Source organism: Lynx rufus, unplaced genomic scaffold (assembly GCF_022079265.1).
Source record: "Lynx rufus isolate CCGP_SWC_20201006 ecotype Redwood Valley unplaced genomic scaffold, mLynRuf1.p SCAF_9, whole genome shotgun sequence".
Lineage (NCBI taxonomy): Eukaryota > Metazoa > Chordata > Mammalia > Carnivora > Felidae > Lynx > Lynx rufus.
In genome coordinates, this window is record NW_025814897.1 from 81,017,587 (window position 1) to 81,089,675 (window position 72,089).

The 72,089-nt window shown below is 36.3% G+C and overlaps 1 pseudogene; it reads left to right on the plus strand.

Moving 5' to 3' along the window:
• The first annotated feature begins 18,706 nt into the window (after nucleotides 1-18,706).
• On the plus strand, nucleotides 18,707-50,465 carry LOC124506002 (NEDD8-activating enzyme E1 regulatory subunit-like; annotated as a pseudogene).
• Nucleotides 50,466-72,089: the final 21,624 nt, after the last annotated feature.

The window sequence follows — 72,089 nt, forward strand, 5'->3', positions numbered from 1 at the left end:
CACAATTTTTTCTCTAATATTTGTTGAGAGAGTATTAATTGCATTCTAAATAATAATATAGGTAGATTTATATAAATAAAAATTTTGAAAATAAGTAAAAATAACATCAGTTATTTTCTAGGAAAAAAAAACCTCCATATAGAGTTTTTATTTGTACTTAAAAGAAGGAAAAGTGAAATGACGGTGTACTTGATATTTCAGGAAAGAGTCCAAATGCATGTCCTAAGACCCTGAGATTACTCCTTGTCGGAGATGCGGTAACATGGGGCTGTGTGTCTGTGTCTGTATTTGTACATGTACATGTGTGTTTGTGCAGACCTGTGTTTTCAGTCAGGTTATATTTTCTTTTTGTTATTTCTTTTAGTACCTCAAACTGAAATTTATGGACATTTTTCACAAAAAAAATCAGTGATTATGGATATTTCTTACCAAATATATATATATATGTATATATGTGTATATATATATATATATATGTGTATATACACATATACACACACATATATATATACATATATATATATATATTTGTATGTGTGTGTATATATAGTATAGTATACGTCATGCTTCTTTTTAAATGGTGCCATAAGAAAAACACACCAAAAACTCAAAATAGTCTTTATCATAGGCAGAAGCACAAGTGAAAATTCCATATGTGTCCTTGGACACCCAACACCAAAGACATTCTACCCTCTAGCATCTCTTTATTATTTTTATATGAGACTATAAACTCTCCTTCCTCGGGGAGAAATGTCCTATTTTTATTCTTAATTTACACACTGGCAAAAATAGTAAAGAGTCTATTCTATAAGTTATTCTCTTTGACTTAACCAGAATGCTTCCTAATTCTTCAAAAGACTTTCTGAAGCCAAATGATGTTGCTCATCTCTCTGGGAAAAACATATTCTGAGAAATATGCTTTAAGACCTGACTTGATATCTGTCATAGCACCTGTATATGTATACCTATATACCACAGCCTGATCTTCATGCGCCTCTGCTGGCTTTGCTCTATCTACAGACTCATTTCTCACCAAACCTAAATCACAGTGGTATTCTCATTTTCTAATTAGTTAGAGCATGTCTCAAGCCTTGTGATCAAACTGATGCTATTTCCTCACATCCTACACTCCTTCACTGATTGAAATCTTACTAAGTTATTTGAACTTAGCTAAATCCCAACATTGTCATGACATCTTCTTGGACTTCCAAGTACATATTAAGTGGTTTCTTCTTCCAAAACTGGAAATAACGTTGTCAGATTTATCGTGACACCTATTACGCTGACAGACACATCTACCTTATCCAATGCATTGCTGCATATTTTTTAGGTACAATAATAACTTCTTTTATACTCTACTACTTTTAGTGACTAGCACAATTCTTTGCATACTGTTGCACTTAATAAACATTTTCCAACAGGAAAAAAAAATGGTTTTATTTAAATTGCATCTTTTCAATCTTGTAGGTAATACTCTGCTTCTGTAAGAAACTCCTGCATAGTTTCTGACTAGAGAATTGTATTCTAGGCTGATTTTTTATGTGTCATCCTAAGTAATACGATAATAGTTACTGGGGACTACAATAGGAAATACAGTTAATTTTGCTCCCTGATAGTCTGGTAAGATAATCACCCCCATGATATTATTTGGTTCTGCCTGAAAGTCAGGAACCCTGCTGAGCTATTTACAGTCTTCTGGGGACAGATGGTGAGGGAAGAGGATGGCAGAATGTTCATGATAATTTGTGAAAAAAGTGTTTAAGGGACAAATAAAAAAGAAGTCTTGGTCCTTCTGTGGGGCCAAGAGAATAAAAAGAATATAAAAATATTTCAGGTAAAGATAGGGAAGACCTATAGTAGAGCCAACTAAGTATGAAACAAGGTGCCAGCAGAAGATGACTTTGGGTAATTCTTGAAAAGAGTATTAAAGTTAATAATTTGCTATGCCTATATCACTTGTTTTTATAGATAAGTCAGTTCTAATTAAAAGAAATAGGACTGGAAAAGCAAAAACAAAACAAAACAAAAAACGTGAAATAACCTAACCTTTAATATAAGAAATCACTACTTACTAAATATGTACCATGTACCCACATCACACGCAATCTTATTTAAGAACCATTACAAATATCTTGAGGAGATAAAATTATCCTCATTTTATAGATAAGGAAACTGAAGCAATAATAAAAACAGTAAAAAAGCTAGTAAATATTTGTACACACTCACAAAGTACTTCACTTTATATGCAAGGTTTCCTTGGAGTGGTTAAACCACAATTTTTAAGGTATTAGAACTAGTATGTGGCAGAGTGGGGTACAAACACCAACTGATACAACTCAAAAACCCTTGCTTCCACCACTCTGTGTTATGATGTAAATACAATCTGAAATTGTTCTGTATAGTCCCCAGTATTATATTCACTGGACTAAAAAGACCTTGTCCTTTTAAATATTAGAGAATAAGCTTTGGGACATATACATGGAAAATGTCAAGGAATCAACCTGGTCATCAGTTTCCCAAATGTAATGGACAATCCATTGTCTAGGCTAGAGAGGACGACTCAATTCCTATTATGGGATCCTAAGTACTACTACACAACATTCTTCTCTAATGGGGATCCTGGTCAGCAAGGGTCAATGCAATTGACCTGAAAGTAGTGTACTACTCAAATCCCCAAGAAATGGGGGTACAGGGTAAGAAATCACAGTTATTAAATTACAGTTTCTAATGAGTAACTCTGCTAGAGAAATAGCAGAACACAACTCTGTTAACTGTATAGCCAAGAGAAATTGGGCAGTACATTTAAGCATAAGCTGAATATCAATTCCAAGTTTAACGAATAATGATTTGGTATTACAAGTGAAAGGGCAAGCTTCCCATGAGCCTGCTCTGGGGAAGCCTCGAAGTAACATGCTATCTTCTTCCATAAGTGCACCTAGAATCTGCCTGATTGTCAGTAGAATAAACTAAAGACATAAGGATAGCTTTCGCCTATTTTTTCCAAACTGTACAAAATCTTAATGAAACAAAACAAAACATGTTTTGAGCACAAACTCTGTGCCAAGCACTATGACAAATGCATAGGAATACAGAAAAAAAGAGAAACAGAATTTAACCTTCCCAAACTACTCGTCTTTAATCTAGGCATCTGGACAGAAGGGGAGAGGATATAAGAAGTGCAGAAAAGGTAACATATGTGGTGAAATATGTAAATTCTGTAATGAAGTAATATATAAATCTGGTGTATCTAACTCAAATTCCTCCCCCTCTGTGAAAATTTCTAATAGTTACCTAGACCTTATAAACTTGGTTTTCTTTGACTTCATAATTTATTATTGCTGGATAAACATGAATTATTAAATGGTCATCCCTTTCATTTGTATACATATGATTTTCACATGAAGATCACAAGCTGGAAAGGTGGTAGTGGGCTCATGAGTGGGAACACAGTGAATTGAGGGCGGTTGAATAGGGTGATGGGGATCAGGAATCAGTGATTACTTAGAATAGGATTAGAATGCCTTGGGTTCCTTTGGATTGCCTGCATTTGCGGCAGTTGGATGAACACAGGGGAGTCAGTTGGCTTCATTTTTAATAAAGGCTGAGAGTAGAGTTACATATTGAATATCAAAGTGCTCATAAGTACATAACAAGCTGAATAAAAGTGACTTCACTTTGCTATTATGATTAATTCTTGTTAAATTTGTCATATCTCTTAATAACATTTGCATTTCAAAATTGCAATGGGACAAGTGAGAAAGAAAGCCCAAAAGTGGAACTACTGACACTGGTCCGTGCTATCCTGGAAGGTTGTTTTTTTTTTTTTTTAATTCCTTGTTTATCTGTCTCTCTCCTCTGCCTTTTCCATCAAATAGTGTCAGTTTCTCACCATTCAAACCATTTAACTCTTTATCCTACTTTGCATGGGTCCATCCTTTCATGTGAAGACTGCACAGTTCCCAGACTTCTTACAATTCAGAAGGCTAGGATAAAGCAATCGTTTCTAATTTCATATGAGTCCTGAAGTACCTTTCATTTGGCAATAGCCCTTTTTATTTTTCAAACTGCTCTTGTTGAGATAGTCAACAGAGGAAGCTCTAAGGGAGCAATGTGACATGATTTTACATTCTATTTTCCCTAGGTAGGATGATAGAACCTACTTGGAAACTTTCTCCCCCAGTGAGAAAGGAGAAAAGAAACAACTTTGTCCCCCTAAGTTACTTGAGTTGCCTTGGAAACGATTCTGCTGCCTGACAGGAAAAGTTTTATCTTTAAAGAGTGATAGTATCTCCCAATATAGTGGTTATAATTTATCAAAAGGAAGAAGCAAGGCAGAAAAATGAATTCTGTTTTACATTCAGGGAAAGGAACAAGGCTTGGGTGGTAAATTTCAGTTTACAAAGAAAGTAAGGGGATGATTTTCTAAGGATGGGCTGGTGAAAATGTCTTCAGTGGTATCCCAGGAGAAGAGGCCCTTGGGGTATTTACTGAAGTCACACTGGGATCTCCATGGGGTATAGAATATGTGGAAATTTTTGTTCCATCATGGGTACCATACTAATGGTTGCAACAATTTTGGTTTTTGAGAATCCTTGAAAAATATGACGAATGTTGTAAGTATTCTCCCTAAGGGAAAAAATATGTATACCTACCTAAAGAAACCTATTATAGAACTCTAAGAACGAATACATAAATATCAGCATTGATTTAGCACTCCCAACAATTCTAAGAGGTAGGTCAATGAGCTCCAGAAAGGTAAAATAACTTATCCAAAGACACACAGCTGGAGCAGAGCAGAGCCAGGACTCCAGCTAAGTCAATGTGTCTATAGAAAGCAAGCTTTCACTGCATTATAGTCTACAACCTTGTTGGTAACATATGCAGACAGCCAGGTTTTTTGTCAGTGTAAGGACTGCTTACTGCAGCTCAGCTGTCCACCATAGAAGGGACACTTCACTCAGAAATGAACTCACTAATACTGGAAGCAGCTCAATAAGTCTGATGCTCTGCATCAGGAGTTGGCAAGCTTTCTCTGTAAACAGCTCAATAGCAAATATTTGGAACGTTGCAGGTCATATGATCTCTGTCACAATCTTTTAATTCTACACTTGCAGTGTAAAAACAACCATAGATAATACATAAATGAATAAATGTGACTTTGTTCCAATGAAACTTTATGGACACTGAAGTGAGGATTTCATATAATTTCCAAGTGTCCAAAAATATCATTCTTTTTCTGATTTTTTCCAACTATTTAAAATATAAAGTCAGTTTTTAACTAGCAGGGTGCACCAAAACAGGCAAAGGACCAGATTTCTGGATTTGAGAATTGATGCTTTTATGTTGTAGCAGAATCTATTTTAGAAGCCATAATTCTCACTTTTCTCCAACAAAGTGTTGAAAAAGGAAAATTATGGTATGAAGTCAGTAAGGAATTTCAAAATTATGGCATAGTAAATATATAATTATATTATATACCAATTAAGTATCTTATATATTCTTGCAAAATGCATTCACTGAATGCCTACTTTAAGTTAGGGACTAAACTAGGAACTTAACATTTGTAGGTAAATTAAATATAATTCCTACTATCTTGGACTTTACAGTCTAGAGAGGAGTGGATATAGGTAGGTACATAGACATTGAACAACACACACTCCCCCCCCCCACACCACAGACATTCAATTACATACCATGTTAACTCCAATAAAAACAATAGTGCACTGGAAAGAGATCATTCTCTCTGTCCTATGTTAGTCTAGCTTGTCTTTCTCAAAGGGCTATATCTGTGGTGTGCTCATAAGCCATTTCTGAGAAGGGAAGAAGACTTCATTTGTAGTTTTTTTTTAATTTTTAAAAATTTTTCAATGTTTTTATTTATATTTGAGAGAAAGAGACACACACACAGAGACAGAGTTGAGCAGGGGGAGGGGCAGAGAGAGAGAGAGACAGAATCTGAAGCAGGTTTCAGGCTCCGAGCAGTCAGCACAGAGCCTGATGTGGGGCTCTAACTCACGAACCATGAGATCACGACCTGAGCCAAAGTCGGAGGCTTAACCAACTGAGCCACCCAGGCACCCCTTCATTTGTAGTTTTTACCAATTCCTTGGTATAGATATTCACACCGTGGATGATTTCAAGCTCTCAACATGATGTCACTGAAAGCAGAATTGATAGAAGATGTTCCTAATCCACTCTTAACCAGCACTATAAAAGGAGCTCCTGCTAACTCTGGCTGTGTCACAACTAATCAATGATCTTGGACAAGGGCTCTACCTCTCTGAGTCACATTTTCCTTATCTGTTAAAATAAAAATGATCTGAGCTATAAAAGAACATTAATCTATAACCGCCTTCACAAAATCATAGAAAAGCACTTTTTTTTCAATAAAAGGTCTGTATAGTATAATGGAGTTGTTATTGTCATTTATAATAATAGCAAAAACACTTTTAGTTGGGGGGATCAAATAGTCTTACATCTGTCTTGACTCTACTATATACTAATGATAAAGTCTTCAGAAAATAATCTACATTTTCTTCTAAGTTGCAGTTAAATGAGAACTATAAGAGCATAGAAGATTATGGTATATAAAAGTCTTACTATAGTACCTGACATATATATGGTTTGTAAATATTAGCTATTATTATTGTTATTTCCCACATACAAAATCATGAAACTGTACCTTGAGTCTAGTTTCGTCATCAGAAACAAATTAAGTAACTACTCACAGGGGTATTATGGAGATTAAACACAAACACTCTGATAACTGGAAAGCACGATAATAGGATGAAGGGCAATGGAGAAAATTAGAATAAATTGAGCACATATTACTGCCTATTTAAAGTAAATCACTACATTACTTACTAAGATTCCTTTTACCCACAGAACACTTCTGACACTGAACGTGAGTGTTTTTCCTCTTTCCAACAAATAATTCTTCAACTCTCCAGACACCAGTCTGGAGTCCTACAACTTAATTCACCAGGATTTAGCATCAGATTTCCATGAGTTAAGGGCCTAGTCTTGCAAGACTGCCTCCACTTCAGATGCCAATCCAACGTCCTGGGTTTCCTGTACTTCTGACTGATTGTCTGCAAATTACGGGTTCATACTACTCCCTCCTTGGGTTTATTTGCTAGAATGGGTCACAGAACTCAAGAAAAGAGTTTGCTTACTATTACTGGCTTATCATAAAATCTACAATTCAGGAATACCTAATGGAGGGGATGCAGAGAACAAGACATGGGGAAGAGGGCACAGAATTTCCATACCTTCACTACATGTGTTACCCCCACCAGCACCTTGACATGCTCACTAACTCTGAAGCTCATTTGGCCTTCTTCATTTAGGTTTAATGGAGGCTTCCTTATGTAGGCAAGATCTGTTGAGTCATTGGCCATTAGCAAATAACTCCATCTCTAGCCTCTCTTCCCTCCTCAGAGGTTGGAAATGGAGTGGGCTGATGGTTCCTACTCTCATCAGACCTTGGTCAACTCATTATCATTCAAAAGACACTCTTTCACTCTGGAGATTCCAAGGGTCTTAGAAGCTCTTGTGCCAGAAACTAGATACTAGTATTACACATTATAACAAAAGATGCTTCTAGTACCTCTATCACTCAGGAAATTACAAGGGTAAACCCTTACAAGGGTTTTAGGAACTCTGTGCCAGGAACCAGAGACAAAAACAAAATATGTATTTCTTATTATATCATAGTATCACACAAAGCCATTTTAGCTTTGTAACAACTCACATGATACACCTATTCCTCTATGAATAGGAAAATTGAAAGGGTGAGAGTTGGTACAATTGCCAAAAATCCTAAGGGTTTGTAGGTGGCAAATCTAGGATTCAAAGTTTGATCTCTTTCCCCTCAAGGCTTAAATCCATTTGCTGTGGAATAAGCTGCTGTGTGTTTCTAGGTGAGCAGATTTCCCAGAACAAGTCATTTCCTCACATGTCATTTAAAGAATGCAGAGCAGTTGTCATCCTGATACTTTTTATTCATAGCCCTGATGATTATCTCTTTTGTCCTCATTCCAGATGTCATTCGTTATTGATGGCCTTCTTTAAACAGCTGTTTCAGGGTTCAGACAACCAATGAATACAAATTTAAAGGTACCTGCTTTGTCCTATTTGTTATGAAGCTTTAAACAAGATCCCCATGCATCTCGAATAATCGATGTTTGTTCAAACAAACCTAGACTCATTCTACTGGTTTGTGCTTTCAAATATGAATTCATCTTTTTTTTAAATTTTTTTAATGTTTATTTATTTTTGAGAGAGAGAGAGAGAGAGAGAGAGAGAGAGTGAGTGGGGAGGGGCAGAGAGAGATTGGGAGACAGAGATTCTGAAACAGGCTCCAGGCTCTGAGCTGTCAGCACATAGCCAGATGCGGGGCTCGAACTCCAGATAGCGAGATCATGACCTAGGCAGAAGTTGGACACGACCAACTGAGCCACCCAGACATCCACCCATAAATTCACCTTTTAAAAGTATTACTTAATACATAATCATCTAGCAATTTGTATGTTCTATGCTTGTACATGCACACACACACACACACACACACACACACAATATCAAATTTTGACACAGAATTACCAGAAATATCCATTATATATCAGAAAAAGTGGGAGGGGAGGGAGGTCAAGGATAGGAATCAGATACAAAACAGGTAGAAGGAAGAGTAATTTAAAATGCTGAGGAACTGAAATCTGCCAGCCATTATTGAAATACCAAAGGCTTTTGATGATGACTCCTCCCCTCCTCTTCCTCCTCCTCCTTCTTCTTTAAACAGTCTCAAACATATGAAAGTAGTTGAAAGAGTGGTTGGAAGAACAAAGAAAGTACTTTGTTTTTTTCGTGGATTATTTGCGAGTACGGTGCTCAGACTTTTTACCCCAAAGTAATAAGCAAAGATTTTAGCGTGGATTTTCCTACTAAAAAGGGCATTCACCCCACAGATGAATTTGATTTCTTTTTGCTTTGATTATTTATAGGTATTTTTCTAGGGAAGATATATCCTTATTTTATTCACTCATTTACTTATTTGTCAAACAAATATTTATTTAGCATATGTGTGTGTAGAGGAACATCTAGAGTGCTGATAATGTATTATTACCTAATGTGGGTCTTGGCCACATGGCTACATGCACCTGTGAACAATATTCAAGCTGTATACTTAACATGTGTACTTTCTGTGTGCGTTCATTCTTGTAAAAGTTTTGAAAATGCGATACCATTAAACTTAAAATAAATCTCATGTGATGGATGCACATGACTGTGTTCGTTGCCAGTAAAGTCTGCTCTTAAACATTGTTACAATGGGAAAATTGAAGTTAAGCATGTTTACCACAATAGATGATAGATAGATGATAGATAGATACATGCATACATAGATACATAGATACATACATAATTACATAGATAGACTGACCCCATGAATATTGTACAAGAGAGAAAAAAATGATTTTCAGTCCTTCCCATGGGGCTTTTGAAAGGATATGTAATAAAGGACAAATAATAAGTACTGTTTCTTCTGTAATTCTTGTGAACTAAATAAGCTCTTTGTTTATAGGCTTACTTGTTATTCCCAAGCTCTGTTTTATATTCGATATTAAGAAGTAGTCAATGGTGATTTAGAAAACATCTGGAATAATTAAGATCTTAGACAACATATATCAGTAATATTTCTTTGTTATTCTTCTCACACCTTTCTTATTGTTCTCATTTTGTTTACTGAATTTTCAAGCAGGTATCTAAGGACATCCCCAAGTTTCTTTTGCAGTTAAGGGCCCAATTATTCTCATGAATGATGCCCACAGAATTCCCTGTTCACATGAATGTCCAACCTCTGTGGACAATTTTTTTTTCAACGTTTATTTATTTTTTTTTGGGACAGAGAGAGACAGAGCATGAACGGGGGAGGGGCAGAGAGAGAGGGAGACACAGAATCCAAAGCAGGCTCCAGGCTCCGAGCCATCCGCCCAGAGCCTGACGCGGGGCTCGAACTCACAGACCGCGAGATCGTGACCTGGCTGAAGTCGGACGCTTAACCGACTGCGCCACCCAGGCGCCCCTTCTGTGGACAATGTTTAAAGTGGAATCTCTCTTGTTGGGGCTCAAACTCTATTCCAGATTTTGTACTAAGTTGAGACAACAGAGATGAGTTGTTACCAAGGAGTTTCTAATTGTCCAGATGATAGATAACATAACTTCAGTATAGCATGGTAGTCAGTCTTTAGTTTCTTCATCCATCTGTTTTAGAGAAAGTAGAGCATGATGGTTAATGAGTCCTGAAACACACATCTTAGGTTTGACTTCCAGTTCTGCCTCTGTGTGGTAACCATGGGATTCTGAGCATGTTACTAAACTGTCTCTTCATCCCTAAAAGAGGTATTTATTACCTAACTCACAGGGTTACTGTGGGGACTACATCATGAAATACATGCAACACTCTTTTATGTAATACATATATGTAATATAATACATATTCGGTAAGTGTTAATTATTATTCATTAAATTTTTCAACTGTATTTCCCATGTGTTAGTTACTAAAACAAATCTTATGGATACAGTGGCAAAACAGTCACAGTTGCATTGTTCATTGAAGCAGGGATTATTAGCAGCTTTAATTGCAACCTAGGAGAACTGTAGGGAAAATTAAAAATATACAAGGAGGAAATTTAACTCTAAAGTAGGTGAGAGGTACTATCACTGAAACTGTTGAGAAGAAAGTGACATTGGAGCGAACACTGAAGAATGAATAAAAGGTAATTAACAGAGAAACGCCGTGTTTTAATATCATGAATTTATATGTCATATACATAAGTATGTTGGCAGTTGAAGCAATTATGAGTTTTTCCCTCTGATTTTTAAATTTATTTTTGCCTTGATTTATTTACCATTTGGAAGGAAGTTTCCAATAATCCTTCTGCACTTCAGATTTTCTGTTTCTTGCTTCTTTTTTGTTAACATTACCTGAGTCTTGGGGCGTCTGGGTGACTCAGTCAGTAAAGCGTCGACTTCAGCTCAGGTCATGATCTCACAGTCAGTGAGTTCAAGCCCTGCTTCAGGCTCTGTGCTGACAGCTCAGAGCCTGAAGCCTGCTTTGGATTCTGTCTCCCTCACTCTCTGCTCCTTTCCCGCTCACACTCTCTTTCTCAAAAAATAAACATTAACAAAAATTAAAAAACAAATTTAGTTGAGTCTTTAAAACCACTCCTTTAAATACCACTGTTCCCCATTTCCCATAGGAAAATCATTATCTAAGACAGAAACCAGAAAAGGCCACATTAAAAAAATATATCCAATATTTAATAGTTTTTGTCTCTCCAAAAATGTATCTTGCAGGAAGCTAGTGTCAGCATATAACCCCAGGTTGCTAAAACAGCAGCCACTTAGTACGTTATGTAATTATCTGTTCAACATCAACCGTCAGGATCAACTCAAATCAAATAATCCAATGTTGTCTTAAAATTCACAACATAAATCTATCTCTGAAAATTTTAACAAGTATCTTTCAATATCCAGCATTCTTTGAACAAAAGTTTGAGTGTGTGCATACATGCTTATTTATGTGCGTTATTTATCTTTCATTTATTCATTTGTAAACATTTATCTTTGCAGGGATTTCTTTTTGCCTACATTGTTTCCTCTTACCAAAAGTTTTTGGTATATGCTAATTTTTTTGTGCCTAAAACATCTTTTCCTTCTCGCTTCCCAGTAAATTCCTAGTTCTATTTTAATTTTTTTAATGTTTATTTATTTTTGAGAGAGAGACAGAGTGTGAATGGGGAAGGGGCAGAGAGAGAGGAAGACAGAGAATCCGTAGCAGGCTCCAGGCTCAAGCTGTCAGCACAGAGCCTAACGTGGGGCTTGGCCCCATGAACTGTGAGATCATGACCTGAGCCAAAGTTAGATGCTTAACTGACTGAGCCACCCAGGTGCCCCTATTTTAGATATCAGTTAAACCTTTTACTTCTATAGGAAAGTATTCTCAAACTTTCTAGGCTCAGTTGAATATCTTGACTATAAGTTCCCTCTCGTGCCACATAGCTACCTCTCAGTAGTAATTTTATGTGTTGATGAAATCACTTAAGTGATGTCTGACTCCTCCTCCAGAATGTAAGCTCTATGCAAGCAAGAAGTTTGCCTTCTCTACAGTATCACAGGTGCCGTTCACAGAGCTTAGTACATGGCAAATGTTTGATGTGTTTGTGTAATAAATTCATTCTTATCAAGTTTTCTTTTTATTTTTTTTAAAGGAGTCTCTGAAAGTCGATCTCTGGTAAATAAAGTTTTGAGAAATAATTACTCACAAAAATTAATAACCTACCTTGCCTCTAAGAACAACCCATAACAACCTATAACAAACCCACTGTATTTTTCAGGAAATAATTCTATTTCCTAAGCAAACTGAGACTCGCAGATAATTGAAATTAAGAGTCAAAAGTGCCTGACCTGAATATGCTACACCATGTACATTTTGAAATTAGTCATCCATCATTCTGTATCATTTGTCTTATGTGCTCTTAATCAAGACTATATACCCTTTTGTGAAGTTTATTTCGTATCAGACATTTTTCCTCAGACTTGTTTTAATTGACAATTGAAGCTCTTGTAGTTTTTTTTTTTAACATTTATTTATTTTTGAGACAGAGAGAGAGCATGAACCAGGGGAGGGTCAGAGAAAGAGGGAGACACAGAATCCGAAACAGGCTCCAGGCTCTGAGCTGTCAGCACAGAGCCCGATGCGGGGCTCGAACCGACGGACCGCAAGATCATGACCTGAGCCGAAGTTGGACGCCCAACTGACTGAGCCACCCGGGCACCCCTCTTGTAGTTTTTAATAAGAGGATCCTATGTGCTCTGACACCTTCCTGCCAGCATCACTTCAGTGATACTATGGCGCATTGTCTGGGATCCTCCTGTAAGCATCATAGCTGTACCACAATGAGACAATAAAGCAATGTTTTATTCTGCCCTAAGCAATATTTAATTCCTCTGGTTTTAGTAAATATAAACAGGGTCATTTGCTCCAAAAACGTCTTCTTTAATGGTCTTAGGCTACCTTTTAGCATCAATAACTTCACAGATAGGGCATTTTTATCAGGCTATAAAGAATGGGCAGTGCCTGCAGCAAATTTTCAAACTCCTCCAGGGATGGCAAGGTAATGTTCAGAACCTACTGCAAAATGAAAATGTAGGATCCCTTGTTTAAAAAACAGGGGGAGGGGCGCCTGGGTGGCTCAGTCAGTTGGGCGCCCGGCTTCGGCTCAGGTCATGATCTCGCAGTCCGTGAGTTCGAGCCCCACGTCGGGCTCTGTGCTGACAGCTCAGAGCCTAGAGCCTGTTTTGGATTCTGTGTTTCCCTCTCTCTGACCCTCCCCTGTTCATGCTCTGTCTCTCTCTGTCTCAAAAATAAACAAACGTAAAAAGAAAATTTTATAAAAAAAAGGGGGGGCACCTGGGTGGCTCAGTTGGTTGAGCAACCAACTTCGACTCAGGTCATGATCTCATGGTTTGTGAGTTCAAGCCCCGTGTCGGGCTCTGTGCTGACAGCTCAGAGCCTGAGCCTGCTTCAGATTCTGTGTTTCCCTCTCTCTCTGCCCCTCCCCTGCTCATGCTCTGTCTCTCTCTGTCTCAAAAATAAATAAACGTTTAAAAAAATCATTAAAAAAATTAAAAATAAATAAATAAAAAACAGGGGGAAAATGCCATCGGTGGAGCATTTTTCTATCTTCATGCTGCCTTTCAATATGTCATGTGTTATTTAGTGTTCCAAGTAAAGGAAAAATTAAAATTTTTACTTATTAGCATATATATAATATATAGGTTTATATATACACACACAAATATCACCATTAATTTATATTGTGTAAGGCCAGTTTTGAATACAAATGTTCATGACATTAAAAAAAAATTTAATATTTATTCATTTTTTGAGAGAGACACAACAGAGAGTGAGAGGGGGAGGGGCAGAGACAGAGGGAGACACAGAATTTGAAGTAGGTTCCAGGGTCTGAGCTGTCAGCACATAAACTGACACAGGGCTTGAATTCATGAACCATGAGATCATGACCTGAGCCTAAGTCAGATGCTTAACTGACTAAGCCACCCAGGTGCCCCCAAAATGTTCACGACATTTAAACTGCATGAAGAATTACTAAAATTAACAGAATTCCTATTTTGTGGCTTGACCAGGGAGGGTGCCTAAAGATGGCTAGAGTAACAAACACACTTCATTTATTGCAAGATTGAAAAGAGATAGAGATCCCCCACTCGCAGAGCAGGTCAAGCAAGTTCTCCTGGGCAAGTGACACTCATGGGGCAAATATAGACACTAGACACTCAGAGATACCAAGGACCCCCACTTTACCACAAACCTGAGGATTCTAGGTCCACCCTTCCACCACCTGCCAGACTGATGTGCCATACCCTGACTGGGGGAGCTACGTGTCTCTCCTTTTGATGAGCCAACACTGTACCTCATGATAGATGGGTACCTCCCAAGGTTTTTTAAATCTCTGGGCCAAAACACACTCAATATCTGGACTGAGAATAATAAGGGAGAAGGTCACCACTGTTGGGAGACAGCTTCTGGCTGACCACTCACCAGATACCTCACCATGCTACCAGCATGGGAGAAGTGTTGCCCTGCCCTTAAATGCTGTGGGGACCAAAGCTGACTCCTCACACCCCATCCAGGCCTACCAGGAGAAGAAGGTGGCAGCAGTCACAGGCTGGAGCCAAGAGGGGCCCAAGACACTAGGGGTTAGAGGAGTAGGCGGCCCAGAGCCCAGCCAGTAACGGGTAAGACCATATGGAAGCACAAACTCCAAGCATCCTACACATGCTCCAATTGCTCCATCAGACTTCACTTACAAAACATAAATTCAAAGATAACAATACTAAAAAGTTCCAAATAGCAACAGAAGAACTCTAAATCCTAAGTGAAAGGCCATATTGTGGGCTCCTGTGTGATTACAATAGTTAAAATGCCTATGAAGCCATTCCTGTATCCTTTTTTTTTTTTTTTCAAATGGACAAATGCTGAAGACCATAGGATGTATAAGATAAAGGAAGACAGAAGTAGATCTTTAGAACAGAGGGCAAGTGCCATCATGCCAAGCTGATTCATTCTGCTTTTCATAGCAATATTGCTGGCATAACACCATTCATCTGGATAGTTTTCACACTGTTTGGAAGCAAAATGAAATTGAGTAAAAATAAAAAATAAAAAATTTTAAAAAAAGGTGTAATTCTGTCCTAACAGAAAGAACTTTTCTTGGCCTATAAAAGTCTTGGTTAATAATTTACTATTCAGAGGCAGGTGTGAGATATTGCAGAGATAATTTTCTGTATGTCTTTTTGACTGCAAACAGATAATAAAATCTCCAAAATTACTGGCATTCAATTTGGTCTCTGTCTTCTTTAAGCCATCCTTGGGTCCCAAAGGGACACAATTAGCATAACACAATCAAGGTCTGTAGAACTATGATTCTAGAGTATAAAACTTGAAAATTCGGTTACGAAAGCCTAAGGGACTAACTGGCAGATCACAGATGCCTTACATTAATCCCTATAACCTACAGTTCAAATAATATTTTTAAATGGTCTTAACTTATATTAGTAATCTAAATAAATTTTCCAGCCAGCCAATAATGCAACAGACAGACTCCAATAAATAGTCCATATAGAAATGAAGCATTTTGGATCAGTCTGAGGGGCCTTCTATGACATAAACAGATGAGGAAGTGTTAAAAGAAAAAAAATAAGACTGTAATTACTGAGCAGAACTAATCATCACCAAAAATAATTATTAGTGTTACTTAAATATGCTATTCTATTCTATAGAAAAATAAATGACCCCACCCTGATAAAATTTTTGTATTATTTTCAGAAGACATTGATATGATTTTATTATCTAAAGACAGTGTCAAGTATATTGCCTTTGTAAGAGAGAAATTATTCAGTCTCTGAAGAAGGATATTGACTGTTTGGGCTCAGAGGCGAAAAACAAAGGATATAGCATGCTTGAGCTTGCATTTTCTGAAAGCTTATGTACTTATCAAAATGTACTTAAGGGAAATTTATTTATAGTAAGTCCCACATATGGTCTCATGAGTTCTGCCCTCTAAGGGTAGGAATCTAGTGGTAATGTAAATTTCCCACGTATCTTTCTCTACGTAATAAATCTTTATGGAAATACTTTTTAGTTGAGTATCTTTCATATGTAAATTTCATACTGTAATATAAAATTGTAATATAAATCTTTATATGATTAGAATACAGGTTTAGAATTTATTGTAACTCATAAAATTTGATGATGTCTTCACCTTAATATTCTGAATAAAATGGGTAAATGAAAAAAAATCCTACCTTAATGTGTGTGTGTGTGTTTGTGTGTGTGTGTATGCGTGTACACTCGTGCATGCATTCACATCCATGATGTTCATGCATGATGTATCATGCATGAGGTATCAAACTTGGCTTCACTTTTTACTAGGCATAGCCCTTACATGAAGGATTCAGCTCATATGAACAAATGCAGAACATAATAAAAACAGATTTTTGTTTTGACATTAAAATACAACAACGTGCAATTATACTTTGTTGATATTAGAATTTAACAATTCATAATTATTCATTAATATAGTTTTATAGTATACAAAAACAAAGTGAGATTTTACGAAAGCATATAGCTCATATATTGAAATATAAGAATAAGTAAATTATTTTAAGCTCAGAGGATATTTATGGGAAATAAATATATTGGGTGCTTTTGGAGAAAGTCTACTACAATTTATTCAATAATCATCTCATCATCAATTGAAGCAAACTTTAAGATCATCTAAACAAATCCACACATATTTCACACGAGGAAAATGAAGTCCGATGATTTAAATCACTCATTTTTTGGATCTCTGTTTCATTTGTGGAGAAGCAACCATCATAACTTTGGCCTTCTAAATTCCACCACAGGGATTTTTCTCTAAAGCAACATGTTTCTCCAAACAGTACCCACATTTATTTTCCATAATTTTAAATGGAAACATCCTGTTGTTCAATCCCAATGTTGTTTATTTGTTTAGGGAAGGTAACAAAAACTTTACTAAGTAAATGGTATGTATAGACTGTTCTTGTTCTAATTAAACCTTTTGAGCTAATTATAAATTTATATGTAGTCATAGGAATAATGTACAGAGATCTCATGTACTCTCAAAACCATTTTACCCCAATGGTAACATCTCGGAAAACTAGAGTACAATATTAAATAGCCAGGATATTAGCATGGATGGATACAGTCAAGATTGAGAATCTTTCCATTACCACATAACCTTTCATGCTACCTTTACGAAGCTGCAACCACTGCCCTCCTCTACCTTTCTTCCTGACCCCTGGCAATCACTAAGATGTTCCCCATTTCCATACTTTTGTCATTTCAAAAGTGTTATATAAACAGAATCATACAGTGGTTTTTCTTGCTCAGCATAACTGCCTGGAGTCTTATTCACATTTTTGCACATACTGTTAGTCCATTATTATTTACTGGTAAGCAGTGTGTGTACCAGTTTGCTTCATCTTTCACCTATTGAAGGACATAGGGGTTGTTTCCAGTTTGGGAATATTACAAATAAATACCCTATGAACAGTTGTGTGTATGTTTTTATGTAAACATAATGTTTCATTTTTCATGTGTCTTATGTAGTTTATATAGTATAGATAGCTTATAGTATATAGTGTGGATAGTGGATATTACATCCATATTATGTATAATATATATTGCAACACATGATATTTACATAAAACATATATTCTATATTATATTCATTTTCTATTGCTACTGTAAAAATTTACCATAATATTAGTGATTTAAAACAACATAAAGTACTATCTTATACTTCAAAGATCACAAGCCCTAAAATCAAGGTGTCAGCAGACTGCATCCTGGTGGAAGCTCCAGGGAGAAACTGTCCTTCCCTATCTGTCTTCTAAAGGTTGTCCTCATTTGTCACCTTTCCTCTTTCTTCCATCATCACTTCATCTTCTCTCTTACGTTCACTCTATTGCTTCTCTCTTAAAGAGAACTCTTGTGATTACATTGGTCTATGCAATCTGATAAATAACCCAGAATTATTCTTCCACCTCCATATTTTTTACTAAATCACATCTGCAAAGTCTCTTTTACCATGGAAGGTAACATATACATAGATCCTGGAGACTTGGGGATATACATCTTTGCAAACACATTATTCTATGTACTATATATATCATGACATATTACACGATGTATATTACATGCAATATATTTATATCAATATATATAGATAATATTACAAGTTATACAATACATACACATTCACACACATACTTACTAGATACTGCCTTTTTCTCTGCTATATTTCCAGCTCTAGAAGAGTACCTTACTCACACTGAGCCTAGCGAAATAATGAATACATGAAGACCCTGTCTCTTCTGCAACTGATAGAAAATATTTACTAACAAGTTCCCCTCACTTAAAAATAGAACAGGGATTTAATAATGTGTACATTAAAGATTGTTTAGAAGCAAACAATAATTATGATCATTGGAACATCAAACATTGTTAAATCTACTGCAAACATCTTTCAGCTAACTGTAGAGATTCGAAACTGAATTGTGCTCAACGTTTTGTTTTTACAAAAGAAAGAGAAGTAACATGGAGGAATACTGTCCTAGATTTAATTGCAATCATCGAGGAATGATGGTTGAGAAGGTAGACAGGCCGAGACTCCTGGCACTGGCCTTTGATCCACTGAGTGAGGGTTATTACTGAAGGCAAGACAGCATAGTTGGATCATACATATATCTTGGGTCCTAAGTTTCTAAAAGACAATATAAATCAGAAAGAATGGGAAAGGATGAAAGGGATATTCTGACATTACTATTAAGAGCTAACACTCTCTTGTGAGGTGATGGAAGTGCTAATTAACTCGATGATGGTAATCTTTTCACAATGTGTATGTATAAAAAATCACTATGCTCCATACTTTAAATATAATTTTTTCAATTATATTTCACTAAAGCTGCAAAATAAACAAACAGCTAACAATCTTGAGTCAGCTGGGTATCACCTAAAGAAAGGAATTAGGGATTGAGCAAACTGCCAATGGACACAAAACTCATTCATAATAAAACCAGGATGCTAACTTAGGTATAGTGTTAACCCAAAAATGTATATTCTTTTCCTAATATTAACTCATAAACATTTTGCCTGGTATTAGAATCTTTTTATCCATGTGGCTTACAAATTATTTCATCATTTCTTGTATTTGCCTTGCAGTGAAAAAGGTTTGAAAACATTGATCTGTTATACTTCCCTATACCCACCGACAATTAGCATCATCTTCCTAATTATCCACCCCTTATTGTGCCTTCAAATAACCTTAAAACATACACTGCCTCTGCATAATAGACTGTCTTTTGCAAACCCAGATGTTTGATGCAAACAGTAAAAGGAAGAAATGGAAGGTTAGTTAGAAGATTTGGTTTGCCCTCTTTTTTTTTTTTTTTTTTTTAAGAAACCCAGTCACAGGTACATGATAGCAAACAGCTACTGTCCAAATAAACAAGGACAACTCTATAACACAAATCCTGTTTAAAAGGACTAGCAGGGGTACCTGGGTAGCGCAGTTGGTTGACTGTCCAACTCTTGGTTTTGGCTCAGGCCATGATCTCACGGTCATACAATTGAGTCGTGTCAGGCTCTACACTGGAGCCTACTTGGTATTCTCTCTCTCTCTCTGCCCTCCCCCGTTCACACACCTGTGCTCTTTCTCTGTTAAAATAAATAAATAAACATTTTAAAAAAGGATCTAGGGTAGTGTAAGGTATGAGAACAGTTTCATTATGTAAGTAGTGACTACTTATATTTGCAGAAAAGCAGAGTTATCTCAAGAAGGCAAGGTCACAATTTCAGCCAGGTTACTACTCTGATCTCATGCACTTGACAATTCACTTTACCTATAGAGCTTTTTAAAAATTCTCATAAAAACTTTATAAAGTAGATATTACTCCAATTTTATAGATACAGAACATAAACTGATTTTATTTGCTGGATCCTCCTCATTTAGATTTTCAGCTCAGAAAGCATCTGCTTATGAATGTTTTCCCTCATCACCTTACCCATCACTGCCAACACTTCCTTTAATTTCTATCATATAACTCTCTTTATTTTTGTTACAATTATCATTTTACAGTTCATTTAACTTTTCAATTTATTTTTTTGGTCTGCCTGTACTATAAGAACGTAAATTCTTTGAGGGTACAGCTTGTGCTTTTGTTTTCTTCTGTATTCCCACATCCAGGAATGGTAACTGTTACATAATTAGCTCTCAGTATTTATTTTGTAATGATCAGACAACAGAGGTCCATTGGACTGCAGAAATGTAAACTACACATAGTAGGAAAATTCAGAAACACATAAATTTAGAATCATTTTTTTCTGTAATCACTGTTCTTTTTTATTTTTTCATCATTAAAGAGTGTACTCTTTAATCCCCATCACCTATTTCACCCAATCTCCCACACCCCTCCCCTCTATAACCATTAGTTTGTTCTTTATAGTTAAGACTTTGTCTCTTGGTTTGTCTCTTTTTTTCTTTGCTCATTTGTTTTGTTTCTTAAATTCCACGTGAGTGAAATTATATGGCATTTGTCTTTTTCTCTGACTTATTTCACTCAGAATTACATCCTCCGTCTCCATCCATGTTGTTGCTAATGGCAAGATTTCACACACATACACACACCATATATACACGGAATATATATATATATATATATATATATATATATATATATACCTCTTCTTTATCCATTCATCTATCCATAGACACTGGAGCTTCTTCCATAGTTTGGCTATCATGAATAATGCTGCAATAAACACAGGGGTGCATGTATCCCTTTGAATTAGTGTTTTTGTTTTTGATTTTTTGGTATATATCCAGCAGTGCAATTATTGTATTGTAAGGTAGTATATTTTTAATTTTTTGAGGCACTACATACTGTTTTCCACAGTGGCTGCATTAGCTTGCATTCCCACCAGCATTGCAGGAGAGTGCTTTTTTCCCCACATCCTCACCAGCACTTGCTGCTTCTTGTGTTTTTGATTTTAGCCATTTTGACAGATGTGTGGTGATCTCCTTATAGTTTTGATTTGCATTTCCCTGGTGATGAATGATGCTGAGCATTTTTTCATGTGTTGTTGGCTATCTATATGTCTTCTTTGGAGAAATGTCTGTTCATGTCTTTTGCCCACTTTTTTAATTGGATTATACTATTTGGGTGTTGAATTGTATCAGTTCTTCATATATTTTGGATACTGGCCTTTTATTGAATATGTCATTTGCAAATAGCTTCTCCCATTCTGCAGACTGCTTTTAAGTTTTGTTGATTGTTTCCTTCAATGTGTAGAAACTTTATTTTGATGTGGTCTCAATAGTTTATTTTTGCTTTTATTTCCCTTGCTTCAGGAGATATATCTAGAAAAATGTTACTATGGCTGATGTCAGTCTGTTCTGAGACTTCTTATGGTTTCAGGTCTCACATTTAGGTTTTTAATTCACTTCAGTTTATCTTAGTATATGGTGAAAGGAAGTGGTCCAGTTTCATTCTTTTATGTGTAGCTTCCCAGTTTCCCCAACACCATTTGTTGAAGACAGTGTCTTTTTCCCATTGTATATTCACACTTCATTTGCCAAAGATAAATTGACCATATAATTGTGGGTTTGTTTCTGGGCTTTCTATTCCATCCCATGCGTCTATGTTGTCTATTTTTGTGCCAGTTCCACACTGTTAATTACTACCGCTTTGTAATATAATTTGAAATCTGGAATTATGTTACCTCCAATTGTTTTTCTTCTTCAAGATTGTTTTGACTACATGAGGTCTTTTGTGATTCTATACAAATTTTAATATTGTTTGTTCCAGTTATGTGTAAAAAAAATGCTGTTGGTATTTTGATAGAGATTGCATTAAATATGTAGATTGCTCTGGGTAGTATAGACATTTTAACAATATTTTCTCTTCCAACCCATGAGCACAGATTGTCTTTCAACTTCTTTCCATCATCTTGAATTTCTTTCATTAGTGTTTTAGTTTTCAGAATACAGGTCTTTTATCTTTTTGGTTAAATTTATTCCTATATATTTTGTTATTTTTGGTGCAACTGTAAGTGGGATTGTTGTCTTAATTTCTCTTTCTGCTGGTTCATTATTAGTGTGTAGGAATACAACAGATTTCTATACATTGATTTTGTAACCTGCAACTTTATTGAATTCATTTATCAGTTCTATCAGTTCTATCAATCCAATTTGGATTGGATTTTACTTTTTATTTCTTATGTTGTATAATTGCTATGGCTAGGACTTTAAATACTATGTTGAATAAAAGTGATGAGAATGGACATCCTTGTCTTGTTCTTGACCTTAGAGGAAAAGCTCTTAGTTTTTCACCATTGAGTATGATGTTGGCTGTGGGCTTTTCATATAAGGCCTTTATTAGGTTAAAGAATGTTCCCTCCAAACCTACTTTGTAGATGATTTTTATCATAACTGAATGCTGCACTTTATCAAAGGTTCAAATGGCTTCCCAGGCAAATTTTACCAAACATTTAAAGAAAAGATAATACCTATTTTTCTCAAAATTTCCAAAAAAATAGAAGAGTGGGAATACTTCTACATTTATTCTATGAAGCCACTATCACTCTGGTACCAAATCCAGATAAAGACACCACAAAAAAAAAAAAAAAGAAAGAAAGAAAGAAAGAAAAGAAAAGAAAACTATAGGCCAATATCTCTTATGAATGTAGATGCAAAAATCCTCAACAAAATATTGGCAAACTGAATCCAACAATACATTAACAAAATCATATACCACGATCAAATGGGATTGATTCCGGGATGCAAGGGAGATTCAGTATTTGTAAAGCAATCAACAAAACAAATCACATCAATAAGAGAAAGGATAAAAACTATATTATCATTTCTATAGATGCACAGTCATTTAATTTTTAATTTTGCTTTATATTCCTTTAATGTAGAATATGCTAATGTAGGAAAGATATATTGATTTTTCAAGTTGACTGATTCTGAGGAATTGAAAGTTTAGCAACTGTAATTTTTTTCTGTGCTTATAGTCACGTTACATTGAATGAATTAGATATGCTGAAGAAAACCGCAAAGAGAGATCGGTAATTTTTCAAGTCAAAGGCATATGGTACAGATCTTTGTCTGCAACAAAGACTATCTAATTGCAAAGTGAAATGCAGTAAAAATCATTGTTGTGGAATTAAAATTAGCAAGTACATCACAGTTCCTTGATCTGGTTATTTATTTCATTCCCAAAACGATTTTCATCATACACGGCACAAGATCTTGATGTAACACGAACACAGTTCCAGGTCATTTTTGCAAATGTGGGTAATAAAATTCATCATTTTCCTTTTTGACACTAGTATATTATATACTTTCTCAGAACTGATGGTTTAAAAACTGGTGGATATAGGCCATGTTATAACTGAATAAAAATATTTAGACACTAGGCTGGATAATTCCCCAAGTAGTGTTGCAACTTACCTCTCTTAAACAGCATTGATTCAATTTTCTTCAACAGACTGGCATAATAGATATACCTGTCAATGGAAACATTTTCAAAAAACCCTTTCAGATGATAACAAGATGATCTGTCTTGTATGTGGATAGGTAGGTAGTTCAAGTTCTTTGGGTCCAGTAAGGAGATACCATAGGTGCTTTCTTGCCAAATGCCAATGGAGGAAAATGTATTTTGTCTTTATAAGAATAGGTAATTTTGTTTATTTTTAAAAATTTTTATTTCTGTATTTTGATAGAGAGACAGCAGGAAAGGGGCAGAAAGAGAGGATGAAAGAGAGAATCCTAAGCAGGCTCCACATTGTCATGCAGAGCTGATGCGGAGCTTGATCTCATGAACCGTAAGATCATAACCTGAACTGAAATGAAGAGCTGGACACACTGACTGAGATACCCAGGTGCCCCAGTTCTGTTTATTTTCCAAACAGGAAAATATCAGGCCCATTTTTTTTTTCTACACCACATCCAATATGTGAGGTTTACTAACAGGGTCCCAACATACCATATATCCTTTTAGATTTAATAGCCAGTGTCCTAGAAGGAAGAAAGTGGCACGCAGACACAACCAGTACAGAACTTGAAGCTATTTGTTTTAAAAGGATACGGTTTTTAAATCACTTTTAGGAAGTAAGCCTTAAAAATTTATTTTCAGGGGCGCCTGGGTGGCGCAGTCGGTTAAGCGTCCGACTTCAGCCAGGTCACGATCTCGCGGTCTGTGAGTTCGAGCCCCGCGTCGGGCTCTGGGCTGATGGCTCAGAGCCTGGAGCCTGTTTCCGATTCTGTGTGTCCCTCTCTCTCTACCCCTCCCCCGTTCATGCTCTGTCTCTCTCTGTCCCAAAAATAAATAAACGTTGAAAAAAAAAAAAGAATTAAAAAAAATTTATTTTCAAAAAGTGTCAGGAATTCGAAGAGAACATATTAAAATTTCAGGAAAAATTGATTTGTTGATTTGTTTCCTTCCTTAAATTCACTGAGTGCTGGTCAGATGTCATATATAATATCTATCCAGTCTTTTTGTGAACTACTTCCACTTTCCCTTCAGGCCTCAACTGAAGCATCTTTTCCACAGAGAAGGCTTCCAAGAGTGGACCTTGTATTGTCTGGTCTCCTTGTTGTATACCCCATATATATATATATATATATATATATATATATATATATGATGTACAACTTTCCCAATTCTTTGTCAGTTCCTAGAAATCAGGATCCATTTATGTTTATCAACATATCTCCATCTAGTATCTATTACTGATTGGCACATAACAGTTACCGAATAGTTTTGCTATATGCATCTTGCACAAAGGTAAATAATGAAAAATAAAACAATAATACATAAAATGGAGACCTGCTAAAAGATATAATAGAAGCACATGACTTAGATAAAGTCTGGTACCTGTAAAAGTCCGGAAAATTCTCATGAAGAGAAGACAATGAGATAACATTTACTGTGCAAGGAAGATAACCAGGGCCAAGCAGATATAAGGGGAGGAAAAAAGGATAGAAGCAGAACAGCATGTTTGGGGAACTACAAACTACAGCATAGACTGTGAGGTAGAGAATCAGGAAATGAAGCCAGGAAAGCAAAGTTGTCTAGTGGTCAAGCAGCAGTACCAACTGCAGCTGTGGGATCGGCCTTGACCTTGATCACATGTTCATGCATTATGTCCAGTAAGGAAACAATGAGTTAATTGGATTCCTGCAGTTTAATATCTACTATGCAGCCGGCAGTTCTGTGTTTCTATCAGTTTCCCTTGTCCCCAAGTCCCTTGGGGGAAGATAGGAAGCAGGTCCTGGTGAATAATGTACACACAGTGGATCTATGGCACAGCTGAAGATCCTAAGCTTAGAAAACCTTCAATTTCATAAAGAAAAATCTGACCAACCTTTGCCTGGCAGGAAGGGAGTATCTTTATTATCCTGGTGAGGAAACACATCTGCTTTCTGACCCAGAGGGAGAAACTAGCTCTAGTTTGCTATGCAAACATCCTTGGGAACAAACTCTGTCACAAAGCGTGTATAAATGTCTTGGAGAACTGCTTCTCAACAACGATGGGAACTCATTTTTCAAGAGGCTTCTTTAATAGTGAAGGTATTTTCATTTATATTTTTTTCTTTTGATGGGAAGATAATGAGGAAACGCATATGAGTGGATAATAAACTTCTATTTTTATGTGAGAAACTAAAAATAAAATTAAAAAAAAAAAAAACTATTGTCTAGGATGATGAGTGAGCAATTGCTTCATGCCTCAAATATCCAAACACTATACGCCCAGGATGTCCAAACCACATAATAACTAGACACATCTTTTAAAATACATGCACAGAAACTCTGAGCAGCATGTGCATTTATAGTTATGGCTAGAGTTCAAAACTGCTCTGGGTTTCCTTAGGATTGTGTCTGTCAATTCACAACTTTGAATTACTCTTCACATTTTACATCACATAAAACCTTTATGGCACATAATGTGACTCTTTGTTAACCTGATTCACAATACCTTCCCCAAAGCCAGATTTTCTTCCTCTTTCCAGCACAGAGAATTTTTTTTTCTCCTTGCCATGACTTATTTCAGAACGGTAATTTTTTTAAGAAACAACGATGTCTGTTACAAAGTTAAATTTCTGAGTTGCTTTAGACTTAGATCTTTCTGTAGTAAAAATGTTCCCACAATGAAGATTTGCTCTTTGAAACATTAATAAAGCTGAGGAGATGATGTTAGGTATAAAAAATGAGAGCTGTAATCTCTTTCTCAATAGATTACATTAAAATCAATCATAAATTGAATTCATGGAGATGGTGGATATTTGAAGGAGAGTGAGAATGAAGAATGAATCTATTTTGTTCATTTGATGTTTACGGAGTATTTTATATAGCCTAGGCCTTCTCTTCCATTTTTGTGGAATCGCAAGAGCACACCAACTCTTGGTGTACACCTTTAAGGAGCTTTCAGACTACTGAGAGAAACAAAGGGAAAGAAACCCTTATAATAGAGCCTGGACAATGTCATTATAGGTTAAGCACACAGTGGCATAAGAAGCCTTTCCCCATGGAGTTTATACCAAGTAGTAGAAGGAAGCAGAATGAGAGCTTGTTCTTAAAGCATACATGGAGATTTTTTTTAACTTTTTAATATTTATTATTTTTAAAAATTTTTAAATGTTTTTATTTTTGAGAAACAGAGAGACAGAGTACGAGTAGGGGAAGGGCAGAAACAGAGAGACAGTGACACAGAATCTGAAGCAGGCTCCAGGTTCTGAGCTTTCAGCACAGAGCCCGACAGGAGGCTTGAACTCATGAACCATGAGATCATGACCTGAGCAAAAGTTGTATGCTCAACTGACTGAGCCACCCAGGCGCCCTGAGGCATACATGAAGATTAATAAGATAAAGTCTGGGGCGCCTAGGTGGCTCAGTCGGTTAAGTGTCCAACTTTGGCTCAGGTCATGATCTCACAGCTAGTGAGTTCAAGCCCCGCATTGGGCTCCGTACTGACAGCTCAAAGTCTGGAGCCTGCTTCAGATTCTGTGTCTCATTCTCTCTCTGCCCCTCCCCTGCTTGTGTTTTCTCTCTCTCTCTCTCTCTCTCTCTCTCTCTTTCTCTCTCTCTCTCTCAAAAATAAATAAACATTAAAAAAATAAAGAAGATAAAGTCTGGAAGGAATGTATGCATACTGGCATGTATGCATGCATGAAAGAACAACTCATTTCTCCAGATGTTATCTGCAGGTTATATCAGGTCAAAGAAAGAATGGCATGCCATGGCATGTCACATTAAAGAAAGTATGTGCCACATTAAAAAAAGCCTAGAATGTGTGTGAGGGTGGGGCTGGGATTATATGGTGAGGGAGTTAGAAGAAAAGGATAGGAGATGAAACTACAAAATTAGATTGGGGCAGAACACAAAAGCCCTGGATGCCTCACTGCAAAAGAGTTTACATAATACATGACATACACCAACAAGAAACTTTAGACTTCTGTTCTAAAGAAGGCAATTCAAAATTCATGTGGGAGCATATTGGGAGAATACAACACTGGATGCAGAGTGTGACTACAGTTGAAATTAGGGCATTCAAAGTGAGAATGGTAAGAAAAAAATAAGGAATTGAGATATACTTCCAAAATTGGTATTTGGTAACTGGCTTGTTGGGGTATGGGTATGGAAAACAGAAATAAGAAACACCATGAGATTTGGAGTTCAAACTAGAAATATATGAGTATTTTCAGAAGACTGAATATGGAGGGTAAGATTAAATAATATGAAAAGTGCTTAAGCGGTCATCCAAGCTGTCATCCATCAATCATGTATTCTATGAAGTAGAGAACCTTACATTAAACATAAATGTGTATTAGTAAACTCAATGGGATATCTGAACCTAAAAAAAACAGATATGGACATTCTGATTTATGCCTCTCTTTGCACTTAATCAATTTGCAAATCAACAAACTGGAGCATACAAGGACTGGCAGTTTTTCTAATAGTGTTGTAAGGCTAATTATCGGTAAAATCAATGTATTGAATAACAGAAACATCCTATCTTGAAACTTTGCAAAATAAAAACAACAAATAAATCATGTGTTTGTTTTCTTCCCTTGTGGAGCAGGGAATGATTGTTTGATCAATGTAATTAATGTATCATATTAATAATTAACATTTATTTTGAAATGTAGTTTTTTCCCAGTGCTGAAGCAATGCCTAAAAAGCGTGTGCCCTTAATAAATACTGGCATGTATGCATGCATGAAAGAATAACTCACTTCTCCAGATGTTATCTGCAGGTTATATCAGGTCAAAAGAATTTTGAATTCTACACACTAGCCTTTAGTAATTCAGGTTACCCTTGTGTTAACTATTTTAACAACATTATAAATTTCAAGCAGATATTAAGCTTATAATAATAATAATAAAAAAAACCCAGTACTGAAAGTGCTCAATAACTACTTGTTTGAGGTCATTTTTCCAATAGCTGAATTCAGTCCAATCCAGAAGAATTCAAGGATCATAGCAATTTAGTGTGTCAGTGAAGAGATCGTTGCCCTTCTATGAGTCTGGAGCTATTTAATCTGAATTATAAATTAGCAGAGTTCAAAGAGAATGTGCCTTCCTTGCTCAGACGCAAATCTACTCAAAGAATGTGACTCTGCCTTAAACATGAAAACCTCTGGCAATTCCCCATCCATGGAAGGCTGAATTTGTTCTAATCTGACTAGAAAATTTAGTATTTGTAGGGTGTGATTAAGATGAGGGCAAAGCAATAACCTTGAGTCATGAGGTCATGGCATATAAAATATTGATAATGGGCTCTGGCTACAGAAGAACTGGTTTTATTTGTATCCTGTTTTTTCCATTTATTGTGTGACTTGAAAAACCTATTCCTCAAGATAATTGTTGGATCATTCCAAGTTAAACACTCAGTGCTAATTACGTGCCAATTATCATTCTTGGCTCCAGGAATACAGAAGAAACTGAAATGAATGCAGTCTGTACCCTCCTTACAATAAAAGCAGGCCAAAAAATAAACAGTTAAATGAAATATAAAATGAGAATTGTAACAAAGACAATAAAACAAGATTATATGATGGAGCAATACAGAAAAGGGGCCAGGCTACAAGAAAGGCCTAGTCTCGACTGCAAACATCTACTGAGTTTAATAAGGGCAAGGCATTACGAGAACACACCAGGGTACTGCACATCATAGATAATCGGAGTGGAGAGATATGTAGAGAGTTGCTCTAATAATCACATAGTGAACATCAAAAATAAAGCAATCTGAACGGAGTAAATGGATGAGAGCACAAGCTTAATTTTTATTGCATGCCCTTTTTATTCAGTTGGGTACATATATGCATGACATTCCTGACTTGGTCAACAGAACATGACCCTGGTTTTGGAGAGAACTTATTGTTTTACACTAAAAGTTATATTTCATCATTATTACACAGATCTGGGAAGATAAAGTAGATATATTAGTATAAATTCAACACCACTCTGGAATATAGAACTCAGTATGCCCACCATCCTGCTGGTAGGAAACAAATATCCTTTCCCTATATAGCACATATTACAACACTTCAGGGCATTAGACATTTACATAAAACTGGTCTATATCCTGTGGCTCTGTTTGATACTCAGTCTGGGCCAGAAACTGAGGTATTACTTGCCTCTCTTTATGTTTTACCAATATATTTTGATAAGGCACATTGAAATTAATTATATAAAAGTATGAAGGGTAACTGACTGAGCTGAGTGGAGGTTAAACCACCTGGAAGCTGAAAACAAACCCCATATGTCCTTGATTTAAGAGAGTTTTTGTTTAGCAGAAACAGACCCATAAATACAAAGACTGAAGGTTTCCAGAGGGAGATGGGCAAATGGGTGAAGGGGAGTGGGAGATACAGGCCCCCAGTTATGGAATGAATAAGTCACGAGGATGAAGGATACAGCATAGGGAATATACTCAATGGTATTGTAATAGCATTGTATGGTGACAGGTGGTAGCTACAGTTGTGGTAAGCATAGCATGTAATGTAAGACTTGTGGAATCACCATGTTGCACACCTGAAATTAACGTAATATTATGTTCCAACTAAACTTCAATTAAAAAAAGAGAGCCTTTTTAAAGCTGATCAAAGCTGATCATAAAAAAGCAAGCATTTGGTTGAAGCCATCAGAGAAGAGTTATTTTATATGCATCACTCATGTAGGCGGTACCTTTGTGCCAGGTGATGTATATAATTGAGGCAAACAATAATAAAATGATTTGTCAAACTTATACACTAAAGACAAATATCAAAATACTAAGAAATCTAATCCGATTTTATTTCAAATGCTTGAAGCTAAATTCCCAGTTAAACTGTTTATCATCTGAGATGATTTTTAAAATTTCCTTTAACATGCACAAAACAAAACAAAACAAAAGTAGAGAAAATGGCTCTGAGAGCTAATAACTGATGTCTTTTATAATTCTTTTACTTAAATTCATGTAATTTATTGTGATAAAATTAAAAATTTTTAAATAGTAATACTAAAGATCCACTAATACTGTCACTTTAAAAAAGACATATGTGTTGTGATCTAACTATGGATATATGAATATCTGTATTTATTAATTTCCAGTCTAAATTAAGCAAGGAGTTAAAAAGATTAAAACCAAAGCTTTTCTCTCCCATTCTCAACTTGTGAAATTAATATGGTTCAGGAAATATTGCTGAATATTAATTAATGTTGGTTCCAAAATTGTAGCTCCAAGAACAGTGCAGAAAATCTGACATATGTCAGTATAAATCTCTCCTATTGAGCTCCCTTAAGTGTGCTGAACTAAAACTGCCTGAAGCCATCTGGGACTTTCTGCTGAACAAATCATTTTACCTTTTTGGGTCAATGAAGAAGTCAGTTAGTTGGAATCAAGAGAAGAATTTCTTCAAAGTTATAACTGAAAGGAAAAGGGCTCTTCTCTACTAAGTATTCATTTCATAATACTAGGAAAGAGAGCGTTCATGTGTTTGAGGAAAAAAATTCTATCAAGCCCTAGGGGTCACATGTTTTTCAAAATTAGAGAGCAGTAATATCTACTAGACCTCCCAGGGGTATTTTCTGACACACTCCTTTTGACTCTACTCCTCATTCATATATTCAATTTATTTATTAAGCATCTGTCTTATGATAGATTCTATAATAAAAAGTGGGAAAAATAGAAAATAGAAAAAGAAATTTAAAAAAGAAATGAAAAAAAAGAAAAGAAATGGAACCTAGGTCCTAACATCAAGAAAGACTCATAGTCCAATGAGTAAGACAGATTTAGAATACCAATAATATGTAAATTCTACATTATAAGATCATCTATAGAATACAGAAGATTGGCACACACACACAAAAGTGATTAATTCCTTTGATAGTAGAGAAAAGAATGTGGTGAAAAGTTTTAATAAAAACAACAGGAAAGAAAGAAAGAAAGAAAGAAAGAAAGAAAGAGAAAAAGAAAGAATGAAAGAATGAAAGGAAGAAAGAAAATTGGAACTTAAACAGGAGATAAACTGGAATTGGCCAAAATATATTAACAACAACAACAACAACAACAACAACAACATAATAGTATCAGTTGTCAACTGTGTTCATGGCATAGTGCTAAGTGCTTTTCATGCATTAATTACCTCATTTGTGCCTCACAAAAACTCTTAAGACAGATGATGATGGGATATCATCTCCATTTTCAGGACGAGGAAGTAAGGAAAAAGAGTTCAAAAACACTGCCCAAAGTCATATAGGTAAATAAGGAAGATACAGGACTTGAACACAAGAATCCAGCTTCCAAAATCTTTACACCAGCCACCAAACATTATGGCAACTACCAATCACCACATCATACCGCAGCTCCCACAGAAGGGCATTTCAGACAGAAATTACATGTGCAAAGGCTAAAGTATAAAACACATCATATTTTCAGAAAGCTGTTTGTTTTTCAGAATAACTAAAACAAAAACTCTATTCATGAAAGTAGCAGAGCATAGGTTCGACAGAATGGAGACCAGATCAAAGATGAACATATGCCATGAATATGAAGAAAGTAAGGGAGAAATAGAATAATGAAAGCAAGAACAGGAAGGAGATCATCACAACATTCAAAGTGAGAGGATAGCAGCAGTTTGAAATAAAGCAGATTGAAGAGGATAAAGAGACTAGACATGCTAGTAAAATGTGGAGGAAGAGTGGGCAGAATTTTGAGAACTGGGTTGTCAGTGGTAAATAAAGTCGACTAAAATGTCTCCCATTTTATAATCTGGGTTTACAATCTGCAAAACTTAGAAAATAGTAATGCCACAAAACAGTCCACAGGGAAGATGGATGCTTTCCCAGGAACCAGAGTCTGTCTTTGAGGGCTTCGTCTGCATCTTTCAGAGATGTACATTCCCAATGCACATGCATGAACGCATCATGTAACCATTCAAGATTTCTCTGAGACAGACAGGCCACCTTTGGCAACCATACATTCTTTCCTGCAGAAAAGAATCTCCCTTCATTCCAAACCCATGTAAAGCTGCAGGAATCATCTAATTTCAGGGGTTTATTCTTCAGATAGGAAAACAATCTAGTTGGTGGTTTTGAAATCACAGTGGCAATTATTTTGTGAGGCAGCCAACTGGTTTCACAAATGTTATCTCATCAGCAGTATATCATCTCATTGAGGTAAATCAAACAACTTAGCCCTATTTTTAAAGGTAAAGAGAGGCTAAATGACCCTACTAGAGAGCTGGAAATAAACACTGTAGCACCAGCTCTGGAGAAGAGCAACTGACAAAATGACTACAAGACAGATAGCTTAAAAAGTCTTCGTAGTTTATACCGTTTGTATAATTTATACTGAGGTCTTCACTGACTAGTATAAAACTGACCTAAAATGAAATCTGAACTCAAGAGTTGTAGGGGGCTTTTTTGCTCCAGATAAGTAGTTTATTCTCACTCCCTTGTACACTTCCTCTCACCCGTAGATTTGACTAAACAAGAACATCAAGGTAACACTCTATATCAATGAAATGGACAACATATGACCAGAAAATGTTCATGGTGAAATTTCAGTTTCATATTAAACTTCATCCCTGCACTATATTAAAGCATATTAAAATATCTTTAATGCAGGAATGCAAGCTGGTGCAGCCACTCTGGAAAACAGTATGGAGGTTCCTCAAAAAACTAAAAACAGAACTGCCCTACGACCCAGCAATTGCACTACTAGGCATTTATCCACGGGATACAGGTGTGCTGTTTCGAAGGGACACATGCACCCCCATGTTTATAGCAGCACTATCAACAATAGCCAGAGTATGGAAAGAGCCCAAATGCTCATCGATGAATGAATGGTTAAAGAAGACATGGTGTGTATATACACACATACAATGGAGTATTAGTCTGCAATAAAAAAGAATGAAACCTTGCCATTTGCAACTATGTGGATGGAACTGGAGGGTATTATGCTAAGTGAAATTAGAGAAAGACAAGTGTCATATGACCACTCATGTGAGGACTTTAAGAGACAAAACAGATGCACATAAGGGAAGGGAAACAAAAATACTATAAAAACAGGGAGGGGGACAAAACATAAGAGACTCTTCAATATGGAGAACAAACCAGAGGGTTACTGGAGGGGTTGTGGGAGGGGAGATGGGTTAAATGGGTAAGGGGCATTAAGGAATCTACTTCTGAAATCATTGTTGCACTAGATGCTCACTAATTTGGATGTAAATTAAAAAAATAAAATTTTAAAAAATTTAAAAAAAACTTTGTGGTTTAAAAAAATGTACTTAATGTATCAAATCATCATGTTCTACACCTTACACTTACACAAAGTTATATATCAATTATATCTCAATAATGCTGGAAAAAAAGAGACAGAAAGGTTTCTGATTTAAAAAAATACTTCCACGTGGAACCTATTAAAAAAAACAAACAAAAAAAATTACTTCAGGAGGTGATGGTGGTACTTTGCAGGCTGGCTGTTCTCTGGGGGCTGGGCAGCTGAAGTTGTGTAGTAATCAATCGTGGGCAAGAGATTTTAGAATCTGCTTATGTTTACCTAATAGATCCAACAGCCACAGGACCTGAAATTCTTAAAGCTTGGAACTACCAGGTATCGATTCACTTACCATTATTGCTGGAAATCATATCTACAGAGAAGATATTGAAAACATTACTTTTTCCTTTAAGATAGCAGTGTCAGCAAGAACCAAGCTCAAGTTGCAGATTCTTGTAAGCATTAAATAACAATGTATCTATTTAGTTTTTGGAAGAGAGTTCAGAAAACCTTCTGAAGCAATGGCCTTTTTTTTTTTTTTCTGTAGGTTTTCTACTGTGGTTGCAAGTAGGCTCCCTGAAAGTACATTACTACATTTAGCTGAAAACTTCTGGAATTCCCATGTTTCTCTTTTAATCTGTAGGCTATATACAGATGGTTGGCTATGGGATAGTCATTATAAAAGAACATCCAGCAATAGAATTTTACCCAGATAATGTATTAGAAGATCCACAACTAGATAAACCACTTCCTGAGCTGAGAGAACGTCTATATAGCCTTATGGTTTGGATCATATGGGGAAAAAAAGGCCCATAGCCACACTCCATTGACTGTGATCATAGCTAAATATTTAGCACAGTGGAACTGTGGAAGAAATGGATTAACATCTAAAATGTGTAAAGAAAAAGAACCTCAGCGATTTGATTATACAAAGGATTGTAAGAAATGATATTGGGGCTCCAGAAGATGAAGATAATTTTGAAGAAGCTTTTTTTTTTTGCCACTTTATGTCACTTTATTTATTTATTTATTTTTATTATATGAAATTTATTGTCAAATTAGTTTCCATACAACACCCAGTGCTCATCCCAAAAGATGCCCTCTTCAATACCCATTACCTACCCTCCCCTCCCTCCCACCCCCCATCAACCCTCAGTTTGTTCTCAGTTTTTAAGAGTCTCTTATGCTTTGGCTCTCTCTCCCACTCTAACCTCTTTTTTTTCTTTTTTTCCTTCCCCTCCCCCATGGGTTTCTGTTAAGTTTCTCAGGATCCACATAAGAGTGAAAACGTATGGTATCTGTCTTTCTCTGTATGGCTTATTTCACTTAGCATCACACTCTCCAGTTCCATCCACGTTGCTACAAAGGGCCATATTTCGTTCTTTCTCATTGCCCTGTAGTACTCCATTGTGTATATAAACCACAATTAAAAACATAAACACAGCAATAAACTCAGATCGCAATCAGTACTAAGGATATATTTAATGATGATTCTTGCAAAATATCAGCAAACAGATTCCATCTGTTTGGATTTTAGCTTAGACCTTAAAGGGCTTTGTGGCCAAAGGGGATCAAGGATACTTACCTGTTAGAGGCACAATTCCCTGTATGATTGCAGATTAGGGTGCATACACAAAACTGCAAACCACCGTTAAAGCAAAGAAAGATGCTTGGGCTGTACTAATCATGTTGATAAAATGCCACAGTCTATAGGCCAGGCAAGAGAGGCTGTTACAGAGAAAGAATTAAAGTCATTCTGCAGCAATTCTCCATTTCTTCACATTGTAACATGTAGATCCTTAACTAAGAATATGGTTTGAACATATTTAAAATGGATGAAAGTATTTCCAGGTTTGGCATTCTAGATAATGGGGCTGTGTTGTACTTAATCTTCTGGGATGTTAAAAAATTTCATAAGCAATATGGTAGACCACGAGGGGTAGCTGACTATCAGACTGAAGAAAATACAGGAAAGACTTTTCTCATTGGCTTCCTTTAGGAATATAAGTTATCATGGGGTGCCTGGGTGGCTTAGTTGGTTAAGGGTCTGACTTCAGCTCAGGTCATGATCTAACAGTTAGTGAGTTGGAACCCCGCATCAGGCTCTGTGCTGACAGCTTAGAGCCTGGAGCCTGCTTCAGATTCTGTGTCTTCCTCTCTCTGTGCCCCTCCCCCACTCTTTCTCTCTCTCTCTCTCTCTCTCTCTCTCTCAAAAATAAATACACTTAAAAAAATTTTTTAAAAAAGGAACATAAGCTATCTGTAATGATAAAAGATGATTACGTCTACAAATTTGCTGATAGGAGGCTACATGATTGCTGCATTCTTTGGAGGAGCTGCTGTCCAAGAGTTTAATCACAATTACCACCAAACATTATAATTTTCATAACATATTTATGTCAGCATGTCACAAACTTCAGCAACCTTCTGGTTATAAAATAAGCACCCTACTGTGGGGGGCCGGGCCCCGGTGCCAGGCTGAGACCAGGTCGAGCAATGTTCCCCGTTGACTCAAGCCAACCCGGTGGTTCCCCCTCCCATTCCCCCACTTTCAAGGGCATACGAAAGCCTTGTCAAGGCTGAGAGAGTTAATTCCTGAAGCCTGTGGTCTGCAGGTGTTGGCAGTAATGCTACCTCCCTTTTTCTACCCCGAGTCAGATAGACACAAACATGGGAACTGTGTTTTGCTAGCAATCTATAATCAAGGTCTTGTGACCCGTTCACAAAGTTCACAAGGTATACAGAACTAAATGTTTTGGCTGGCAGTGATCATGTGAAACCTGTTTATTCTTAGAATGACCTGATCCATAAAAGTCTTATATTATAAAAGATTGTGTACAGCAACAATAAAGCCGTCACTTGGGCCATCAGCCCAGGGGACCCTCCTGTTCCCAAACTTTCTCTTCTCTCTTTTTTCTTGCATTCCCCTACCCTCAGGACCCTGACCTCGGTGATTGTCGCGCCGGTCGCGACACTCTACGTAGTGTGTTTATGACTGAAACTGTAATTGTCTTCAGATTGTGCTCTAGTCCATAAAATCATAAGGGAGAGCTGTTAAATTGTTGTTTTCTTAATAAACATTTTTCTCATTTAGAAAAGGAAATATGTATTTCAAGTGATTCTGTCATCTAATGACATAGAAAAAAACTGGTACTGTCTTCTACTGTTTATTATGTCTGGGGAAACAATTTGAATGAAACTCCAAGGTCCATTTTCCCAATGGGGGATTTCAATAATGGTGGGGGCAGGGGAGGAGAAACAATCATTTTCCCTTCTTGAATCACCCTGTTTTCACTTGACTTTTTGGATCCAATCCTTATAAGATTTTCATCCTATACTCTGTTACTACTCGAGTCCTTGGCAAGTTCTTCCTCATATCCTTAATATCAACAAATTAGAGTGCTCTGGGGCTTCATTCTTAGACACTTTTCTACTTTCCAGCAACATGTTTCAGGTGATGTTATCCGATCACTTTGGGTATTACCGCTAAAGGAATAAATCCAGGTGTATACTTTAAGCCCCTTTCTCCTTCCTGCATTCTACACACACTCTGTAACTGCCTTGATGTGGTAGTTTTGTATTCTGTCAACCTGGCTTATCTGGGTTAATATTTCCAAGTTAGGGTTGACCACAGAGGTGGAAATGAGATTTGGAGGTAAAGCAATGGCCATTCAGCAGGCCTGGTGTTGCTCACACACATTTTCACTGATCTGGCTCCCTTTGTTAATGAGGAAGGTCACAATATCCATCTTTTCTGGCTGCTATTACATTTTCTCTTTTCAACTTGTCTGGTTTGGGACCAAACACACCATGTTCTCTGTAGCACAGTGATCCAGTTTCTTCTTCTTCTTCTTCTCCTTCTCTTTCTTTTCTCCTTCCTCCTCCCCCTCCTCCTCCTCCTCCTCTTCTTCTTCTTTTCTTCTTCTCTCCTTTTCCTTCCTCTTCTTCTTTTTCATGTTTATTTATCTTTGAAAGAGAGAGAGAGAGAGAGAGAGAGAGAGAGAGAGAGAGATTGAGAACAAGAAGGGGAGAGGCAGAGAGAGGGAGACACAGAATCCGAAGCAGGGTCCAGGCTCTGAGCTGTCAGCACAGAGCCCGACGCAGGCTCAAAATCACGAACCATGAGATCATGACCTGAGCCAGAGTTGGACGCTTAACTGACTGAGCCACCCAGAAGTCCCTCCAGTTTCTTCTCCAAGCCAATCCTCATCAGGATAAGAGGGAGTGAGAGAGAGACCTATGTTCCAGTTTGTTCTCGCAGGTTCCATTTTGTCATTCTAGATTGTTCATACTGTTTTAGGGTTTGCTCTGTACTGCTAAATCTGTTTCACTGTTTTCTCCCCAACTGCCCACCTTGTTTTGGAAGAGTGATTTCAGGACCACCACCAGATACAAACAGTACAGCTTTCCTAAAAAAATTCTTCATCAGTTCCAATAATTTTGGAAGTCTAACCTCTATAATAAACCCCTTCTTCCATACCATTCTTACTGGTTTGGGTTCTCTAACTGAATCTTAATCAATGTGCTACTTGACACTCAATACCCACTTGGCTTCTCAACTGCAGTATATCCAGAACTGAAATCCATTAAAGCCAAAAATGTTGGAGTCACTCCCAATACCTCTCTTTCCCTCACACTAATACCCTAGATTTCAGGAAATACTCTCAGTTCTATTTTTAAAACAAAACAAGGATCCAACCACTTTCCATCCCCAACATGGTGCTTCACTCTGTCCCAAATAAACCATGACTCATGGGGATAATTATATCAGCCCTCTAATTTGTTTTCCAGCATCTATCCCTGCTCCTACATTTATTCCCAACCCACTACACAGAATGAGTCTGTTGGAAAATAAAGAAGATAATGTCACTTCTTTGTTCAGAACTGCCTGTCTTCCCATCTCACTTGGAGTAAAAGCTAAAGTCCTTCCTCTGATTCAAAAGGTTCCACCTAATCTGGTGCCACCATTATTTTGTTCATCTTATTATTCATTATTTTTCTCCACAGTTCACCTCTTTTATCCATATTGACCATCTCCTCACACCAGGCATTCTCCTGCTTCAGGCTGTTTAGGCTTGCTTTTCTCTCTGCCAGGAATTTTTTTTTTTTTTTTTTTTTTTTACAATCACATGACTTATCTTTTTCTTCCTTCCAGACTTTATTTCTTCTTGAAAACTTTCCAGAAAAGCTACTTTAAAATTGCAACCCTGACTCTCCCACAAAATATTTTCCTTCCCTGCTATATATTTTTGTCCTCAGCACTTAATACTGTTGAAAATAGCACACATAATTTTTACTTATGTATTTACTGTGTTGTTACTACATTGTAAGTTTGATGACGATAAAGATATTGTTTGCTGCATACAATAGTGTAACCTAACTCCACAGTACATTGTCTGCCAAACAGTAAATCCTATAAATATTGCTGGACAGATGAGGCATATGGATGTTAGAATTAATACAGTGACCTGAATCCATTAGATCCTGAAAAAATGGCTGCCGCCATGGCATAACTCCATGAAAAGACCTCTCATTTTCTTTGTCACACTGAACTACATAAAATTTCTAAGGTTTTACTCTTTTAGATTTACATAAATAGAATTTCATATGGTTCAATCTATATGTAAAATGAAATCCTGGAAAATGCATGGCATTTAGTTAAATCTCCTATGAATAATATTGCTTAGTTGTTTTGGTCTTTTTTTCCCCTCAAATTTGATTGCTTTTCACTTCTAATAGTTCACAAATACAATCCCCAAGTTCTAAAATGCACATATTGAGTGGGTATCAGTAACCTAATGACAAATGGGTTGCCAATTACTCAGAACCCAACAACTTGTGATTCAGCAATATCCCTGCAATTGAATACAGGTTAAATGCTAGTATTGCTATCTTAGGGGTACAAAGCTGAACTCTGGCATGTGTGTGCTCCTTCAGCATCATGAAAAGTGATCATTAAATACCTATTTTTCCTATTGTAGAAATATAAAAAGAAAAGTCAATATAAACTGCTGAAGATTTTGAAATATCGAGTCCAGTTCTCATTTCCCTTACAATTCACTTTTAAGTACTTGTCCACTGAGAAGATCAGACTATTTAATAATGAACAAAACCCTAGTTTCTCTCTTTCATAGGGTCAAAAAGAAAGTAAGAAGGAATTAGCTCTTTTATTTGCCCTTCTGTGGCCAATGATTATCAGGGAATTTGATACTCATGAAAAATACCTTTAAAATAATACACTAATAGCCACATTTATATCATATCTTCTCCATTATTTATTTTCAATCTACCTTAACAATAAAATGTGGCCATTATATCCAGTCTATTTCTACGAGGGTGGAAAAAACCTTCAAGTAAGATAAAAAATGATTTAAAAAAATGGAACATCCATTCATAGAAATCAGTGAGGTATGAGAAAGAAGGGGAAGTATCCTTGTAAGCTGAGGCAGCAGTTCCAGATGGGATATTGAATTGGTAATGAAAATTAAAAAAAAAAAAAAAAGCAACATACTGATCTTCTGTGATGTGGTCAGCTACGTGTTAGGTTTTTGTTTTGTTTTGTTTTTTTTTCCCTAACCAACCTATTAGGTGAGTTTTTCTACCATTGTGTTTACTCTGCATTATCATATTGCAAAGTCAAATCTGACAGAAAATAACGTTCTTTCAGGTTTTAGCTATTATGGTCTATGGTTCTCAGGCATTTCATAAAAAATGTCTTCTCTTAAGATGTGTAAATTCATATGTTTTCTATATATATTAAAAAATAAATCAAAGTTTCATATTCCTTCATTAGCTTTAGAGAAGAGAGAATCTCATGTTAAAATATTCCTGTTGACAGAGATCTGAGAATATTTATCAAGTAGAAAGTGATCTGTATAACTGTAGGGACTCATTACATGTTAAATAAGACATTGAATATTAATAGTTAGCATACACTTTTATGTATTAAAATTATGTTATATATTGGCTATATCATAGCTATAAAAATAAAGGGCACCACTCTAACACATGTCTACCTCCTAAGATAAAATATTTCTCTTACATGTAGCACTGACAGTGATTTGAGTTACATGGTATGGTGCGGTTATTTGACAAAGTAGCAATTTAGGAATGCAGATTTTCAAATTCTTGTTATGTGGTAGTGAAAACCAATCTATAACATAAACTCTGGCAAATTTCAAATTAATGCAAGTAAGTCGCAAGTTAAGGCAAGTAAGCCATGTAAATTAGTTCCTGATATGCTTAATTTACAGTGACTCTAAATAGAATAAAGATTTTATAATTTGAACTGTGTGTTTTAAAATCTATCATCTGTGAGGAGAATGTGGTATTGGAATTTAGATGTCTGTACTTAGGTTAGTGTTCTAGTTCTGAAAATTTACAGACTGGCCATTGCTGAGAAAAGAACTTAAATTTTCTTAGCTTCATCATATTAGATAAGGGGTGACAGATCTGCTAGTAATGGTTATTGCTGGTGCTGGAATTTACCAACCTTGAGAGTAAAGCAGATTGCACATGTGGTAAAAAAGCATTTTGATAATACATAGTAGACATAGCTGACCTTTTCAGGGATATAAATTATACTTTCCCCCTCTACACTCAAACATAATTCAAAGTAGCTGGGCTCAAGGATATGGCAAAAGTACCTGCATGGACCTCCTCTCTCCCTTGCAAGGGAAACTTGAATCATTTGAAGGAAATATGTATGAATGTGCTTTCCAAATTGCAAAGGACTAAAATACTATGTGTTTTTACTAATTACTATCAGATAACCTCAATTTTAGAGCTCTTTAAACAGTTAAGATAATGTAATATACCAGCTTCTGGCAAAACCTTTCCTAAAATATTTCTGGTGTAACTCAAGTTGCATTTTACTTCTCCTCTGACCTCAGCTCCATCTTGCAGGGGTACCACTGTGATCACTGGACCCGATAGTCTCTAGCCAGTGTCAGTTGTGAAAGGATCCGTAACTAGAATGTGCCCTGGTGTAATCGTCCTCAGAAGAAGTCTTTAGCCATTGTCTCAGAGAAGTTGGTATATAAATACTCCAGCTTCTTCACCTGTTGGAGGCTTTCATTATTTCCTTGGGAAGATTAAGCTTTATTTGCCTTCATTGCTTGCTACAAAACATCCTTTATTGTCTGCTATCCTTTTCCCTTGAAAGGTATACCGACAGATACTTGAAAAAGACAAATAATGAAGTGGGTGCCTTCTATAATCTTCCTATTTTGAGGGAAACATAATAGAAATGTAGACTTCAAGTGAGTGCCCTTGCCCTTGTCCACTGCCTTCTCAGTTGACCAATGCTCACTGCTACCTCTTTGTCTCCTCCATGCCCTTGCCTCCAGTAATTCAATCTCTCAACACCACTGTCTACTCTCTTGTTTATGTTAGTTTGGACAATAGCTACAAAATATTCATTCCTTACATCCTTAAAACTCACCTTCAGTGCTAGGAATAAAAGGTTCTCTTTAAATTTAGTAAGACTGCCAGGTTTGAGAGCCTGCTCTATGCACTGAGATGGACATTTTATAATTTTTTTTTATTTCATTACATATGAAAAACTAATTTAAGTTAGTTAGTATTTATTATATTTATTTTGCAGAAAGGTAACAGGCTCAGACAATTTAATAATTTCCCCCAAATCACCTAGCTATTAAGTGAAATAGTCAGGTTTCAAACTTAAGCATGTATATAACCTACAGTTTTTCCATTATATAAATGGAGTATATATAAATAGAGTATATATACTTCATTTCCTTAAAAATAAATAAACAAATTAAAAAAAAATAAATAAACATATTTAGGCATATACACACAAAGTTAAGAACAACTTGTCAAGACTTAATTGTAAGTATTCAGTATTGGAGTCCTTGTAAATTCTGATTAATAAATACCCAATCAGTGGATCTCCCAGTTTTCCTAGTCACAGACCCATTTTTTTTTTAATTTTTTTTTTCAACGTTTATTTATTTTTTGGGACAGAGAGAGACAGAGCATGAACGAGGGAGGGGCAGAGAGAGAGAGAGACACAGAATCGGAAACAGGCTCCAGGCTCTGAGCCATCAGCCCAGAGCCTGACGCGGGGCTCGAACTCATGGACCGCGAGATCGTGACCTGGCTGAAGTCGGACGCTTAACCGACTGCGCCACCCAGGCGCCCCTCAGACCCATTTTTCATAAGCTATGTGCCACGGGGACATTTACCTAATTTCTCTAGGTCCCAGAAAATTAATATTAAACAAAACAAAATGGAGGGTAAAAACAGTGCCCGCTTAATGGTATCAGTCTAAAGATCCAATGAAATAGAAAATCTAAAGTGTCCATGATTCCTGGACCAGAATACATCAATCAAAACTGGAAATATATATTTTTTTAATTTTTTAATTTATTTGTATTTTTTTTGAAGGTGGTGGAGGGACAGAGGGAGAAGGAGAATCTTAAGCGGGCTCCACACTTAGCACGAAGAATGAAACGTGGGGCTTGATCTCACTAACATGAGATCGTGACATGTGTTGAAATCAAGAGTCAGACACATAACTAACTGGGCCACCCAAGCACCCCTGGAAATAATTATTATTAATGATCCAAATTAAAAAAAAAATGGTTTAATGGTATACTAATAAGACACTGAAAAGACAGAGGGTGTGAGCTATATAGGTAGGCAATTCTATTACCAGAATAGAGGGAAAAAAAAAAAATGAACCTCCTATTCTTCACTTACTAAAATTTAAACTCTGGGGGCGCCTGGGTGGCGCAGTCGGTTAAGCGTCCGACTTCAGCCAGGTCACGATCTCGCGGTCCGTGAGTTCGAGCCCCGCGTCGGGCTCTGGGCTGATGGCTCAGAGCCTGGAGCCTGCTTCCGATTCTGTGTCTCCCTCTCTCTCTGCCCCTCCCCCGTTCATGCTCTGCCTCTCTCTGTCCCAAAAATAAATAAATAAACGTTGAAAAAAAAATTTTTTTAAATTTAAACTCTGTTGAAGACATTTCTAGAAATTGTTTCATCAGTACCTTTGAGGAAATAAGTAGTATGCTGATTCAGCAGAAACCACATTCCCTTGGGATACATGAATCCTCAGAGAATATTGTATCATAAATAAAAGTCCTTTTCACAAATTCAAATGTTAAATCCAAACAAATTAAAAATAGAAACAAAACCAGATTTCATCATGTAGAATGAAACAAAGAAGTGTTATTAAGGTTAGATCTATTCTGCACTTTTGCAACAAATAATTTTCATTCAGGTGGCAAATGCAGACACAATTCACAACGGTCTTTCTGTGATACATTAGACACTAACATTCTGACCATAAAATAAGTGCAAATAAAGCAAAAAAAAAAAAATCCATGAACAGAATTGTTTTTCCAGGACAGAGTTTGGAGATTCATTTTAAGAAAAGCAAAGTTGACTTTAAATAGAAAACACTTTCAAGAAAACACTGCATTTTGGGGCGCCTGGGTGGCGCAGTCGGTTAAGCGTCCGACTTCAGCCAGGTCACGATCTCGCGGTCCGTGAGTTCGAGCCCCGCGTCAGGCTCTGGGCTGATGGCTCAGAGCCTGGAGCCTGTTTCCGATTCTGTGTCTCCCTCTCTCTCTGCCCCTCCCCCGTTCATGCTCTGTCTCTCTCTGTCCCAAAAATAAATAAATGTTGAAAAAAAAAAAAAAGAAAACACTGCATTTTTAATTTTCTTACACTTTGGAAACATCCCAAATGGACACTTAGGAAAATTTACATGCATTGCACATCAGTCTAAAATCACAGAGAACAGTCCTGTCAGATGCCACTCATCCTCTTAGGATAAGCAACGGATTGGAGATGACTGAGAATATGATGCGGAAAGCAAATGACACATTAGTTTTCCAGAGTCACTGCTGGGTTGAATGTGAGTGTAGCGTGGGTAGGCTGAACACGTGTGCACTTCATCTCTGACTATTCAGTACTCCCAGACCGAATTGTCCTTCATCTCATCCATTTATCAGATGCTAATGGTAACATAATATCACAGACCTGGCTGGTTTTGTTAACTCAATTGAAGTTGAAGTTAGAGTGCCACAAACATCACAGTATAATAATACAGTGTGACACAAGGTCAAGAATACTAGTTCTGTTTATTGTGTAAGACAGGAGGGTGCTCAGAGCTCCTTCACAAGGATTTCCAAACATTTTCTGGGAAGTCTGCAAGAAGGGGAAAACTTTCAAGCCTTATTACCTTCAGGGCTTCAGGTGTGTATGGAGACAGGGTTGGGGAGAAGAACTGAACTGTGACAAATTATCTTCTTCCTTCTAAAAAAAAAAAAAGAAGAAGAAAGAAAGAAAAAAAAGAAGGAGGGAGAAGGATAGGATGAGGTGGGAGAAAAAAGTTTGAAAGGAAGAGGAAGATATGTGCTGCTGAAGTGGAATCAAGAACACCAATACTCCGTCCATCTCCCCTCCTCACTACAATGGTTCATAGCATTGTTGTTATTAGCTAAATTAATTACATGCTAAGAGACTGATTATACAAATGGACAAGGCCAGACCATATATAAACACAGACTTGTGGGGCGCCTGGGTGGCTCAGTTGGTTAAATGTCTTGACTCTTGATTTAGCTTCAGGTCATGATCTCACATTTGTGAGATCAAGCCCCATGTAAGGTCTGCACTGACAGTGCAGAGCCTGCTTGCGATTCTCTCTCTCCCTCTCTCTGCCCCTTCTCCTCACTCTGTCTCAAACAAACAAACAAACAAACAAACAAACATAAAACAACCAAAAACATAGAATTTGTAACCTGTAGCAACCAGCCCAGGAAGCCAAACCACACAATCTGCAAGAATCCACTCAAAATGGACAAAACTTGGTCAATAACTGCCAGTTTACTCATTTCTGCCCGTATTTCCTACTTAGGCTGATGCCCAATGTATTCCACTAAACAATTAGATAGGAGGTCCTGCATCAGTCAGCCAGCCTTTAGCTCGCTAGCTTCACCATACAAACAATCTCTAATCGGGGCACACCTGAAGCCTACTCTTTTTGTTCTCCACTATAAAGGTTCCCCAGCTCCCCTGTCTGCCTTTAAGTCTCGGCCAAGTCATGGCGGCTAATTCCCTTGTTTAAGCAAACTCTGCATAAAAGAGCTTTGGTTTGTTCTCATTTGAGTGGTATCCACTTATTTCTACAACAAATTTATTGAAGAGTCTCCTTGATTGAATCAATCAATCAACAAGATGCTACCACTGCTTAGGCTAAACTGTCAGGGAACATTAAATTTCACTAATTCTTTCTGAAACAAAGACACAGTTTAAGAAAGTTTTACCTTGGGATACTAAGTGTGACTACCAGACTTTATGCTAATTATTTAATTTAATATTCATGACATCTCTAGCAGATAAATTATTACTCTATTTTATGGATGAGGAAACTGAGGCTTAGAATGGTAATTAACTTTACTATAATTGTTTTAAAAAACCCTGGGATTTGGCAGAGTTAATATCTGAACACAATTCGGACTGACTCTACAGCCAAGATCTAACTTACTCCAAGCAGGCAAGAATAGTGCAGTGATTAAGAGATTAACTGCCTGGATTGATTTCACTAGCTGTAGATACTTGTACATGTTGCTTCTTCATTTTGTTCGTCAGTTTTCTCATCTGTAAAAGGAGGATAAAATAATCTCTAGCATAAAGGAATGTTATGATAAGGGAATTGCTGCATATAAAGCACTTAGAATAGTACCTGAAGGTAGAAAGCTTTCCATCTGTGTTAGTCATTATGAAGAAGGAGACGCAATCTGAGGAGGAGAGCAAGAAAAAATATGCTCTGCTTTCATTCTTTTCTCATGGGTAGAACTTCTACTTTTGGGTGGTAGTTGTATCCCAGATCAAAAATGGATTGCTTTAAAAAAAAATCTTAGGGGCGCCTGGGTGGCCCAATCCATTAAACATCCAACTCTTGATTTTGGCTCAGGCATGATCTCACAGTTCATGTGATGGAACCCTGCCTCGGGCTCTGCACTGACAGTGCAGAACTTGCTTGAGGTTCTTCCTCTCCTCTCTCTCTCTCCACCCAACCTTGCTCCTGCTCTCTCAAAATAAATAAACTTAAAAAAAAATGTCGCAGAAAGGGTTATATGGTAGCCTCAGCCAAAATAAGCCTAACTTGATTTATGTTTCATGCACTGGTCACAATGCTTCCACCAACCCTTGATCACTAACTTCAGTGTTGTTTGCATGGGAAATGAATGTGTCCTGAGGTCTCTCACTCCCACACCCCCAGCTTTAAGGAACCTCTTCACCTCTTCTAGAGGAGTAGGGATGGAGCTGGAAGGAACACCCAACACAGGTACAACAGTTCTTCATAAACTTGAACAACTTGTTAAGAGGGTAAATGCAAGGCTGTGCCTTTTATCCTAATTTTCTAAATTAATTCTCCCTTTTGTATTCTGCTTGGATTACCCACAGGGTTGATGAAAATTTAGAAGAATCTACCCTAGTGCACTGTCTGGTTTTGATTCTTCACAAGTACCTCAACTTAAAATAAGAAGCTTTGAGCTTCAAAGAAAGAAACTAGCAAAATACTTTGATTTTTCAAGATGTGTTTTATTTTCAAACTCCTTTGTGTTTCAGAAAGCAAAAGTGTCAAGAAAAAAATGACTTAAAACTGTACTTTGAATTGTTATGGCTTATCATATTTGGAAAAGAAGTCCTTTTATTTTTATCTCCCTTGTGCCTATCTTAATACCATTTCAGAGACCACTCAGGATTTTCCTACCCAAATAATGAAGGCTTCAAAATATCTTTAAAGAAACAAAAGAGAAAATGCATAATTCAGTAGCATTTTCAAATTTTAATCTCAAACCCTCCTTAATGTCTTGCCAGCAGATGTCTTAACAGGCCTTGGTCAATAAATAGAACTCATGATTGATATCAGTTGTTTTGTAGATTTTCTGTGATAAATCCTGATAGTGGTTGTTACCTTGGCAATATGAAATTAAAACACTGATGAACAATTGTTTTTCTCTCAAGTGATAAAAACTCTATGAATAGATAGGAAGCATCCTCACTGTGTACAGAGAGACTAACTGGAAAAAGAAAGGACTCTGAGGATTGAATTTCAGCTATGCTGCTTGCTTGCATTGTGACCTTGAAGAAAATATTTAAACTTCCTCATTTTAAATGGAGGAAAGCAATAATTAACTTGAAATACTGTTTTTAGAGCTAAGTACAGTACCTATAACACTCATACAGTCTATGCCAAATATAAGTTATCTAAGATGAAGTTACTGCCATTCTTCTTTTTATCCTCATCACAATCAGCTCTCATTTCTAGAATGTCCAACTGCCTTGGATTGACAAATCTAATTATAAATATTGAGACAAACCAGGTTCAATCTAGACTGAAGAACTGGGCATTGCTGATAAATACAGGAACACTTTTTGTTAATTTGCATTACAGATATCTAGTCAGAGAAAATGAATTAATATTTATTAAGGCTCACCTGTCAGGAAGTACCATGATGTATTTTGGGATACATTTGCTCTTCCATTTGCTCCTTGTCAGCTCAACTCCCCAAATAAATATACAACCTAGAGTGTAGCAACAGTGTTAAGAAAAACTGCATACCCCATCTTGCAGTGAGATTGCTCTCTACACGTTCAACATATTTAAAAGTTTGGAGTTCATACCACCAGGTCTAAATATTTATCCACATTATTTATTTTAATCCTTACAACACTTCCATCAGTAGATGATATTTTACTTACAATTGAGAAAATGACATTCAAAGATAGTAACTAATTTGCCAATAGCTATTAAGCTCAGAGGGGTCAGAGAGTGTCATAGACAAATCCAAGATAGACACACACACACACCGTATATATATACATATATACATACATGTGTATGTGTGTGTATACGTATATGTACATACATATGTATATAGGTGTATATATATATATATATATATACAAACGCACACACTTATGCATAACTACAATGTAATACTACTAGTTTTTCAGTGACATAATAAGGAAGTCTAAGTAAAAACTGATTATTAGATCATGGTAAAAAATGATTATTAGATCAACTACAATAATAGTTCTCTTAGGCCAAAATGAAAATTTGGAATCCTTAATATTTTATTGTAAAATTTAGTGCTAGACACCTGTATGTGCATTAAACCTATGCATTAATTTATTCCTTACAACCTCCCTGTAAGTATTATATTGTTGTTATTCCTACTTTATTCATCATGGAGAAATTGAGGCAGAGAAAAAAAAATTTCCCAAGGGAACACAGCTAGTAAATGATGGAGCTTGATTTGAACAGAAATTACCAAATTCATCCTGAAACCTTTTCTACCATGCAATGTTGCTCCAAACATATCCTTGATTCACAGAATAATAGTTTGCCTTAAAGGATACAACATTAACATGTAGATTGTTTCAGTTGTTTTGTGAATGGAACTTTACCTGCCTGTGCATCATCACAATCCATTAATTTGAGCTTTCCTAGATAGGTAACCAAAAAAACTATTATCATCTAAAATATGACAAATAAGGAGCAGTGATCAATTTGAACATAAGCAAATCCAGTTCCTCATATCTCACCAATGCCTGGTCACAGACGTTCGAGTTAGGGCTGGTTTGTATTGTATAGCTATCTATCTCCCCCATGCAATAGATTTGGCCTTATTTTTTTTCTGTCCTTTATCCTTTCACAGCACATACAAACACAGATCACACACTCACACACACACACACACACACACACACACACACACATACATACACTCACAGTGTTTATTACCCAAAATTAAATTACAATTGTAGTTTATGTTACTTTATAAACAAACTTTTATAAACAGTTGATCAAATCAACTTTAAAAGTACAAATTTGTAGTTGTTATAATAAAGAATATATCTGGATTTTGTCCTTGGTTCCTAACACTAAACTTAAAAAACTCTTATAATTTCCTAAAGGATAAGAGTATGTTTTGTCATTCATAATTAGCCCCTTGACCACATCTGACTAGGTGACTTCTGATGGTCCCTTGGTTTCAAGAGCGAATATGGCTGGATAAGTGATTAGAAGGCTAGAACTTTCAGCCTCAACCCTTTCCTCCATTCCTATCTCTGGGGAGAAGACAAGGGTTGGAGACAGAGTTCAATCACACAATCCCATAATAATACTTCAACAAAAATCTGGACACCCAGAGCTCAAAATGCTTCTTGAATAGTGAATGCATGAATGTGCAAGGAGGGTGACAGACCCTGGCATAGGGAGCTCCACATCTAGAATTCTCTCAGAATTCTAAGTGTTTGGCTGTTCCTAAATCACAACTTTTATTATAAAAATGGAATTGTAAATATTGTTTCCCTGTGTCATTCAAAGTTCTGTGTCATTCCAGCATATTACTGAAAGTGATGGAATCATAGGAAATCGCATATTTACAAAGGGTTGGTCAGCAGTGCAGGTGGCTCTCATACTTGTGACCCGTATCAGAAGTGAGGGCAGTCTTGTGCAAGACTTGACCCTTGAAACCTGTGGAACTTGACACCAACTCCTAGTGTCAGAACTGAATTAAACTGCAGGGCACAGGTTGTTGTCAGAAAGCACTGTTGTCAGAATAGTTGTTAATAAAAGCATACGATAAAAAGTTTCAGTGTCAGAGAACATAACGAAAAAAAGAAAACATTTGAATCAGGTTACTCAAAAAGACAAATCAATATAATTTTGGAAAAGTGCAATTTATGTCACATGTATCCTTTATCTAAGGTTTTGTGACATTAAAACTCTTTCATCCCTAAGAATTGTGACTCTACTTAGTCATCAGCCTCATTCACCAGCCTCGATTCAAATGAATTGTGATTATTTCCAAAAACAAATTTTTACTTTAAACATAAAATTGTGCCATATTTGAGAATATCCAAAATAATTTTCTTAAGGAAATGCTGGAGTTTGTGGAAGGAAATGAATCTCCTAAGCATCTCTAACCAGCCAAAAATGGAGCATGGATTGTTAACGACTCACAGATAATGAGAATAAAGCCACGGTCATCACATGCCAGTGCTCTCTGGAGCTGCTGGGGTTGTGCTAGCATGTATAGAATATGTGGGGAGCTTGTACCTCCTGGTGGAGGTAATGGATTAAGAGGTTGAAAGTGAGTTCATTCAATCTCAATATAATCTCGTTCACTGTATATTTTCATGTCTCCCTAATCTCAAAATCCTAGATCTAAACTATACCAGCTAATGTACCAGTAGAGGAAGAAAATGGTAACCTGCTCAGATGCTTGATGGAGCAGCACCCTGTAGTCCTAGAAAGGACTCAGGCTTCAGAGTCCGAAGATGTGGCTTCAAGTCACTTAATAAGTGGAATGTATGCTAAGTCACTTACATTCTCTAAGACTCAAATTTCTGATTGATAAGGGGGGGGCAGTAAATTATACTTCACAGGGTTTTAAAAGAATCAAGTGTAGTAAGCTCATGAAAGTAATCTGAAATGTAAAGCTCTCTATAAATTTTTGACTTATTTTACTCTTATTCACATAGCTTATATTTTTTATGCTGTACATGTCATATAGTCAGAATAATTAATAACCTTTCCAGGTATAAAAATAAATATTATATTACTGACTTAGTACCAATTTTCAGAAGAAAAAAATCAGAAAAAAAAAAAAACACAACGAGGAGAAAAATAACCCCACGATATCTGATGATCTGAGGTAACTTTTATGTAACCAGAGATAATGGTAAAAATAGTAAAGGCAAAAAGTAAAATAGTAATATCACTATTCATAACAGTATATTTTTTAATCATTAAAGCATGTATGCTGTCTCTTTGTCACCAATGTGTTCCACATTAGTGATCCAGAATCAAAATTGACAAACTATCATTTATAACAAAGGAGCACTCTGGAAAGCAATTAGGCTAGGAATTCAAATAACTGAATTTCAGCACTACTTTTGGGATTAGCATTGGAAATATTTAATTCTCCACTGCCAATTATTCAACTAAAAAATGACATAATTATCCATGGCCAAATGATCTCAAACCCATTAAACCTTTAAAATTCTGTGATATTTGGAAAAGAAATAAAATTCTGTGATATTTGAAATTTGCTTCTAGTATCTAAATACAATGTTAGTATAATTGGCATATTTATTTATTCCATTTAACAACATAACATCTTATATTACTTTAGTCAACATGTGCTTTCACATCCACATTTCTTTGATCCTTGAAATGAAGCCAGTGAAAACAGTGGGACACAGAATATTATTCTCATCTTACACATGAAAAAGTGAAATAGAAACTAACACAGACACAGATTACTTTATTTGTGCAAATCATACACTCTAAATTGTTTAGACTCTATACCAGTTTATAGAGTTGTATGTCCTTCATTCCAAAAGATATCTATCAAAATGTAAAATGTATGTAAATATTTAGTTCAAGCAAGTATAAAAAAATATCCAGGAGTCCAAGGTTGAGGTTTTGATTTTCACTAAATCTGGCAATTTCTTTTGACTTCTCTTCTGTGGACTCCAGTCCCACCCATTCTGAATAAATGAACTATTGGGTGCCATCAAGATCATGTGAATTTCTGAAGACGATTAAGTGTACCATCATCACTCACTTTTGGAAACTAGCCTCAAGAAGCACATCTTGGTCAATGAGAAGATTCATCTGTGCATGTATGGAAGGCAGGCATCTAGTCCTATCACTTTGACTTCTGTTGAGTCTGAGTTTAATGCACTTTCTTGTCAAGCTCTTGGTACAACAGCTAATGGAAATCCCACAACATTAAAAGGGTTAGGATCTTGGGTTAGACTCTTAACCTTCTGCTAGGATTTGATGGATAACTTGACATTTTAAAAGCATACTTTTCAGCTCAGGTTATTTGAAATGAGAAATCCAAGGCTAGGGTTAATGAAAATAGATTCCACCTTTCTCTCAAACTTAGTGTTAGAAGAACAGTATGTTTCTTTCCTTTCTAACAATAAATGACTAATGATCACCTAGGCACCAATGAGGAAGGAGAGATGTTAACAAATGTAACTCACTATGACAACTTTGAAACAGCTATGGCATCTCAAGGCAGCTAGTGAAAACATGTTAGAGCAGCTACAGCTATTTTTTTTTTCTTTTTGTCACATTTGAGTTACAATGATCCATAAAATTCTTCTCACCACAGCCAGTCCAGTAGCAGAGGGCATTTGCTGGCATTTTCAGGAAGTCAACCTCAGTAGCTCATGTTTCCATGTCAGGGTGGTACCCAAAAGCATACATAGAGCCCACAGTATTACCCAAAATTGTTTACAAAAAATTAGAATAGAAAATTTTTTACAAAATCGATATAAAATAAAGCAAAATGCTACAAAGCAGAAAGAACAAACTAGGAACAAAAAGCAAACTCTCAAGAGCTAATATGTTAACAGTGACATATATAAAACAAAATAATCGAATCTAGTCCACTTGGCCATTGTGGGACTTATATCAACATGTGACATAAAATCTCTTCAGAATAAAGTGAAGTAAATAACTTGTCCACAACTGGTATGCTGCCAAGTAGAGATGGAAATTTAGGTTCTCTGACTGCAAAGTAAAAATTAAGACTGCCATAGCAGTTTGCTTTTCACCCAGGAGTACTGGCCCGGGAACAAGAGGATCAAATTTAAAGGACTGGAATTAGGGGCATCTGGGTGGCTCAGCTGACTAAACTCCCAAATCTTGATTTCAGCTCAGGTCATGATCTAATGGTTTGTGGGTTTGAGGCCCACACTGGACTCTGCACTGACAGTGTGAGGCCTGCTTGGGATTCTCTCTCTCTCTGTCCCTGTCTCTGTCTCTGTCTCTCTCTGTCTCTGCCCTTCCCCTACCTCAAAATAAATAAACTTAAAAAAAAACAAAAACAACAAAACGAAGCACTGGAATTAGTCAAGAGCAAACAGAGAAATTCTTCATAGTGCAAAGGAATCACAGTCAAAATATGATTGAATATCAACAAAAATAATTTGCAAAATCAGCTATAAACAAGATATATATCTATGCTATATATAAGGCATACATATTAAATGTGTATTATATATATATGTGTATATATATGTATATCTAGCTAAAATCAAAATATAAAGTAATGTCAAAGCAAGTTTTATTCTTTTTTTTTTTTTAATGTTTATTTACTTTTGAGAGAGAGAGACAGAGCATGAGTTGAGGAGGGGTAGAGAGAGAGAGGGAGACACAGAAGCCAAAGCAGGGTCTAGGCTCTGAGCTGTCAGCACAGAGCCCAACCCAGGGCTCGAACTCAGGAACCGTGAGATCATGACCTGAGCCAGTCAGAGGCTTAACTGACTGAGCCACCCAGGTGCCCCAAAGCAAGTTTTATTCTTAAAACACAAGAGCAATTTCAGTTTCCAGAGTAGAGTTGAATGAAAAAAGCACAAAGCCGTAAAGCAGGAACAAAACAGAAAGAGGGCCTTATCAGACTTTGTAAGTTATTCTGACTTTTACTCTGAATGATATGAGAAGGTGTTGTTGAAATCTGAGGGGAGGAGTGACATGTGTAAATTACATTGAAGTAGAATTTCTCTCATTCCTGTTAAGGAAGAATCCTTTTAAGGTGGCTTCAGAAAGATCAATTAGGATGTTCCTGTAATAATCAGACCAACATGGTAGTGCTGAAAGTAAAACAGACAGGACTGGTTGGAGGATCCACTGTGGGGTGTAAGAGAAAGAGAAGCATCAAAGATGATTCCAAGTTTTGGTTCATCATTTTGTTTGGTTTTGTCTGAATAGTTTCCACAGATGAGGAATCCTGCGGGAGGAATAGTTTGGAGGGTGTTATTGACTTTGACGGTTCACGTGTAATCATGGAAAGTGGCCTTGAGCAAGGAAGAGGAGTGAATAAATGTAGCACATTGTTCCATTGAAGTGGTTTCCCAGTCACAGGATCGTCTTGTGAACTGGGTTTTGTGCACACAGCATGGATAGGCAGGGATAAGAACAATCATGCTAACATCGCAGGTACAGCACAATCGAGTGTGTCGCACCGAGGAACTAATTTTATGAGTAGTTAAGGACAATTACAGGCAAAGCCCTACTTTGTCTCATGATAACATTTAAAAATTGAATATCCTGCAAAATGATAAAAAAGATAATGGTAGGGAGGTGGAGGGTCAATAAAACTTTGACAAACTAGGAACCAAGTAAATTAGAATCATTAGCTTAGAATCCTACCCTAACAACATAATCCTAGCACCTCTCAATGATTCTTCTAACAGGTATAAATGAAAAACCACCTGATGATAACATGCATTTTTTCCCCAATTTCACATTAGTTAAACACAAGAAAAATAATGATTGTTAAGATAGCTAATATGAATGGATGCTGAACTTGTCCTGGGTCTTTTCTATGCACTTTTCACACATATACTCTTTCTATCCTCACAGTATACCTATGAGGTGCAATATATGATCATTTCTGTTGTATTGATGAAAGATCTGACACAAAGAACTTCCCATAAACTGGAGTATAGAATTTACTAGAATCAATAGATATTCAGATCAATCCCCTTGAACTGCAGAAGTTGAATCTATCATAATGAGAACTGATCCTCAAAATGACAAGCCCAAGACCCTGGAAAAATCCTAATTTTCAAAGAGTTTATTGTTAAGGGAAACTGATCATTTGGGGCTTAGAAGGATTACAATTTACAGCTACTAAGAGAATAAAGGTATCCTATCTATGCCAGATAGGGAGGAAAGGAAGTGGGCTGAACTTCTATTACTTATGTTAATAAGGACATTTGATTTATCCAAATATTCATTTCAAAAATTCTGATTTATTGGGGATGAACTGAGTAAACAATCCTGTCAGTTCAGTTATATTTTAGCGACAGGGTTTCTTGACAGGTATCTTATCTCAAGGAACATAAAATCCTTTCATTCTCTTTACCAGTGTTGTGCTTCATTTTTTGAAGTTCAGTTTCTCACAAATAAGAACTATGAGAAAATGTAGGAAAATCTAGGTATACCAAAAAACTGAGATAAAAAAAAATTATCTAATCCTTGAGCATGGAAAGAAATCATAAAAAATTGGTTTTAACATCTTGTTGATAACAGGAATATGCAGATAATACCCACTCCGTCAAAAAAAATGAATATAGAAAAAAAATCAGCAAACATTATACAAGGGTCAGATGATATAAATAAACAGCTATTTATAGGATATTTACCAAGAATATTTTATTAGAAAACAATTTTTATGCTGTATTAAATGAAACAAAAGAGACACAAATCTATTTATGTTGGAATCTGAATCATATTTTAAAGATATGTCACATAAGATATGTGAATATATTCTAGTCACTCTTGTGTTGTGAGAAAAGGGAATACAGTGTTCTGTAATTTTCTTTCAGTTTTTTGTCATCGTTACTGAGAAAATACATTACTTCTTAAAGTCTTTTAACAGACATTTTAAAACAATATATAATAATGAAATACATAATATGTCTTTCTTTAGCTTTCCACAAGTGAGTCATATATTACACTCTCTTGTAAACCGTGAGAAATTCATGAAAATGAAACTGAAAATGAAATCATTACTTTGGTGCCAGTGGTTAACAGGTGCTCCCACCAATCAAATGTAAGTTAAATACGAAGGTGTGCTTAGTGCCACAACTCACAACTTTATTTGTATCAAAACTTACAGTGTAAACTCAAATAATTATATTTGGAGAAAGCTTAAAATATAGTTTCTGTGGGAGCTACTGGGGGTTAGCTTAGCTGGTTAAGCGTCTGACTCTTAATTTTTGTTCAGTTTGTGATCCCACGGTTTGTGGGTTTGAGCCCCACATCAGGCTCTGTACTGATGGCACAGAGCCTGCTTGGGATTCTCTCTCTCTCCCCCCCTCTCTGCCCCTCCCCTGCTTGTGTTCACTCACTCTCAAAATAAATACACTTTGAAAAAAATATATAGTTTCTGTGGGTTATGGCTAGTGCCAATTTGAAACAAGCTGTTCACAGGGAGAAACTGAGCTTTCAAGAAAAGAGAGCTTAGTTTCTGGAAACCCTGAGCTCCCCATCTGGGAAAGGAGTAGGGTGGTTTAGATGCCTGAGGTCTCTAGGTCTGATCCTTTACCTATCACTTTATTAGAATCCTAGCCACAATTTTATTGTCAAACATAATAATTTATTTGTTCTAAGTGAGTTATTTTGTTTTCATTACATAATTACATTTCATATTATAATAACACATTGACAGTGAAGGCCACTGAGGTCTTATTTTCAAGTTCAATAAAATTCCTAAGGAAAGGCCAGACTCTTCTATAGATCTATCATTAATACTCTTAAGTGAACACCAGTCTTTAAAGACGACAGGTTGTTTAATTACCTAAGTATATGTTTCCAAGAAAGGTCCACACTCTATTTAATAATTCATGTAGTGACAAATAAGTGAAATGATTACTCATTATATCCTCTTCTCTCTATATATAAAATTTAGATTTCTTCTTCCTTCTTTCCTTCCTTCCCTTCCTTTCTTCATTACTTTAACTGAAAACATTTATGTTATATTATAGTCCAGTACATTTGCATATTATATGTTTTATATATAAAGATATATACACATATTTATGAGATCTCAGTATAGTGACTAAGGCAGTCACATTTATAGAAACTAAAAAGCAATTTTATGAGATTTTCTAGGGAACTGATTTCTCCTCTCTTAACATTACCTAGGGCATTTCTATTGGTTGCACAATTGAAGATAGCCCAGTGTCACCAACTTACATGCTATTCACTGGAAAGAGGAAACAGGAAGTGGACTACTAGCAGCTATTTGTCTGTTTAAGGGTACGATTGAGAGGCTGTACCAATCACAACTGCTCAGTTCTAGCTGCCAAAATTTAACACAGGGTAATGTCCAACTTCAAGGGAGGATAGGAGGCTAATAACGGTAGTCTCTAGCTAAATTATACATGCCCAGTTAAACCTTAGATATTCTACTACCAAACTGAAGACGAGGAGAATGGATGTTGGGATATACATAACTATCTCTGACACATTACCTTATTTTAAAAGTCAAGTGTCTGGGATTCAGGGGGAAGAAGGAATGGCACAAAATGTGTAAACATCCCTTAGAGAATTCTAAGTAGCACTACTTTTAGATTTCTGCCTTCATAATTTATTTCCTTGGAACAATACGATATATAACATCTGTCATTTTTTTTTAAACCTTGAGCCTTGTGGGTCCTGAAAACTCTATCTATAGGCCAAAATTGGATAAAAATAACTTTAGCCAACATTATTTTAAGAAAACATATTTTATTTGCCAATTATCAATGCCTATTTTTTTTTACATTCTTTAAATGTTTATTTTTAAGAGAGAGACAGAGTGTGAGTGGGAGAGGAGCAGAGAAAGAGGGAGACAGAATCTGAAGCGGAGAGCATGATGTGGGGCTCAAACCCACAAACTGTGAGATCATGACTTGAGCCGAAGTTGGACACTTCACTGACTGAGCCACCCAGGAGCCCCTATCAGTGTCTATTTTTTAAACTAATAAAATATTATCATGTAGATTAGTATAATGTAATCATTTTAATAAGAACCAATTTCTCAGACTTGAAAATTAACAGATTCCTACTTGGAAACAGAGCATTAGGTGACATGTGGGGTGAAAATAGGTTTGATTTACACAAAAATCATATCTGAACATCAACATTCCCAAGAAAGAAGGGAAGTAAGAGAAAAGTTATAAAAGTAGTCTGGTCTTATTTGGAGCAAAATAAGAAGTGTAATTTAATGGAAAACCCATTAAAGAGTAGCAGCTCTTCACACTGCAACAGAAGTGCATTCTTATCTAGAAAAGAAGAATGTATGGGAAGATGGGAGGGATAACAGTCAACATGTCAAATAATTTTTTATGTAGAACACAGTGAGTGGTGTCTTTTCCTTCAGTAAAAGAAGAGTGAGTTCAGACAATGAGATACAGGGCACAGAGACCCAGCTGTATATATATGCTCCATAGCAGTGGTTCCCAAATCTGGATTTTTCTTTCTAAAAACCTAGAGTCCTATTTATCATAACTACAAATTAAGTCCAGTTGTAATAGCTGAACCATGCCTACAGGTTTTTCTTGGCTATTAGCTTTCAGTCTTAACACCCCAATTAGTACTACAGAACTATCTCTTTCTCATTGGATATGGTCTAGTGGGACCCATTAATCAGAAGTCCTTCTTCATCTATATTAAAATAATATAGGATACACAGAGGAGGCCAAAGGTGCTTTCTCTTTGTAATTAAAAGTGAAGAAGACCAGAGACCCTGTAGCTATTTCAGACCAGACCATTTATATTACTAGACCATTCCAGAAGTTTTTCCTTTCCAACCCTTCAGTGTTAATTGCTTGCCAGCCTTCCCATCAACTCTATGAAATCCTTCTCCATACAATGAAATTCTTCTAACTAAATTTAAAAAGTACAGATTCTTAAGTCAGGCCTACTGAGTGCAGTATCACTAAAGAGATTTTAGTACTCTCTATATTAATGTATATGATAGATGGTACCCAGAGAGCACCTATCCACTGACCAGCACTTGGCATTCTCTCCTTTAAAGCCTTGTTGACATTGACATCACCTGGAATTTTCTTAGAAATTTAGGATCTTGGAATTAGACTAGTGAATTAGACACATTTTCACAAAATAACCACACACAAAAAGCACCGTTGAAGACAACAGTTTCAAAAAGAAAAGAAGAAAGAAAAGTGTTGGGGTCGGAGGCAGCAAAAAGTAAATGACAAACACAAATCCAGTCTGGAATATATGGTTTTAGATATTCCCAGAGTTCCTTTGGTATGTGACCTTTCTATAAAATGGTAACTTTTTTTATAGCTTCTATTTTTGTTATACTGAAAAGTTTGTTGTCAGATAAAAAAAAAGAAAAGAAAAAGAAAAAAAGAAACCTAGCAAGAGTCTCCCTTCCTCAGAACTTTATAAACAATCTTAGAGAGTAAATTTTACTGACAAAGGGAAGGGGCAAAGCTCCAAATGATTTTAACTTTCAGTCCTAGGTCAGAAGGGTCTTGATAAAGTTTTGAGAGACCAAGTATGATGGTTCAATTAACTGTAAGAATAGCAGAAAATTTACTTTAATGTATAATTCAAAACATCACTAAGTTCCTTCAGACTTGAAATAAGTCAATTTTTAACTCGGGAAAGCATGGAAGGTTTTATATACTGGGAGTAGGGGAGGGGAAAGGGGAGAATAGGTGAAAACAGGGGCAAGTGTTGGCTAGTAACTGAAAACGCATTCTAAGAAGAGGGAAAAAATGTGTTAAACTGTCAGTAAGGCTTAATGTAAAAGAGTCTTGAGGAAGAAATACAGTGACTTAAATTCACAGTAAGAGTTTTACTTAACCCTGCTAGCTCTGTACATAGGCATCCTGGGTTCAAATCCCAGCTTCAATATTAACCAGCTGTTTGACACTGGACAGTTACTTAACCTATATAAATTTCAATTTCTTTATTTAAAAACTGTGAATAATATTAAAGGGGAATTTTGGAGGGTCAAGCTTAAACTCGGAATTATTACATTATTTAAAATAAGTAAATGAAAGAGAACAATGCAGAACCAAGGCTGAAAGTGTGCCATAAACCAAGGATTCTGATTAATCAATGAAATTATGGGTAAAATATATTTGTCATGGCAAAATAGAGATTTTTTTTGCCTGTTGTTATATCTGATAGAAAAAACTATCAGATTTTCTACACATTGTACTCTGACTGTATCAATTAGGAAAGATTGTCCAAATGATTCCTTAAAGCAGATACTCACAGCATTTATTTGGAGACTGCAAGGTTAGTCTTTGCAAAAAATCTGGTCTGAAACTATTCAATTACAGCAACCATCAAATATAACTGTTTTCATATAAAAACAAGTAATTTTTCATCACAAAGAAACTCTTAGGTAACAACTTTATGTTATTTTATTTTCTTGGCTGTGGATAGAATAAAGCTCCTGTGATGTCATCCTTTATAAAGGCTGCTTTTTGTATGAATCTTCAGTAGTCACCACACTTGGATAGGATGTCCTCATTTGACCAGGTACGGCATTTTATTGCATTTTATTTTATTGCACTACTTATCCCAACCTGTTTTGTATTGAAGTAATTTACATGTATTTGATAAATATTATTATAGTATGCTATTTTTTACTATATAGCATGATACAGAATCTATTATATAATACATAAACACTGGTCTTGGGGCACCTGGGTGGCTTGGTAGGTTATGCATTCCAACTTTTGATTTCATCTCAGGTCATGATCTCATGGTTCATAAGTTCAAGCCTGGTGTCGGACTATAGGCTGACAGTGCACAGCCTGCTTAGGATTCTCTCTCTCTCCCTCTCTCTGCACCGCCCCTCCCACTCATGCTTTCTCTCTCTCAAAATAAATAAACTTAAAAAAAAGATTTAAACACTGGTCTCTGCATTCATGAAGAACAGGTGTTATTCTAGATGATTTAAATTTGATAATTTTTATATTATTCTGTAAAACCTAGAACAATACTGGAAAAAAATTAGGAATTCAGTGTACAATTATTTCTTAAAATGTCTGAATAAATGAAATTTACTATATGTATAGGCTAAATAAATATCAGAATATCCATAGACAGTCTTTCATCTAATAAAATGTTCCCTCTTTACCTATTTATTAAAATTGTTAAACTGTTTTCCTGAAATACATACTAAGAAGAGATGTATTAAGATATATTAAACTTTAAATACTGTATACATAATTAACCAAGACAATCAACTAACTGGAATTTCTCAAGTTTCATCATTTAAGATGAAATGAAATAAATGAAATTAAATAAATGAAAGGCAAAATGAAATGAAACAAATCACAGAGATAAAATCATTCAAAAACATCTCAGAGGTGTCTTGGACTCAGTACGCATGTGACTCAAACTCCTACCCTTATTCCATCTGCAGACAGCCGTGAGAATCTATTTTCAGAATGATGACCCTGAAGCACTCTATCACATTATGAAATAACCCATAATCTTCACTCCCATATACTTAATGAGACAAGAAGATGGAATGATTTATTTTAGAGAGATTTACAGCCACAAGAGTTGGACCAAAATTGGTTTTCTTCTTAAAACTCAGGAGGGTTCTCTCTAGATCAGTGGTTAATAACCTTTTTATTCTTTCAGCCATCTCCCTTTGAGAATCTGATGAAAGCTATCAGTTCTCTCACCTGAAAAATACATATGTACAGATACAACTTTTTTCTTTAACATTTAAGAAGGCCCAATGTTCCTCTTAAAAATAGCCATCCTTATACTTTAAAAAAATTTTTTTAATGTTTATTTATTTTTGAGAGAGAGAGAGAGAGAGAGAGAGAGAAAGAGACAACGCACACACATGAGTGGAGAAAGGACAAAGAATCCAAAACAGGATCCAGGTTCTGAACTGTCAGCACAGAGCCCATTGAGGGGCTCAAACTAATGAACTGTAAGATCATGACCTGAGACGAAGTCAGATGCTTAACCAACTGAGCCACCCAGGTGCCCCCCTTACACTTCTTACACTACTGAGAACATCCATTCTCTACTACAGTAATTGTAATTAGGAAATTCAGCTTTGTTCTCCAGGGTGACATAGATTTCCATTTTTCCTTGATTTGTTTAATCACTGGAGGAGGAGAATGTGTTTCTACCACTTGGTGTTAAAGGAGGATCTTATTCCACTTCCTCTGTGTACAGAGAGGTCTGGAGCCTTGTGCTATATTTCTGTGAGGATCTAAACGATGAGATCCTAAGGTAGCTAGGTCTTCCATGCTTATTTATAGCTCTTGTCCAAGAGAGGTTCCTGTACTGTACACTGCTTCCCAAACTTTTTGAATGTTGCTTCCAAAATCTGATAGTTCCCTCAGTGTTAATCCCATATTTTCAATAAAAATTTCAAATGAACAACACTCCTCCCTTTCCAAGTCCTCTTGAAACTATAGGAGAAACATGCATTGGCTTTCCTAGTCATATATATATATATATATATATATATATATATATATATATATATCCCTACCACATGTAGATATAAAAACCAGTTGCAGGCTACATGCAAAGGAATAAAACTGCACCACTTTCTTACACTATGCAGAAAAATAAATTCAAAATAGATTAAAGATGTGAGATGTGAAACTATAAAACTCCCAACGGAAAACATAGGCAGAGATCTCTTGGACGTCATCACCCTTAGCCACATTTTTACGGATATGTCTCCTCAGGTAAGGGACACATTTAAAGCAATAACAACCTATTAGTATTACACCAAAATAAAAAACTTTGCACAGCAAAAGTTATCATGAACATAATGTCAAGACAACCTACTAATGGGAGAAGATATTTGCAATGATATGATATGAGAATGATATATCCAATAAGAGGTTAATATCCTAAATACATAAAGAACTTCAACTCAACACAAAAATAACAAAAAGTCCAATTAAGAAATGAGCAGACTTGGGGCACCTGGGTGGCTCAGTCGGTTAAGTGTCTGACTTCAGCTTAGGTCGTGATCTCACAGCTCATGAGTTCTAGCCCCACATCGGACTCTGGCTGAGAGTTTGAAGCCTGGAGCCTGCTTTGGAATCTGTGTCTCCATCTCTCTCTCTGCTTCCCCGCTCATGCTCTGTCTGTCTGTCTCTCTCTCTCTCAAAAATAAATATTAAAAAAATAAATGAGCCGACTTGAATATTTTTCCAAAGAAGACATACAGATAACCAATAGACACATGTCAAGATGCTCAACATCACTAATCATCAGGGAAATGCAAATCAAAACCACAATGAGATACCACCTCACATCTGTCAAAATGACTGAAATCTAAAACACAAGAAACAGGTGTTAATGAGGCTGTGGAGACAAAGGAACCCTCATTTACTCTTGGTGGGAATGAAAACTGGTATAGACACTGTGGAAAACAGTATGGAGGTTCCTCAAAAATTTAAAAATAGTAACACCAAATGATCCAGTAATTCTACTAGTTGGTATTTATCCAATGAAAATGACAACACTAATTCAAAAAGATATATGAACCCCTATGTTCACTGCAGCAATTAATTACCATGGCCAAGACAGTGAAGCAACCCAAGTGATAACCAATTATCAACAGATTAATGGATAAGGGGGATGTGATATGTGTATACACACAAGGACACACACATGCGTGCATGCCCACATACACAGACAATGGAAGATTACTCAGCCATAAAAAAAAAAAAAGAAATCTTGTCATTTGCAATGACATGGATAGACCTAGAGGGTATTACTAAGTGAACTAAGTCAGAAAAAGACAAATACCATATGATTTAAGTTATATGTGAAATCTAAAAAACAAAAACAAATGAACAAACAAAACCAGACTCTTAAATACTGAAAACAAACGGGTGGTTGTCATAGGAAAGGTGGTTTGTCATAGGAACAAAATAAAGACAATTAAGACGCGTAAACTTCCAGTTACAAAATAAATGTCACACACAAAAAGTTAGTTACATGAGAAAAAGTCTAGCTGTGTATTATCCATTTCACTGGTGCACAAGGCAGCAGGGTATAGTTGAATGTAACATATGCAGCTGCCAACTCTAAATTTAGAGTTATAGCTACCCCCTTCCAATCTTTCCGACTCCATCTCTAACTTTTGGCAACCACTGATCTAGTCTCCACTTAAATAATTTTGTCATTTTAAAAATGTGACACGTAAACTTTTGATACTGACTTTTTTTTCATTCAGCATGATTCCCTTCACACCCATCCACAACTGTATTAATAAATTGTTCCTTTTTATTGCTTCATAGTATTTCATGATAGTTTATTTCACCATGCACCCAATAAGAACGTTTGAATTATCTGCAAATAAATATTTTTTATTGCAAGTAAAGCTTATTAGATAACTCGTGTATAGGTTTTTATGTGAATACAAGTCTTCATTTCTCTGGAATAAATGTCCAGGAGTATAACTGCTGGGTTGTATTAGTAAGTATGTGATTTCTTTTATATGAAATTGCCTGACTGTTATCCAGAGGAGCTGTACAATTGTGCATATCCCACCAATAATGTGTGAGAGATCCAAGTTCTCTGCATCCTTGCCAGACCTGTATTATCACTGTTGGTAATTCTACTGTTTAATAGCAGAATATCTCAACCTGCTCTTAATTTCTATTTCCCAAAGGCTAATGATGTGGAACATCTTTTCATATGTTTATTTGTTATATGCATATCCTCTTCAACAAGATGTCTGTTGATGTGTTTGGTCATTTCAAATCAGATTACTATTAATTTTTTTGCTATGGATTGCTGAGGGTTCTCTATATATTCTAGAAATAAGTCCTTTCATTATATACATGGTATGTAATATTTCCTCTCAGTCTATAGCTTTTCCTTTCATCCTTTTAGCAGGGTCTTTCACAGAAAAAAATGTTTTTTTTTATTTTGATGAAAACATATTTATCAAATTTTCACTTTATTTATCATGTTCTTAATATCATATCTAAGATCTCTTCCCTCAGTCCAAGCCCTGAAGAGTTTCTATCTTCTTCTAATTTTTTCTATAATTTTACACTTAACATTTAAATTCAAGATCACTAAATTTTGCGCTAAATTTGTATACTGTGTGAAGTTTAGGTTGAGTTGTTTGTTTGGTTTTGCCTGTTGATGATGATCCAACATTAATGGTTGAAAGGCTATCTGAAAAGCTATTTATCCTCCAAGGAATTATAAAAAGCAAATATGGATTTTTTCAGGTATCGAAAACAAGTAAAGGAACTGAAACATTTAAACAGAATAGCTGAAATGCTTGAGAACTTTGGAATATGATAGCTAAAACCTCAGAGAAAACAATTTTTTAAATTATTTTTAGATTTTATGGTGCAACAAACTGTAAGGACAAAATCAGGTCAGGCTAGAAACTTCTATAAATCAAATTAACAAAACAAAAGAGCTCTGTAATTTCTTAGCTGTAGAACTGAAACACAAAAGCAGCACTGGTTGGGGCACCTGGAGGGCTCAGTTGGTTAAGCGTCCGACTTTTGGTTTCCACAAGGTCATAATCTCGTGGTTCATGAGTTCCAGCCTCATGTTGGACATGGGTGACAGCATGGAGTTTTTGGATTATCTCTCTCCCTCTCTCTCTCTCTCTCTGCCCCTCCCGGGCTCTCGAAAGAAAGAAAGAAAGAAACATAGAAAGAAACATAGAAACAAAGCAAGCAAGCAAGCAAGCAAGCAAGCAAGCAAGCTGGTAGATTAATACATTAAAGAGATAATTCTTTTAAGTTAAGAATTTTCCTAGATGTACTGCATCATCCCTAAACTTCTAAAATTACTTATGGCTTAATTTATATGTAAGAATAGCATGTAAACACAGTATAAACACTTTCAGATTCTCTTGGAAGATAGATTATGTCAACCTTAGTATCTTTGCCTTTTTTTCTAATACAACTTTATGCCTTTTGGGGTGCAGGAAAAATAAATCCTCAAGAAATACTTCATGTTTTCATGCAACTAAGAAATTTCAGCTTGGTTTAGTGCACAGAGCAAAAATTTGATTACAAAGGGAATTAAGATTTGGCTACACTAATTATTAGCTGTATATTCTTAAAGCTTTCTCAAACCTCCTATTATAAATAAATAAGTAAATAAATAAGTAAATAAATAAATAGCACATTAGCTTAGATATGTTTACTAACTTGATGTAATTCATTTGTACAGTGGGGAAAAGAAAATTTTAGCCTGCAGGATTGTTGGATTGTTGTGGTAAAGGATTGGGACTTTGAAGACCACATAATAAGGGATCAAAATACTAGTTTCATGTTCCTAGCTGCCCACCCATTTTAGCATTCCACTTCCATGTTATCATCGTCTTCGGATCCACCTTCCGAGATTCTAAAGACACTTATTACTCATTTTCTCTTCCCCACTAAACACTATGAAAAAAGTCCCATTTTTCCTTTGTTTACCTATATAGTTAGTCCTCCAAATTTCTTGTTATTTAGCATAAATAGACTGGTATAAATATCTGCCCCAGTCAAGTAAGGTAGATAGGAAATGAAAAATGGAAGTTCATTTAATTGTTTTGTTTTGCTTTAAAGTGTGTCCCTGTAGTTATCGACCACTCAAGAGCAAAGTAACAATATAACTTGTTTTTTTTTTTCCTCATCTAATTTTCCTCTTCACTTCTGTGAAAAGAAACAAGCTGCATGATTTTGCTCAATGTGCAATTGTTGGATTTACTCAAGGGAAGACTACATAAAAGGGAATTATAATGATAGAAAGCTAAAAACAAAAACCTGACTCAATAATTCACAATCTTCAGTACTTGATATTGATTTTATAACTGCATGGGAATGGCTGAATCCTGAATAGTTAGGTCCTGAGCTAAGTGATAGCTCATTTTTTCCCACCACTGTACTGGTACTTATTTAGTTTGTAGATTTTGGAATATGGGAACTATACTTCTGAACTGTCAGAAAGTCATTGGAGAGATAAATCAGCTCTGCCTACATCGCTGCCCATTTTTCTGGATCACATTTTACATACAGGTTGAACAATATGTGACTGTCATTTTATTAGGTTCAATAAATAGAATATTGGCAGTTTCATGTGGTTTATCCTAACACATGAAACAGATGCATATGTTCATTCATGGCAGAACTCCTTCAAATATGATCAATATATTTGGAAAAAAAACATAGGCTATATATTAATGGTCAATTTAGTATTCCTTCCTTCAAGAAATAGTTGAATATTTGGCCCACTCTATGCCAGACAAACTACTATGCACTTGGAATTGAAGATTAGCCAACATCACCACTCTCATGAAGCTTAAACTCTAGCAGATAAGTATTAAGATAAGGAGAAGCATACACTAGTTAAGCATAATATATTTATAGTGTATTAAATACTAACAAAAACTAGGAACAAATAAACAGGGAAATCAGATATGGTATAAGCAGGTATTATAATTTTAAAATAAGGTATATGGAAAAGGCTTCAAACAGGAAAGAAAATATCTAAAGGAAGAGAAGAAGCAAACTATGCAAATGTCTGTAGGAAAGTATTCCCAGCAGAAGTAAGTGAGTGAGCAAGAGTAGAAGAGGTCAGAAAAAACAGTGGGGCCATCTCAGGGAAGGCTTTGTAAATTAAAGATGTGGCTTTCACTGTAAACGAGTTGGGAAGCCATCATGGCTTCTGAGTGAAGAAGTAACATTACTTATTAATATTTTAGGAAATCAGTCACCCATTTTGGGTACAGACTTGGAAGCAGAAAAGAAGAAGGAAGTTAGTAAAAGAAGTTAGCATGGTAGTATAATTATCCAGGTAAGATATGATGGTGGTCTAGAGTGAAGTAAAAGTAAAGGTAGTCTAGGGGCATCTGACTGGCTCAGTTGGTTGAGTGTCTGACTCTTGATTTTGCCTCAGGTCATGATCTCATGGTTTGTGAGTTCAAACCCCACATTGGGCTCTGCACTGACAATGCAGAGCCAGCTTGGAATTTTCTCTCTCTGCCCCTCCTCTGTTCATACTCTCTTCCCCTCTGTCTGTCTTTCTCTCTCAAAATAAATGAATAAACTTAAAAAAAAAGTGGAGGTAGTTAAAAAGGGTTGGATTTGATAGAAAGGATATGGGAAGTGAATAAACGAGAACTTTAAAGACAACTCCAAGACTTTTGGCCTGTGCTATAAAACAAAGTTTTAATGAAATGAGTGAAAAAAGAATGTGGGAGGAGTAACTTTGTCATAGAAAGAATACCAAGAACTTAGTTTTGAATATGATAAATTTAGTAAGTCAAGTGTCTCTAACCTCAATAATGAGTATGACCTAAGATGAGAAAGGAGCCCCTTTCTACACCCCCGGTTTAAGACTCATAGAAATTAAAAGAAAGGGTTCAATGGCAACCCAAGAGGATAGGGATCTGGATATTGCACAACAGCAACGTGAGCCCAGAAGATCAGCAGCAATTTGTTTGTGCTGTAACAGTACCTGACGTACATATATCTTAAAGCATAATGGCAGCTGTTTCATTCCAGTTTCCAATTCTCACACAAACTTCTATTTTGCTAACCCTAATCTAAAAACATACTGGGAAAGGAGTTTTGGTAAAGAAGTTCCAGCTTAGTCCAGATGATAGAACATAACACCTCTAAAAATGGGCAGTTGTCTATGCATGTCTGATATTCAGAGATGACTGGGCTTTAAACATATATTTGGGTGGTCAGCTAGCAATAGTATTCAAAGTCAAGAGGCTAATGACATCACCCACTGGATGACTATACACAGAAGAGAGAAAATGTCTGAGAACTAAGCCCTGAGGCACTCCAAATTTCAGAGGTCACAAATTTGAGAAGGAATCAGAAAGGCTAAGTTGTAAGAGCTAGAAAGACAGGAGGGGAATCAAATGAATGTGTAACGTCATAAGTTAAGTGGAGGAAAACAATAGGGTCTAAGAAGAAAAAGCGATCATTTGCCTTCTCTCTCCACAACTGGTAAATCTCACACAGAATGTGCACTGCAGTTTTTAATCCAACTTCTTTACACAGACATAATAGACTATGGGATAGACTTGGTTCTAGAATGTTTTTTTAAATGTAAATATATATATATATATCCGAAATACTTTTAAGTATTGTGTCCAGATGGAGTACAGAATGATGTTTAACGTAAAAATAAATGTTGATGCAATTATCATCTCTGTTCACATTCTGCAGACATTTCACTGATACTGAACATCATCTGCAGATTCTTGTTTACTGAACCCCACAGGTCAGACAGGGAAGTTGCAAAGAAATAATAAGCAGCATATTTTAAAGAAAATCACTCTCCTGAATTCCTTTCTCTTCTGAATTCATTGATTCCCTATAAAAGAAGGTTCCCACAGCTCAAACATTGTCAAGTATCAATTGTTTTCAAACTACACTCTTTCATGATGTCATTAGGCAGTTGCTCCTACACAGAAAGAACTGACTCCAGAGACTGAGTTTTCTATTTCCAGCTCTCTAGAATCACTTAACTTCTTTTTGTCTTTTAAAAACAGGGGTAGGGGCGCCTGGGTGGCGCAGTCGGTTAAGCGTCCTACTTCAGCCAGGTCATGATCTCGCGGTCCGTGAGTTCGAGCCCCGCGTCAGGCTCTGGGCTGATGGCTCAGAGCCTGGAGCCTGTTTCCGATTCTGTGTCTTCCTCTCTCTCTGCCCCTCCCCTGTTCATGCTCTGTCTCTCTCTGTCCCAAAAATAAAATAAAAACGTTGGAAAAAAATAAAAAAACAAACAAACGGGTAAATTGTTCCTCAGCCAATCTCTCAGAGGTGATGTGGGGCGCCTGGGTGGCGCAGTCGGTTAAGCGTCCGACTTCAGCCAGGTCACGATCTCGCGGTCTGTGAGTTCGAGCCCCGCGTCAGGCTCTGGGCTGATGGCTCGGAGCCTGGAGCCTGTTTCCGATTCTGTGTCTCCCTCTCTCTCTGCCCCTCCCCCGTTCATGCTCTGTCTCTCTCTGTCCCGAAAAAAATAAATAAACGTTGAAAAAAATTAAAAAAAAAAAAAGAGGTGATGTGACTATCGATAAGACACTGTCTGCAGATCAATTTGATTCACACACACACGCACACACACACAGGCACACACACACACACACACACACACAGCATGTTTTCAAAGCACCTGAAGAGCAAACCAGTGGAATTAGATTTTCCTCATTTTCACAGATTGAGGATAAGGGAAAACCCATGTTGCCTGGAATAGGGAACCTAATATTTCTTTGGTTGTATAAAGGACTAAAGGAGGGTGTCCTGCATGTCTGAGAAACCTCTTCTGGTGACTAGAAGAGATTTTTCCAATAGTTCATGAGTCATTTACATCACTTTAAGATAAAAACAAAACCCTGAAATGCCATTACTTCTTGGAAAGTAACCCCTTAATTATGCCCTGTTTATGTCAGGTTTCCGAGGTTTTAAATCTAGGAGTAATTCTAGTATCTTTCTTCTCTACTCACCTGATTCAATCCATCTCCAAATCCTGTTCATTTATACTCTTAAGCATATTGCTAAGTCCCTTTTTCTCCCTTTTCCTCGTTATTATTCTTCTTCAAACTACCATCATTCTGTCATCTTGATTATTGTGATGGGACTCTCATCTGGCTTCCTTCCCTTTATTCTTCTATTTCTATACCCTCAAGATATATGCCTACACGGTCCTCTTTGATCTTTCTTATTCCTTCTAGCTTACCCTAACCATGAAATTCTCCTGAAGAAGAGAGCTTTTGCTACAGTCATGTTGAAGTACTTAGGATTCTCTGGAGGTACAATGTTCACATTTCTAGCTTTTGCAAATGTGATTTCTGCCAGGAACTCCCTCTCTACCTTCACATGGGAGACAGCAGAATTTAGTTGACACAGGCAAAAGATTTGATACCTATATACTTAATGTTCAAATCCCCAACTCCACCCCCTTCATAAATACATATTCTAAAACACTGTTCCTTTGCTTTAAAGTAGAAATAATACCTACTTTCAGAGTGTTTATATAGATGAAATAGAATTTTAACTTATGTAAAACATAATCATCCCCAGCACATAGTATGGGCTTTCTAACTATTATGATTTTTATATTTTGATCCCTTTCAACTCCCCCCTTTTTTAAAACAGCCCCCCCTTTTTTGTCATGCCCAGCACACAGCCCAGCATGGGGCTTAAACTCATGATCCTGAGATCCAGACCTGAGCTGAGATCAAGAGTTGGACACGTTAACTGCCTGAGCCATCCAGGCACCACTAAACAGTTCTTTTTTATTCAGTTCTACTATTGGAGAAATTCCTCTCCAACTTCCATCAGACTACTTCACTGACACAACAAAGTTAAAGTTGTTTATTGAGCAGAAAGAATCAGGTAGTTTGTAGTAGTTCTATCTTAGCAGTCTTGAGAGGAAATACTTATATTGAAATATTGAGTGGTTTTTCACTGTTTGTGTTTGTATAATTGGTGTTGATTGTACCTTGGTTATTACTAATCTCTCTTTCCTGAACCATACTGATTTCATAGCTCAAGATTTCATAGCTTTTGACACTGGAAACAACAGGTGTTGGTGAGGATGTGGAGAAAGGGGACCTCTCTTATGCTATTGGTGG